Source organism: Mizuhopecten yessoensis, unplaced genomic scaffold (assembly GCF_002113885.1).
Source record: "Mizuhopecten yessoensis strain PY_sf001 unplaced genomic scaffold, ASM211388v2 scaffold8381, whole genome shotgun sequence".
Classification (NCBI taxonomy): domain Eukaryota; kingdom Metazoa; phylum Mollusca; class Bivalvia; order Pectinida; family Pectinidae; genus Mizuhopecten; species Mizuhopecten yessoensis.
In genome coordinates this window covers 78,670-150,758 of record NW_018407519.1, presented here as the reverse complement: position 1 = coordinate 150,758, position 72,089 = coordinate 78,670, and the positions used below count along the sequence as shown (strand labels likewise).

Below are 72,089 nucleotides of genomic sequence, written 5' to 3'. Positions count from 1 at the left end.
CTATAATCAGCTTACCAATCTAATTAAGACCATAGAACTGTCGTTAATTCCGTTCTTCTACGATCATAGGAGGGCAGCGGGGACTACACTTATGACATCGCTCCGTGGACCACAGCCACTGCGACAGCCTATTCGCATATAAAGAGCTGTCCGACCCCAGGGCCTGACCTGGATGGGCAGGACTTGAAATCACCGAGGGCCCGGTAAGCGCCAACTTATACCCCCTCACGTAGACCGAACACCGACTTAGTCAGTGAAGTGTAGACGGAAAACAGCTCAACCAACCAACCAACCAACAAAGCAATCAACCATTTTTACATGACCTATTCGAAAAATGACAACTGATACTTATGTTCTAAAAAGTGGTATATATAAAATAGTCCGTGTATATCCTGGATAATTTCAGAAAGCTTATGAAAAGAAACCCCGAAACTCGCACAATGCCTTGAAGTTGACGTTTTTGAGTCGTGTACTGTTACTGGACCAGAGTATAAGCACTTGTGTACGTAACCGAACCGTCTGTGTATGGGTGTACATTACGTACATGCATCGATCGTACGTTAGTTACTTTACACAGGGAAGTGGTCAATGATCGCGTCACCTGACCTTCAACTCTCTAGATGACCAGTATAACAAACAACCGGCCACTGGTGCAGCGGTCAGTCCGCACAGATCAGACATACACACGTACACAATACCTTAATTTATGATAGAAAATTAAATGAACTCTTTTGATTGTTGCTAAGGTAGACATGATTTGCTTGTTTGTCGTCTAGGTCGAAGTAATCCATGTGCTATGTGTTTAGGCGGGGTAAGAAATTGATGCTTGACCCTTTGCTACCCAGCGTTATCTTTCCTATGAAATTCTGAATAAGGGCCGGGTGTACCGTTGTATCATGGGACGTCGACTATATCGGAGATTGGCCTTTGGTACGACATTCCACTCAAGACATGTGACTTCACAAAATATTAGGTCAAATTTTATTTAGCTTGTGACACACGTGAAACCGGACATAGCCTTACTGTGGCGTCATACGTATACATGTACCATGTAGTACATGTTATGCCGGGCCGTATCCTAGATTATACACTTTATATGCCTTCAGCTCATAGAGCTAGAGTATTTCAGTATAAAACATGATTTAGGTTTCCATTCCAATCTTATCGAGTCTAAAAGGAGATGATGTATACTTCGTGATGAGATGTTTAAATCTAATAAATAATATCAAATATAGAATTATGCGAGGGGATTTATTATCATTATTTCTCAGGACAAAGTCTTTTCTCCACGTCGCCACCATATCTTCTTTTATCTTTGACGTCGTTCACACAAACATGCAATAACGTAACCCTAAACATATTCTACAATTATTGAATCATAACAACGTTAATGGCAGGGGAATGCCTTACATTTATTCAAAGAGCAATGCCGATCATGTATTTCATAAAAACGATAAGATATCCTACATATTGCAAATAACTTATCAGACACTTTTTATACAAACTTTAATTTATGAGATATTCTTAAAAATAATATATTATCAATTAGTTAAGTTGTATCTTATGAGATATCTGATGTTTGTGTAAGATATGATCTAGGGTGTCTTGTAAACATGTGAACGGTCTTACAGTGTATATACATCTCTGAATTAAAGGATCAGCGTTGCTCCTTGGATAAACGTTAAGTTGGCTGGATAAGAGGGTTATGTGGCAAAGACCATTCCATTACGTTTGTTCTACGCCCAAGTTTGTGTTATAACGAACAAGGCTTAACCAGGCAATATGCCAAATCTTTCTGTCAAACAGAATAAGAAACATATTTATAATACATACTTTGTGTCGATAATACTTATTTGTGATAAAACGTGTGTATTCATTATCGATAGACATAAGAAAACAACGAGAAAGGTAACAGTATATAAGAAATCGGGGAAAACTTAATCAAAGAAAGCAATTCAATATATACAGATACTATTCGATAAGGTAAGTAAATAAAGTTTTTTCTTGCTACAATTTAATTTGAAATTTCGAGTTAATAACTCTATTTCTTTCCTAAGGCTCTTCCGTACGTACGACAGAATGCACGTGATCTAATGTTACATGTAAGTGTTTTGAAGTTTAACGAATGGCACATAACCTGTCAAAACATACGTTATACCAGGACATTTGATTGGATGTCAAAATCACACTTAGCATGACGTGAAAACTACATGGTGCATTTGCATTTTGATGCCACAATAAACCTTTTTATATTTTTGTATTTGTACTGCATCAAAAATGTCTTTTATCATTCTTAATATTTCGCAGTTAAACATGTTATACATACGTTTATTTTGAGTCTGAAGTTGGTTCCCAATTCCCAGTTCCTAATTCCATTTAAGAAAAAGGGAACTGGAAACCAGATCCTAGATCTGTTAAAAACTGAAATAACACCATCAATGGAACTTGGACCAAGATACTAGTTCTGTTTCAGAAATATTCATCATAGCCAGCCTCTTATAATCTACTGGGAACTCCAGTTACTTTTTTCTTAAACGGAATTGGGAACCAGACCTCAGGTCCGTATAGTACACGTTTATATATATTTTAATTCCTTCATTCTGTACCTAGCAAAACGAAAATTTGAAGGTGCATAGAAATATCGTAATCCGGAACTGGAATCGAACCTACAACCTTTCCGACAAAAATTCAGACTTCCATAGCCTCTAAAAATACTATGCGCCTTGGAATTTGCGTTTAGTGAGGTAGAGAGGGGAATAATTACAAAAAAATACAACATATAGGTTTACTATACGGAACTAGGGTCTGGTTCCCAGTCCCTTTTTTACTAAACGGAACTAGGAACTATAGGAACCAATTTCAGGCTCCCATTTAGCCCGTTTAACGTTGGTACATTCTCCCACCTCTACATATCGACTAACTATACAGAATGAAATGACGTTAGTGTCCGCGTTCTTAATTGATCAACTGTAACAGAGTTTTGATTAAGTAGCAGAGAGACAGGATCGACAGATTTCCTGTTCCGGCGGAAGTGCGTGCGATATTGATTGTTGAAGCTGACATTGCGGAAATATACATCTTCATCCTGTAACAAGACAACGAAGATTTCTTATCAGGAGGAAGTCACGATTGTTAAGATAGAGTAATACCACCACACTACTTAAACTTTGATGCAGTGAAATACAAATGTATATAACTGGGTTTAAAGTAAACAAGGGAAATCGCTAATCAAAAAGAAAATCAGACTGGAAAGTCAACCAATAAAATCGTATTACGTTTTACAAGTAAGCTAATTCTTTTGCACGGCAACAGAGAAAGGAAAGGGTGCAAACGGATTATAGCTAACAAGTTACAGACGGATTATAGCTAACAAGTTACAGACGGATTATAGATAACAAGTTACAGACGGATTATAGATAACAAGTTACAAACGGATTATAGATAACAAGTTACAGACGGATTATAGCTAACAAGTTACAGACGGATTATAGATAACAGGTTACAGACGGATTATAGATAACAAGTTACTGACGGATTATAGATAACAAGTTACAGACGGATTATAGATAACAAGTTACAGACTGATTATAGATAACAAGTTACAGACGGATTATAGATAACAAGTTGCAGACGGATTATCTAGGATTATACACAAACCCTATTTCAACGTGCCTTGAGATACATAGGTTTTTAAAAAGATCACCAAACGTCTATAAATACACATCCGAAAATAATATTGGTCGTTCCTCGCAATTAGAAACTTTAATTGCTCATTAAACCTGAAAATATCTTTATCAATGTAGGTTAATTTTTAACTTGGAACAATCGCATAATAATCAAAGACTATAATATAAAGTTAGCATCGATTCAACTTGAATTTACACAATTCATATACAATATGTATCTGAATATCAGCTTCCACTAACAGGAATTTGACAAGCCTCATATCCCTGTCAAATTGAGAGCTAAAAATGAAGAAATTCTTTGATCACTTTTTGTCAAGAAACCTTTATAAAAGTCGGACAATACACGGCGCTAATGTAACGTAGCGCAAACATGTAAAGTAAAACTTATCACAAAAACATCGGTGGTGTTAACGTAATTAATGACATTATCCACAAAGAGAACGCAGTTATTTGCCTAATGGTGAGCCGGACAAATTATATTTATTTCCGGTTCCGGTGGCAATTTTACCGACCTGTCTGCTTAGCTCGTAAGAAGGCAGTTTCCCACACTTATTTTATCATACGATGGTCAGACATCAGACACTTCCCGTTCCGGGGATAAGTATAAAGTCTTAATTACATAATTATGTTTTGTACGACGGCGCTGGAAATATATTTCATTAATTTACAGAATGACAGAAAGAAAGCTTCCAGTTCAAGATAATCTTAGTGACACCATACACTGATAGTGGTCGGTTCAGTTTCTAAAGGCGTTGTGTACAGAAAATTGTTTTCCGCAATCACACACTAAGTACATTGTAAGTATTATGCCCCGCCTGATTTCGTCATTCCTACCGACACACACAAGGGTTGGGTCAAGCCAGGCTTTATTATGGTCTATAGTTATAAGTGTGTAGGGTTTCGTAGGCAAAGGAAACTACCAGTTTATTGACAAAAGTTACAAAAGTTACAGAACTGTATATTGTGAATCGCTTCAAACCATGTAAAGATTACATGTAACAAAGCAAGCATAAGCTTACATAAAAAGCGCATGTGTAATGCATGAATCTTTTATCAGTATTAGCTGCGGAAACATAAACTAACAAAATTTTCGATAGAAAATAAAAACTATCGCATCTAGAGCTTTAGTTCCAGCAGCCATTATAAATGTATCCTAAAGTTAGCAACAATGAAAGGTTTATACGGATATTTGCTGATAACGAGAGCAATCAGATGTAAAGTCTTGAGTAGTGCATGAGATGTAACGTGACTGTAGTTTTACATGTAAATGTAAACTCAGAACAAAATAAAAACATGCAGTACAAAACGATGTATGTATACTATTGTACATGGAACAGGAAATAGAAAGTGCACGGGGTTCGAATCCGGGACCCTCTGTACTCTAGACAGATGCTCTACCAATTGAGCTACCTTGTCGTCGAAGATCGATTAAGTCAAGTCCGGCTACACACATTTACATAGTGGTTTGGTTTGGTTTGGTTTTATTTTGTTTAACGTCCTATTAACAGCTAAGGTCATTTAAGGATGTACCTCCATGTGTGTAGTGTATGCGTGGGTGCGTGTGTGTGTGCAGGAGACAGTGTATGTTGGTGTGCTTGCCTCCTTGTGATAGTGCGGATCTTATGCAGACTTTATAGTGCTATCTCACTGAAACACCATGCCGAAGGCACCAAGCACAGCATTCCGCCCGGTCACATTATACTGACAACGGGTGAACCATTTGTTGCCATTCCCCTTAATGCTGAACGTTAAGCAGGGAATCATTTTAAAGGACTTTGGTATGTCCCGGCCTGGTGACAGAACCCATTGCCTTCCTCACCTGGGCGAACGTTCAACATTCAAGCCAAAAGTGAGTTACTGCCGAGCAAGGCGCTAGGAAATAAAAGGTAGTTAGAAGTAGAAAGAAAGATGAAGATCCAAAACATCAACATTGTGGGAAAAATATACGTGTACATGGTTGGAACAGGAGCTACCTGTGGACACCACTACATCTTCATTGTACGAAACAAATGAATTAACAAGTTCACGTTTGAAAGCGGGATAAAAAAAAGCCAGTACAGAGAGTTAATTCCACCTTGCTTGACCGGCTTGACCCTTCGGCCACGGAGTGGATATAAACAGTGCCAATTATCACAACACGATGGCTAGTCTATTGAAATATATACAATTTATATTGGAAGGAAAGCTGTCATTCTCCTGGACTATGCGTCCACTGAGACGTGTACTTTCACCGAGGATCAACAGATCCTGTTTACATCTCCCTTACATCTCAATAACACAGCGAATGGTCTTTCTTGTTAACGATGTTTGTTCAGTATCAAGTGTACATACACGGGTATCGTAATGCATTCCTGAGAACATTACAGCTTTATAACAGGGAAGCTGTTATATAAAGGTTCCCCAACAAGGGGATGGTTGTCTATCATGTTTATCTAACTCGAGATAGATAACTTTCAAGTTATATAAAGACACGAGGTTTATGAGTGTCTTTTAACAATATTAAAATTAATGAGAGTTAGATAGTCATGATAACTAATCATCAGGACTTTCGGGACCGTTGTTTCTCAAATAACGTTCATATGTTATCTGCAAAAACATCTTTTTCAATTGGAAATATTTTTTTTCTGTTTCCGATTCGGGAAACAATTATGCATCATGACATCACAAGATCACGTTGTAAAGCGTTCTTACGTGACGTCATAACTTAAAGATTGACCAATGAAATATACCCAGTAGTTTGTTACCAAATACAACTACCAACTCATATGTATCCGAAGAGTTGTGAGTGAGGAAACCGATTTTGGCTACGGGAGAAATCCTGGTCACCGTATTCCTACTGCAAATCTATACATTTTAATGAACACTTTTTTCGCGACTATGCGTCACTAGATTTGTTGGAGAAAACTTCAAATCAAAGAAGCACATGTTGGTACTAAACACTAAGGATGTGTTAAGGATACCTGTCCCGCAGCAGGCATACCATTAGAGAGTTCCACTGAAGTTTTCCTCATTTACAGTTATATAACCTCCCTTATATTGCTTTCCTACATGATCAGTCAGCGCTGTTGAAATGAAGGTAAACGATTTTCTAGATCATGGTGTGGCACGGGGGTCGTTTATGTTTCAGTAAAACAAAACCCCTCATCTTATGTTCGAAAGTCTGCTATCCTTTGATTTTACATGGTGTCGGATTACGCAGAGTCACTGTAAGTCCAAGGAAGCTAACGAAAGTTTATGTTAACCATCCTGTCTGGAGCATTCTCATACATTTTAGATTGATACTCTTTGTACACGTCTTTGTAGGGCTTATGAGGATTTGCCTTCGGCAGACTTCGTTGTTTTAAGTTCGACCTTGGAGTGAAGACGGTTTGTTTACATAACCTAACCCTTAGGCCAATCGACTCCTCCAAAACATTCCGTCTGGGTTCAATCCGAAAATACCAACATGCGATACAGAACAATCATTGAAGATATTCAGATACATATAGACTGGCTACCAATTCCTAACATGTTGTAGAATCTTCTACAAGCTGAACGCCCTAAGGTTGAAACATGGAGATTCAAAAGACGGGACCAGTGTTATGGTCCACAAAACAATAGCTTTATCTTTTGAATATTTTTAAATATCGTTAAACAACAATTGTATATTAATGTTTTTGTCTTTGTTTCTTTTTTGAAAGACAACATGAGTTAGACCCTGACAATCTGGTTTTTATTTTATTGTCTGACAGTCCGAGGTTTCAATAAGTTGCCACTTCATGCATTAGTCAATACAAATCGCCATTATTGAGGAGGGTGCACCTGAATTTGGTGTAACTTGTACATGTACTACATGCTAGTAACTGTTATGTTGTAATGTGTGATGATATGTAGCTTGCAATTAAATAGCATTGTGTAGTTATGAGTGAATAATATACATATGCCTCTAAACATTGAAATTGAAAGCGGTTTATTTTAGTTTGTCAAGCTAACAAGTCTTAATGTACGCGATTCAACGATGCAGAAAACATATGGGACTGGACTTCCTTGATGAATCACAGATACACGCCTAATCAACTCTTAAGAGCTTGATCTTGTACCGAGGAAGTTATGTTAATTGATAGCATTGGTTTCAGAGAGGATCGTGAGCAATCGTTATTAAAGATTCAGATTCAGGTTTTTATTTCTCTCAGACATACAAAGTCCATGTACTGGTTAACTGGGACATGAGGCTGTAATTAAAGAAGTACTACCATTTTGTTAAAAGTGATAGTGTGCTATGAATCTTTTTTGCAGTGTTTCGTGATCACATTTTTGCAAAATGTGAAGAGACGAAACAAGCGTTTGATTGATTAGTGTACACGTACATTAGTACGTGATACTAATAGTTATCATTTATGTTTGTGTCATTTATAAATTAAGCATACATTCTTAGATAAAACAATGGCATGCATGACCTTCACTGTATGTTATCTTAGCAGTTAGAAAGATATCTTCAAAGTGCAAGGGTTCTGCTCTCGATAATTAAACCTCTTTGCGTATCAAAAGCAGAATCCTTGAATTTCAAAGATGTTAGGCGGAAACACATATTGTATATAGGCGACTCCTTCCTGTTTATAAATATTAGAATACCAGACTTATTAATTACATTCATCAAACACTGATTGATGAAACTTATTTTCAATCAGAGTTTATTTGTTCAGGGTTTCGTGTCTCTGAAACAGCTTCGGTCACATGCACATGCTTGTCCCTCGACAACGAGGACGATTTAAAGTGTCACCTCACTGTAATGTTACACACTGAATACGGTATGACAGACACTCCACCCGGTCACATAAGTCTGACAATGAGTTTACCAGAGACGTCTGGGAAGACACCAAAAACAATCTCAAGTATTACGACGGGGGTAGCAGACCAATTTTGATTTCTCCAACATCACTTAAGCAGAATACGAAGCAGGAAGAATGACATGACCGTACTCATGGCATGGAAACTGCAGTTTTGTTCTAACCCCAAACAAGCACAGGATGTCAGACAACTTGGCACCGGGTCATTTACTTGTGTTTAACACTAATTATACTGATTCCGATATAATATAGCAAACATATCATAGCGTCACCAAACAGCCGTGAAGGATGCAAGTACCTCTTTACTCGATAGGAAAAGACAGCACCGGAGACCATGGGGACACCAAAACAAAAAGCGAAACAACACGAACCTCACAAAAATACAAGAGATCCTCTAAAAGACTGACAGTCAGAATGTCCCCGTCAAATCGGAGATAGTGTCATAGTTGTGACGTCATGCGGTCAAAAGTCACTTCAAAGAGTTTTGCATTGGTCGTCTTATATGACATGAAAACGCCTTATTCTCAATTTGTTTTAAAATGTTCAGAGACATTTGCTTTTTTTCTGACTAATGAATAGTTTGTGCCAATAAATTTGAGCCCTTTAATGTACACGGAAAACATCATAACGTCATTCCACGAAACTTTCATTGAAACGAAAGAGAGTATTTACAGTATACATTATACACGAATGTATAGACTTTGATCTATTGAATGGGAAACAAACTCTCCTTTGTTACAGAATATACAGACCGGATAGAAATATTGAAACAAACGATATTTATACCATTTATTTCATACATCATAATATTATTTGCAATGCTTTTCATGAGCTTTGTTTTTAACCACAATCAGACGAAATTAAAGGCCGTCACGCAAATTTCTTTTCAAATACTTATTAAACATACTGAAAGCTTTCAAAATATTTGGATAGATATGTTCAAAATATTTCAACATTTTTTTTCAATATTTGATAAATATTTGAAAAGTTAGGAGCCTAACTCAATCATATCATCAATATATTTGCTGCGATATTTCGTTACAGCGAACACCGATGAAAATATATTTTGGAAAAAAGTTTTGTCCTGGCTTCTAATTTCAGTGTGATTTTTTTGTGTTTTAATTTGTAAAAGGATAACTTAAGTTAGGAAAATAATTCTTAAATCATATGGAATTCCATGAAAAAGTAGTTAGAATGACCTTGTCTGGAAACCTCTGTCTAGCCTCCGTGTTTTGTGTCAAGGGAGACTGTCTGTTACATTCCTTCCTTGTATGTTAGGATTCGCCATTATGGCGGGCAGTGGTCTGTCAAGAGAAATTATTTCTGGCACATTATCTGGAAGAATCGTCTGACGACTGAAGTTTTTTATTTGGGGGATAACAAGACAGTATGTCACAAAATAACACCGGATCGGATAATCTCCAAGACATGTAATATACAAAAACATTTGAAATCTCATCACGGCTTTTCATTTTAAATGCATTGTGATGTGTACGGAAAATGTATTTTTAAAGCTTAATATTAAGCTGACAATTCTTTAAGCGAATGTTTCTAATATGCTTGTATGTAACTGTACGTGTAATTATCAGTTGTCTGTAATACATGTGACTGACCTATGGACGCGAGTGCACCCTTAACAATGCCAGTATACATGCGGAACAGTGTAGAATTACCCCAGACGTCCGTCCGCACGTAAACAACATTGATTAAACAGCCGACAATTACCACGTGCCGGCTATCATTGCTAACACATGCGGATAAAAATGGCCTTGGCAACATATACATGTACAGAAGGTGTTGAAGTCATGACCTCGGGATCGAGGTGGACGGCGCGAGAGGGCAAGCTTACAAAGAGAACTCGAAACCGGACAAAGGAATACAGACAGGAAGAAAGACGGACATAAACGTCGGACAGAAAAACAGACACGAAACAAAGGGCACAGAATAACAGATAAATAAACTGCCATACAAAAGAAAAAAAAGTGACAAATTAAAAGAAAGCATGATACATATGTGATACATATGTTTTCATGTGTAGCAATTTATGATGACGTTGTATATTTATACAATATTCCTACAAAAACACTTCATAAAATTCAAATCCGGAACGTTACGAACTTTCGTCGTTTTAGTGACGTTCACAAGGTGGGAGGAAGCATGAATGTTTGTTGGTTGAGGTTTGATTTATATATGTCATACACTATAACGACGGTCTATACATCGGACAGGGGAACCCTTGGATCAGTTACGTATATTATGTTAAATAAAAGAAATATTATTACCTGAATACATAGGCATGTCAATATATTGCTTGGCGACACAATATCAGGGGAAAAGTAAAAAAAAGAAAAGAAAGAGGACTCAAGTGCTTTAATGAGTATAATAGATGATCTGTGTAAGGAATTCCAAAAAATGATAAAAGATCACAATTTGGTCGCCTCCTACCATCATGCACCAGGACGGAGTCATAAGATTGCACGGCGTTTAGTTTGTCATACTGGAAGGGGAGTAACTTTCAGTGCGTGAACTTTGGTAATTATGATAGCGCTAATGTGTCGGTATTAGTGTTACATAGTAATATCCTCTACCAAAGTGAGGGACATATACGTGGAGGTAATTAGCGTATTACATAGGTATGACGCACATTGTGGTGTACAACCACCCTAGACATTCTCGCTACGTTAGCCGTGAATGGGTATTACAATACACGTTCATTAGCGACATGTATCATGAGTGTCAATAACACAGCCGTCCGGATCTCTCCAAGTATTAATTGGTTTCGACTTCCTCTTCACATTGTACAGATTCCACTTCATCATAAATATATATATTCCAGTTTCAAAATGCGACATAGCTGGTCCTCGTCGATCTGTGAAACATTACAAATCACATCTTTCTAAAGGAGAGGACAACATTAATAGGTGGCAGGATTGCGTGGGATGATATGTATAGGCACATCTACGACCTTACCACTCAAATATTGTATACCGTTTCTTTGTCTTTGCTATGACAGCCACGATAGATAAATTGATCGTGACTATTAGTCGAACGCGGCAGTGATTTTCCACTTCCTGTTGTTGACAGGTGCCATGAATGTCTTCCGTCCTCTAGTTGGCAGATTTCATAACCTTTCTATAGCTGACATTGTCGTAATTTTCTCACTTCATGTTGTTGGTAGCAGTGTTGACTTCTTCGATATCTAGTGTTCTAGACCCACAGAGATTACGATTTCCTCACTTCCTGTATGTGTAAGGAGGCGTGAGTTCCTCATTTTTTGTATTTGTTAGGGGTCGTGACTTCATCACTGCCTGCAGCTAAGAGGGTTTTGACTTCTTTAATTCCATTAGTTGACAATGATCATTATTACTTCACAACCTGTGATCGTCATGGGTGGTAATTTTTTTCTCTTCCGGTCATCAACAGTAATCATGACTTCCTCAATTCCTGTAGTTGTCATGGGTCGTGACTTCCTCAATTCCTGTTGCTGTTATGGGTTGTGACTGCCTTACTTCCTGTCATCTACATGGGTACTGACTGCCTCTATTCCTGAAGTTGTCATGGGTCGTCAATGGTTGTGATTTCTTTACTTCCTGTCATCTTCATTGTCGACTGGTGACCTCCTCACTTTTTGAAGTTGAAAATGGTCTTCCTAAATTCCTGTAGTCCAAAAAGTCAAGAGTTATGTATCGATTATTTCCTGTAGTCAAAAATTCAGAGACTTGAATTCTTCACTTTGTATTTTAGAAAGAAGTTGTTACTTCCTTCGTTTCTGTAACCGACAGCATCGTGACATTCTCACTTCCTGTAACGGGCAGAGGTCATATGTTCTTATTCCCTGTAGTCAATAGAATCGTGACCTCACTACCTGTGAGTTAAGTCCAGAACATCTTTGGGCGTATGATTCTAAATAAAGCGTTATGCATTAACGGGTCAAATATTATACATTTTCATAAGAGCGCAATATCAACAATGTTTCCCGAAAGCGCCTTGTAAACTCAATTTTAACTGTTCTTTCCTTTATCGTTAAGGCCGATTGATTTCTTACTTTCTTAGACCATTTAACCTACGCATGCGCATTGCGCTACATATGGATGATACACTCAATATGTTACTTTGCTCGGTATCAGCAGCGATGATAAATGACCAATTAGTTAAAAAAGATTAATCCATGACATGTATTACATAGAGCTCAGTCGGTACGCTTTTAATCCGCACAGGCGGACTGACACATAAGCTTCAATTATCAAAATCTTACGTGTGAACATAAAATCAAATGATTGGTTAGATTTATTGACCTTTTCTTTTATCTCTCTTGATAGCGTGTCGTTAAATATAAGTATCATGTATCATAACCCGAAATGAACAAGCTAGGGTTGTGGATAAAGTTAAATAAAACATTGTAATTATCCTTTATTTTTCTGAAGCCATATACAAAGGTCTCTGAATCCAAAACCCGTCTCTAGATTTATTTATAGAATATTTCTATTTGAACGTTAATTATGCCCTAGTCGCAAACAATTTTTTTTCACATTCATACCTGGTATTAAATAAAAAGGATCTGAAATGGTTCATATTTCATGCGTCAAGTATCAAAATAGCCTGGAAGTTGGATCATGGAACATTTTCACGTGCTGCTACATGTATTACTACATGTACATGTATTGTTTGTTATTGTTGTGGTTGGCTGATATTCGTTGAAAACGGCGTGAATGCAATTTAACTAGTTTATGATATATCATTTCCGAAAGTGTCGAACTATCCAAAACCATTTCATTTTTTTTTAAGATAAAGAGTAGCATCAGTTTAAAATATACTACAGAAATTGTATAAACATTAGCGCTATTATAAAATGTTCTATTGATGTATTCCATACCACACATCGTGCATCTTGTGATGCAGTTTACATAATTGTGTCTCTTTCTGGAATAAGAGTGGAAATGAACAAAAAAGGCAAAATGGTCAAACTCATTTCCATTGCAAATCCGACATTAAATCTATGTTGCTATCGTGGAATTGTAAATTTATAGTTCTGTATCAAAAGGAAAGAGGAAAGTTTCACAAAGGGAAGTAAAACAAAGCCAACAAAACTCCTTCAATGTTGCTTTTTCTTCCCAATATACTTTAGAAGCATAAAATGCTCTAAATAATCTTGTGAAATGTATTGTAATTATTTTTTACTAATTAATATACAAACAATTTCCATTCATTTTTTCATTGATATTCACGGTCATCCCTAGAATTAACACATTTCACATACAAAATATGTTTACCTGTTTTAGTACAAAGGCAAACAAAATGGTAAATCGCTTACACGTATATGTCAGGGACATCTATAAATAAATAACATGTTGTATCACATGTTTAGGACACTTCAACTTCGTACCGTACATCATCAAACCTTGAAGAGCTTATGTTATCTAAGAATTACTCTAATACCTTCCCAATCCTGACGTATGGGAACAAACAAACACACAAACAAGGACCAGGCACAGAACCCTATTGAACCCCCAATTACCTTCGCGACACACTATGGTCTTATACAAGAGAACCAGAGTTCAAAACAATGCGTTCACCTGGATCTTGCCTATTATTTCTACACCTGTTAAAACTGGGCAAATTGCCAGCGATTAGAGCGAATTTTAGTCCATATCAATGAGCCAATGGCCTTTTGCTTGTGACTTCGGAACACAATGTTGGTGGACTCGTACGACTTTTCAACAGCAAGTACAGTTCGTCTGAGTGAAGTTCCTGACCCCAGTTCTACCGGGCAGCTGAAGAAAGCGGTCAGTTATTGAAAAGTCGATAAATATTAGGCGGTTCGTTTAAGTACAGAATATCGCAATATGTACATAAGACATGCTATTGAAGGGTCAGTCAGATAACCAATGTTTACACAATATGTTTTATAGCCGACTACACATCAGGTTCGAATCACTGTCAACAATACCGTTAACCCACCAAACTACCAAAGACTTAATGAATACACACCTGTAATTGAAAGTTCAAAATATTTCAGCTTTTCGGTTTTATTCTTTGGAGATTATATCCATACACTTTTATAAACAAACTTACAAAATTTATTTTTTGAAAAAAGAGAACAGTTTCCATTAACTTATTCACGTAAACCATTCCCCTCGTCGTCAAGAAACATAACACCATACAACCTAAGTTTTACAAAAACAGCCTTAAAAACATATTTCCTTGTTAGAATTTATCGAAAGTTAGGATAACGCTATAGCAGTCTTGTTGTTCTCTAAATTTATGAGCTATTATAAAAACAAGCAAAAAAATCCATAATTGTTAACCAATGTTTGTGTACAAACCGTTTGTATACGGTACATTTTGTCACAAATTAACCCTGTCCACAAACACCGGTAAGAAGAAATTCGTATTTGATAATTATGTACAACATTAACGATATAGTTTGACTGTTGACCTAATAAAGTCTATATATAATTGGTGTGGCTATGGAAACATATGCCAATATATTGTTTTTCACGCGTACGGAACACGAGTGACAGATGTTGAAGCATTCTGACACACCTGTGAAATACAGACGGTCTTCAATCGACAATATTAAATATTTCACAAATGTTAGCTTCAAAGCTTTCTAAGGACAAAATTGACTTTCGAATGTGGCTGGACTGCTTCACTAGGTCACCATTGCATTGGGGAAAGGGAAACCCTCAGATTATAATGGCGTTATAATCCAACAAATGCTGAGAAACGCTTTCACGGGGTTTTCTTTTGGTTATTAAATTCCTTTTCTTTGAAATCTGTATTTTATTTAGCTACCTCAAAGTTTGTATTGGTCACACTGTGATAGTATCACTTTGAAATATATCACTATGTGAACTGTTGAAATTGTAATACATTTGACTCATTCTCCATGTGCACACATTATAAACACCAGACAATAGATTAATCATATTCCATTAAAATTTAATCTTGCTTGTAACAAGCATTTTCATTGGCTTAAAAAATTATGTTATCAGCCCATAACGTAAAAAAATGACGTCGCCGTTTGTAACGTCGCTTTTGATTGTCAGATACAGCGGCGTTATAATTTCTAAGAGAAAAGAGTCCATCAATAAAAGTGGATTTCCGCAGGGATTGTGTAAAGTAGATTAAATTATAAGGATTAACTTGAATATATTTTTCATGTAATGGAGCTTTAACATAAAAAAACCGGAGTGTACTCTCATTATAAACCGCTTCGCGGTTTATTTAGAGTCCACTCCGTTTTTAGTGTTATATCTCGATAACATGAAAAATATATTTTTTGTTTTTCGACGTAGAAAACGTAATTTGGCAGACATAATATTTTAGGTATATACGACGAAAATACTATAACTACAGGACAGGAGTAGTCCCCAAAGTCATACTACATCGAAAAATACAAATGCTAAATATGTATGGCAATTTAGGCATTAGGAGTTGATTCATCAATGTCGTAAAAATCGTTTTCACTTCAGATATATTATGGTACAAAAACAGCATATTCTTCTGAACATCTGCTGAAGGTCGAACACTCCCAAACTGGTCATGCCACACCAGTGGTGGTCAGGGCCAAACATATCCTTCATCGTAACCGGCTAATCGGAATCCCAAAGTTCATAGACAGCCAATCAAATACAGGCTTACTTATTTTTCAAGTTTAACTATGTTTGAGCACATACTTCAAAGGATTAAGCGTGTGAAATGTTAACCACCCACGCCAAGGTGGCACAGATAATGTTTGCCTAAAGGTTTATCTTAGATGATAACATTGACTTTAAGCCTCATGTTTTAAACATAGTCTTCTGTTTGTAACCGACATCGGCTTTGCCCTTATGTTTGTTGTTGAACCCTACGTAGAGGATTCCCGCTACAACTGTTAAATATTGAAAAAAGAAGAATGTTGATACATTTAAATTGCAAAATGAATTAAAACTCTCTGAATTTCAAATCATATCATGACACCAGAGTTGGACAAAAGTATCAGAATAAAAGATTGTATAGACTGTGGTCTGAACGGCGTTATTTAAGGTTAAAATAACGCGACGATGCAAGTCAGAATATGATTGAGAGATCAAAGTATCGTGATAGTGTTTTTTACCCAACGAAATATGATGCATAAATACATGGCAACATTTCTAAGCCACCACACGACATGCACGTAGGATTATATCTTTTGTCACGATATCTGAGCCCTGCAACGCAAGAGGATATTAATGTAGAAATCCAGACACATGATTGATATTGGTTTCAAATCTGATAGGTGTAATGTTGCCTCGCATTTCACGGAAATAGTTATACTGTCTGCAACATCAGATTCTGCAACGCATGATACGCCGTACACATCTTTAATAATTTTCAATTGCTGATACTCAAAAAGAGTCTATCAACTTTGAGACACCTTTTATATCAATATCAGGCAGAACCAGACTTCTATATAATCGTTACCAAAGTAATAGTAATTGCTAGACTTGCTTGAATCTTTCAGACTGGTCAATTAGCATTGCCAGGCAGTTCTGATGCTGTCGACAACTACACAAATTTTAAGTAAGGAAACTTACTGCTTAATTTCAACTAATTGGTTTCAATTAATTATGTGATACTTTCTAAGCAACTTGTGCTACAAAATGGTGGAACAGCCATTTTGCGGAAATAAGTCGTTTCTTCAATAGTTATCATTTCCGTCAGGCTAAAATGTCAATCGGAAACAATCTGTTGTTTCCGTCATAGTTTGAGTTTGACGTCATGACATGATTGTCCCCGTTACACTTAAGGTATGACGGAGAGACTCGAACAGCTTCCGTTTAGATTAAATTCATTTGAAATAGGTCTTTGTGTTTTGCTTTGATATGAGTTTATTAAGAGGCTGTACCACGAACTATTCCGTCAGTAGCTGCGTCCAAAGTCTTGTATTTATTATAATTATAACACAGCATTTTATTGTTTACATTTCTGCAACAACACAGGTTCCAAAACATATCCTTATAAGTGAAAGAATCGAAAATAGACATGTCCCGAACATGACATTCTAAAACATTAACTGTTCCTATATAAAACTTAACGTGATCATTCAGTAGTTGAAGGGTAGGTAAAGTCGCTAGCATATAAATGGACATACTTGCAATAATTTAATGAAAACTTGTTTATTTTTGTTATTTGATGTATAACATTTTGTTTGACTCTTGAAATAAAATATTCAAACTTTGACATTTTAGCGGTAACTTTTTTCTTCCTCTAACTAATATACATTACATCGCTCTTCAGTTTATCATCTATAGTTTCACATTTAAAAACAAGTTCACTTGTCTTTGTTTATGTTTGTGATTATATGAGAATTAGAATACTCATCTTGCAATCATCAATAGTGATTTATTTCTGTTCTCATGAGTTGGTTTCGTTGTAGCTTTAAATCATTTTTTTTCCGAGCAAATGGATTGAGTTCAAGTTATTTGACTTGCATTGCATTAAGACCTTGCCTTGTTTTCCTAGTTTTCGTTACTTTTACATACAAATCATGTAATCAATCCTCACCCGACGAAAACCCTGTATACATTATATAATGTTTTACTTTGTATCACCTCATTCACGAAATAGTCTATTTATGATACTTAACACAGGTGTGAAGATTACCGTGTATGGAATGACTCCCGATTCTTATCTATGTCAACAATGCCTAGCTGAAGGTAGACTGGCCACCGTCTCTAGAATATTAAATAATTAAGATTTATTTTAACTCTAATAATTTTGATCACTTGGATGTCTGATTCTAGAGTTCTAAACTAGGGGGAGATAAGCTAGTAGTAAAATGCAGTCGAGAAATTCTTCATAAAAACTTAGGGGCTGGTGGCCAGTCTAAGCTGTAGGCAGTGGTTGGTGAGGCACTTTAATGTAAGCTAGCATTATAGGCGAGAACAAGATTTATATAAATATAGGTCTTATGAGTAATAATGGCAAAAGGATCCAATAAAAACGTTGGTTCCGAATAATAACATGTTGGTTGAATGTAATTACCTGTAATCTATCAGTAATACAATAATTAATACTAACACCATTATACTGTTCTCACCTTCGCTATAACGGTACACGGAGTACATTGGAAAACTCGGATGGATATCAATAATAACGGTATTTAGTCTTCAGATGGCCTATCAATTTTAACTATAAATTGATGTGACATACATATCCTTCCTACTCAAATATACGTTTCTTATTATCTTAATATTAGGTTTATTTTTTTAATGTAATGCTATAAATGCATGTAAATGGCATATCGTTCTTATTAAATCAAGGTAATACTTTTAAGTATGAATCAGCACCCGTTGTATAGCAATATAGCATATTTATAAACATTTATATTATGATATTTTAAAGGAGCTGGTTTAAATGTTTATCTAGTATTTGATTTTAACTTTACAAAATTTATTTTCATATACGAAAATAATGTCATCAACCAGTTACATTCTTCGTGTCAAATACAATGTATTTAGCATCAACAGGTTTTTTTTTTTTTTTTTTTTTTATGATTTCCCTATTGAATATCGGGTCGTGTATAATTAGTTTGTGGTAGAAGAATCATGACAATCAAACATTGACATTTATTTCATCTACAATGTCATGCATCCCGTTGCTAAGCAACTATTACGAATGGAGTACGGAGCAATAGTAATTTCATTACATACATAAATGGATTTAAGTGCCCTGATACAATCCAATTTGGTATTTCATTATTTATATATTTGATGTATGGACACATGTAAGACCATGTGACTTGTATGACCTTTCTGTGTAATTTTATCAAGTAATCTATAGCAAGACATTTCCTTAGAAATAATATAATTAGCCTGTGAATTTGTTATTATACATATTATACAATTCTTCGGTAAAACATATATATTACGCAACAATATGGACAACAATTTGTATGAGGTAAACTTTACGACACTTTAACATACCAAGAGGTCTAAAATCTATTGCAATGTCGTTATATGACTAATGGCATTAGCTGTACATGTCACCAGCAAACTGTCAATGTCCCTAAAAATTACTGTCTTCAGTAAACTACATACATTTTGGGTACCGTTACTATTAACATTCGTTTTATCTACATAGATTAGCAAATAAATAATTATGATTCTACTAAAATATATAAAAATTTACCAACATGTATCTACATATATGACTGTTGTCCAGTTCCTTTAATTATATCAAATAGAATATGGTTAAACATGAAGTTTGATGGTTATTGTATCTGGAAAGAAGCTGATACCTGAAAATATTGTTGGGATTATTATTGTTGAGATTCATTTAGTATCCCGAATAGAAAAAGTGCATCATATCAGACACAATGAGGTATGTTCTACAAGTTGACATGATATATATATAACCAACACAGATTTTGTGATACATACACTGACAAACGTGTGCATGGATTGAGTGTAGACATGTATATCTGCCCTGGTTTGACCTCCGGTTTGTTGTTGTCTTAACTGGTCTGTTCGTACCGACTTTAAATGTCTATGCTGTTGCATGTTCTGTTAAAATGTATTTGAAACTTGTAACTACAGTACAACTTTCAGTTAAAAGATATTGTAGCAAACACAATACAGTATTAGCTAGAGTGTGTAAATATTTCATATAACTTGACATGTTATTGGACAGAGTATTAATTTATCCATAAATAAATACAATCGAATCACTAGACGGTGTCTACAAACCAATAAATCATCATCGGACTTCACAAATATACTGCAACCAATGCTAACACGGGAATCTTAATAAAACCCGTCACTTTGCCAAGAAATACAGCTGGAAATCATAGTTGTATCGACCAGATAAGCACCACAGCGAACCCCCATGTACATACGGATAGAGCTAGCAGCAGGTGATGATACCTAATTACTTAACATTGAATGACAATGACGTTAATACGGCACATACATGATTAGTGGGTCTTTACAGCCTGACGACAGGTGTCCGTCACCCGAAGAGGTCATCACAAGACTCGAACTGCAGCGACATCTGGTTCCTCAGCCTTTCGTAACTGTGAATACATTCTCACATCGTACCATATACGCATAGTGTGAAGATATGTAACTAGGCAGATGACATGTACTTACCAGTGAGTTTAAACCAGATCCATTAACGATTTGGACGAGTGTCGTATATATTTCCTTCACGAACCACACAAATGAATATTAATTATATTCTCCAAGTTATTCTCACTGGTCAATGAAGAGGTTGATTTATCCACCGTTCTCTCTACACTTAGTCCATAGTACATACACACAACGTAAACCACTTATCTACAGGCCACATATAGCGCATGCGTTTATATACTTGTTTACTAGACTGACCATCCTTTATCGTGTAAATCCATCCCGTACTGACCAGTGCTGGACGCTTAGGTATTACGGCTCTGGCGGGTTGTGCAATCAGTAACGATTACACTATTACAGAGCGTTAGAGGGCGAAGCCACACGGTGAGTGAAAGGGTCGATGAGGTGACCAGGGTCTATTGTTAGATAAATAAAACACTGCAGATAATGAACGGTCAACTGACCACTCATACAGGTACGTACTGGTTAGTTTACGGACTCGTGTAATATAACAGGGATTGTTTACAACAACGCCAGGAATTTATTTTCACTTATACACGTATAGAATATGACAAAGGCGAAGCTGTAAATTTAAGCACATGATTTAAATTCCAAAGCTGCGTACACCTTGGCGTCATTAGATAAATACCAATCCAACAACATAAATTGCCTTCAAGGTCATACACAGTGTTAGAACATGTGTGTATTAGTCACTTTCTCCAGGGCACCGAAAATGGTTTCTAAACAATTAAGAAATACAGGAAATGCGGAGTACATTCCTAGCCCTTGTTTGATACATTTGTACGTACTTATTTCAAGGTAATAATTAAACAGACAGACAGGCATTACAGTTAACGTTTTTTCTGACGATCCCTCATTTCGTGGATTTGAAAAATATACCTTATGGTCAATAGCTGGCCTAGTGGTCATGGAACACGGTGTAACAGTAAGGATGAATTAACTTCTTACAAGTTTCGCGGGCTGTATTTTTCGCGGAAAATTGTCACTGCTATACGGCTAAAAAAGAAACCGCAAACAAAAGCTTAAGTCCTCTTCAATTTTAAGCTTACGGGTTATATCTATCAGGGCTTTTCTCTCTTCAAGACTTCACCAGGATGTCTCTTGGTACAGCTATACTTCGTGACAAAGACACCGTATGGCTTTCGACATTTTAGTAATATAAAGGATTTAGCAGTGTAATTTATCTATTTATCTATTTTGCTTTCTACGTTGACATGCAAATAATTTTGCATTCCAAGTGATTATCGGCAGTACGTGTGTGATGAAAAAAGCAGGAATTCATATGGATGTTTAATGTGAAAACTACCATCAGTTTCTTTTATCGTGAACATCTCTCAATAGATTTAAATGTAGAACACGTGTCCATAGATGTAACAGATACGTTATTTCTACTTAAATATCATTACTAAAATGTAAAAATCTTTTAAGTCTCGACAAATGAACAAATGGCACCCACCACAGTCAAGTTATAATGAGGAAATATCAAAGAAAGGAAAGAGTAATCAGAAAGGAAAGAACGGATAGCAATCCGACAATCTTTTGGTTTTTTTGAGCTCTCGTTATTCTGTTCTTTTGTTTTGATGTTTAATTATGCTTTGGCGAAAACCAAAGGACGTATATGGGTCTATCGATTTACACCAATAGGTGCAGGAAACATTTAATTATCTAGTCACCACAATCACAGAGGTGGGAAACAGCTCTTGATAGCATCAGTAAAATATCTTCAATACTATCTTCTCCTAGATAGATAGAACATACGTCTCTGTTTATTGTGCTATAGACTGAATATATCCCGGAGATCCTTTAACGTAGTTTAAAAAGAAGAAAAAAACCGAGTTGCTGTTTAATTGCATCCATCGATGATCTCTGGTCTACTTTCCATCTAAACATTATGTGTAAGATATAAAATGGTGTATGTGTAAATATACCTTCAATCATATTGTCCTACTTTTGAGTTCGAGTAACAATTTTATTGACACTATGACGGTTTATTAGGACTGTTTGGGTTACAGCGGGGAGTTAGATGTGCAAACATGCATTCATTTCCCTGCAGGCTACGCAAAAAATGCAAAATAAAATGCAAGAAAAACCTTCAGTATTTTTCCTTTTCGCCAAGTCTAATGTTTGCCAACCAAACTTGTTTATGTGAACTATGTTCAGGATGTGATGCGGACGTTTTGCCTTAAAACATGTTGGAGGTTTTGCACAGGAAATGGCTGTTAAAAGGTGGAAACTTACCAAACCTTTATCTACGGTGATGGCGTTCCTGTTTCAGCATTCTTAAAGACAGATGACGGGCCATCAATATTTAAGGATTAGCTTGAATATATTTTTCATGTTATGGAGATATAACACAAAAAACCGGAGTGTACTCTAAATAAACCGCGAAGCGGTTTATGATGAGAGTACACTCCGGTTTTTTGTGTTATAGCTCCATAACATGAAAAATATATTCAAGTTAATCCTTATAATTTAATCTACTATACACAATCCCTGTGGAATTCCACTTTTATTGATGGACTCTTTTCTCTTAGAAATTATATCAACCAATCAAAAGCGACGTTACAAATGGCGACGTCATTTTTTTACGTTATGGGCTGATAATATAAATTGTTAAGCCAATGGAAATGCTTGTTACAAGCAAGATTAAATTATACCGAAATATCATAATAAGATCAAATCCATACTAAGAGTGAGAAATACTGTATCCGTCTTCAGCAGGTTGACTAAAAATTATCAACACATAGACAGCCCGACCAAACTTGAAAATAATTAAAAGTGGTATGTATTGAAAAAGAAAATGGAACAACGTAATCTCTTATCATGGGCTCTTCCAGCGGATGTCACAGTCCCGTCTATATTTTTGTGTATATTTTGTATCCATTAACAGTAGCAACCACATTTTCTAAAGATTCAGAGTGAATTCAATCCATAGTTAGCATATTATCTTGTCCTACTTTTGTATTACATATTTTGCAATTATTTATTTTATTCATAATAATTTCGGATTTTCCGGATCTGGGTTCAATGCAATTATATTAGTAGAACCGGACATTTGTAGTTTTACCGTAAATTTCCAAGAAAAATACAGTTTGCGCTCTAATCCATGTTGGTGTGAGATAGTCATCTCAATGACCAGTCCTATGGGGACAACTATTGAAGAAATGTCATGATGTAGTCATGTGTAGGCCAGATTATATGTCGATGATGTTACTGAAGTCCTGTATGTATTGACAGAATGATGTCCTGTGCGGGCAGTAATATATTCATTGAGTCCTGTGTGGACAACTATATAGTCTGGCAGTCCTGTGTGGGCAACTGTAAACTCTGGTAGTCATGTGTGGGCAACTATACGAAGTTTTGTGAGGGCAGCTGTAAGCAATCCTAAATGGACAGCGTTGACAGTGGGCAACTGCATTTACCGATTATGTGCAATTAGTATTGACCCTGTGCATGGTACTCATCCATGACCTGTGTGGACAGTCCAATGGTACCAAGTGTGTTACCGGTGGATTATATTGGTCGTTATTGAATGTCTGTGATAATGTTGCAGCTTGTGGATTGCAGATCACTTAGAAAGGAACGATAAAGCTGTATAGATCTGTACAAGACCCCGTAATTTGTATTTTGTGTTATCTACATGTATGATTTTGTATGTGTAGGATAGATGTGAGAAATTTGTATTATATGTATAAATATGTATAAATAGTATAATAAACTAATGAATATGATGTACATGTATATCTAGTGTTTGTTCCTTTCTTAACATCAGCGCTGCTAGTCGTGCCCGTCCAGGTTACAGCTGGTAGATGAACCCACCATCGTCACGTATTGTACAATTACTGGACTAATAAGAGAGTGATCGATATCATGTATCCCTATCAATGATCAGTATCTAAGCTCAGTTTAGTAAAGCATGTTATATGTTCTATCATCAGGCACAAGAAAAGAAACTAAATCCAATAAAATAAAAATGTACAGGCGCTTTAATGATTATGACAAGGAATCCTCCATATACGAACTTAAACCACAAAACCTAAATCATTCTATATCAATGAGATGTACATCGTAAAGCCCCAATTAAGCTTTGCAACTGGCATAATCTACCTATACTCATCTGTAAGATAAACCCACGTCTACATAAACATAAGAGTTTAAACAACCATCATGGTCTAATGATGATGTACAGCAAGCCATATTTAATCGTGACTATTGCTGTGCATATAGTGACGTAACAAAAGACATCCTGTTATCACATCAAAATGCAAAATGATCTATATGTCTGTGTTCTATAAAGACTCATTAAATACAATTAATTTTTATGATTTCAAATTCATCAATTCTGTCCTCTCTATTAAAATAGAAAATGCAAGAAAAGCACAAGAAAATGTTTAAGTGTCAATAACGTACCCAATATTTATAAAATCTGGGCAAATTTGAAAATATATATGTCCTTGTATATATCCTATATAGATGACAATGTAGATACTCCATAATTAGCACAAGACCAGGGTCCGTATTCATGAAACCGTTCTCATGCTCAGGCATGGATATTGTGCTCAAACCAACGTTCTTGTAACTCGATTAAATAGTGTCAAACGATTAAAAAGTCAAATGTAAACATTGAAAACAGTAGTTGGCTTTTATTTTCTTCATTTTTTCCCCCAAATCATTGCCAAAATAACATTTCATAATAATTTATAAACGGAACAAGAAATTAGGATTAAGAATGAGAACTCCATGCTTGAGTATGAGAACGGTTTCATGAATACGGGCCCAGGTATTCCGGAAGTGTATGCGTCTTTTGCTTCAACGACATATCCCGCCAAGTAAACAAAAATAATTGTCAAATCAAAGTTATGACAATTACTCACTCTACTGAAATATGTATTATCAGCAACGGTATAGTACCCTAATGGATGCTTTTTAACGGTTGACTATGCAATCATACAGAGTTTATTAAAATATAACAAGACCAAATGTATCAAGTATACCGCAAATGAGACTCGACTACAGATGTTTTTAGTATAATTAAATCTTTTTTGCATAGATAAATACATACACTTATCACATCAAACGAATTCCGTCTGACTCGTTGTTTCTAAACCTACCATTTCAAACAATAGACATTGTGATAAAAGCTCAAATTTTGTATCATATTATAAGCAAATTTTATTTTCCTGATAACGGAGGTGTAACACCACTGTTTTAAGGGGTTAACAAAGAGACAGCCAGAAAGTATAAGGTGGTTTCGATATTACCTAAAATATCTATCAAATCATTTTAACAGGTGTCTGTGAAATGTTCCTTCTGCGTAGTCGGACATTACAGCAAGTCAGTCATGTGAAATATTTAAAAAAAAACTGATTGATTTATGGAGAAATACTTTTTTGAATGTATATTACTTTACCATCAGAAATATTTTCATTGCATTTTTTCAAGTGATATATTGAATTGATGTCAACGTCATATTTCATACTCATGGCAGATATCTTAAATTATCCCGCCTCAGGCGAAAATCCTGTAGATCCTTATAATTTAACGACGTCACATGATATCCAGTATATTTTCATATTAGGTCAGTAGAATCTCACATTAGGTCAGTAGAATCTCACATTAGGTGAGTACGAAAGAGTTATCGTTCTTTGCCCATAAGAGTCAACTTGTGACAAGATGGCGACCAAGCGGTATGTGCAGACGACAGCCGAAGAAATATTAACAATGCGGGTGAAAGTAAATGCTGACAAGACTATCAAGGCTAACCAAAAGTCGGCGAGAATTTTAACGGAATATCTGACAGAAATGTGCCAAGATACCGCATTCGAGTCATTTGATGAGGTGAGACTTGCGGAAGTTCTGGGCCATTTTTATATGGACGTGCGTAAACCAGACGGTGAGAAATACAAGTCGTCGTCGTTTGATACCAAAGGGCCTTCGACGGGATAAATTCGTTAAACAATTCGCCTCGCCCGATACAAGTTTCTTTTAGACCCAATATTTTCCGTATTAGGTCACTAACAAACTGTGTAACTAATAATATTTGTCACTGCGTGAAAATATCATTCCTGGTATTGACAAATCAAAGCGTTTCTCCCTATTTACTGCATTAACTGTAATGATACAATAAATAGAAAATGTAATGGTTTTGCGTTTGAATTTCACATATTTTATCCGAAGGCAGAACAAAACGATGTGTTCACTAGTGAAACATATCGTAAGTATGTCATACTTTTAAAGTACGTGTAATATAAATCATATTGAGCGGAAAAACATAAAATATCCTTTGTTTATTCTGATGTGATAACTAAAATACCGCATATGCCAGATAAAGCTTGCTTTGGTTTGATTGCTACCCTAACCAATGTCGACAATATGTTTTATACTAGCCATAAATTATACATCAAACACCGTATCATGAAGTGTATTGCAACAGGTGTTGCACAGGGATCAATCCTACATCCCAGTTTATTTATACTATATACTTTATATTAATAACCTGTCATTCAATGTAGAATACACGAGTGTTGGCGTTTGTATGCTGATAACTCTAAACCTAATGGAACACTCCCTGCAGATATAAAAAAATAAACAGTGTACTACAACGTACTCAAACTTTGGCTATTGGCGAAAGCACATCCACATGCAAACTGCATACACTAAAGAATAGTCTTGTGCTTACTGTTAATGGACAGGAATACTAAACAATTACCTGATCAGCTATATATGTGAGTTTCCGACTTACTACATAAATATTGGCAAGTAAATGAACAAGTCGACATATTCTTCAGTGTATACATGTAGCGAACTCTGTTCTGCTATGTCGACTTCTTCTCATGTTGCGTCGACATAATTCAGAGATCATGGCGACATCATTAAGTCGTAAGTCGACAACTCGATGGCAGAAATATGCCACCATACATATGTTTAGAATAGCATACTATTTGTTTGGTATATTTTATGGTTATACACACTAGCCCTTTATCCAAGTATGCTATTTTCCAGATATCGTCACCCTAGGCATTCTGGAAATAAAACCGAAGTCGTTTAAAACTTTAAACATTGGACCCATGTGGCCTTTGATGTGGTTCAAGGTCATTCATTATTATAACAAACTTGGAAGCCCTTCATCCCTGCATGCTACTAGTGAAATATCATCATTCTGGGCATGTTGGTCATAGTCAAGACGTCTTTTTGAAATATTTGACAACTGTAACTTTAAGCGTAGGTAAAGGTCATTCCTGTACACAACCTTGGCAGCCTTTTTTCCCGGCATGCTATTGCACAAATATCATCACCTAGACCTTTTGGATATTCAGAAGATGTAATCTAGAGACAAAAATGACGCTGGACGAACGGAAATGGAACGTTGCACCGTGCCAAAAACTCAAATATTGGGCGCAGTTCAAGAAATTCCAAATCCAACAATTTAAGCTAATCGTCATGAAATTGATATTTATGAGACACTTCTCATTGCTCAAATCAACCTAGATGCTATTGGATTTTCTGTCGTAGCATTTAGCAAAAGATACATCATTTTAAACATTGACGTATAAGCAGATCAGACAAAATAGCAGCGAGGAAGAGGAGACACTGTGTGTTTAACAATTCCACCTACTATCCTTCTTATTAAAACAGAAAAACTAGTCCCTATATTTACAGTACTTTGTTGTGAAATGTTTCATAATTATCTTATTTAGTAGTCAGATGAAGGGACACATATTTCATTTGCAAAACTTAATAACGCTTGATCACCTCAATGAAAGTGGTAACAGCCTGGAATTTACTTGAGCCCTGGTTTCATCACATAATTGTGTCTCGTTAATAACGGAAAAAATCCATAGCTCCGCCCACTTGTACTTTCGTCAACATCATGGACACGTTCTATGGTCGGGCTATTAGATGATAACTCAAGTGTGTGGAAACGATGGTTATCGAGTGAATGTCAGTATAGACTGTAAAAATTAGCATTAATGATTGCAAGTTTTCTTGATCTTTTTTTTAAAAAAGTATCCGTTTATTTCAACAATAAATATGAAAGAGCACACGGCAGGTTTTAGTTACAGTTTAGAATAAATCATTCAACAATTGCAATACGTTTGGGACACAATTAATAGACCATTTGAAACATCAGTTGTACTTAATTGCTACAAAGTGCACGTGCAATACATTATTGTATCTATGATTGTTTGGGTTGAGCTGTCAAACAATCCTCTCGCGGCTGTACTGTTTTGATTTCCCTGGCGTGTGTATGTTGTAACATGATTCTGAAACGTAATACGATACAAGCAGCAGGTAGGATGAACACAATATCAGAAAGTCATGAAGCTTATCTAGGAAACATTTATTATATAATACATGTAAACGCAAGAGTGCTCTAGCTTAAATGTTGCCCTGCTCTATTGTATTCCTGATAAACTAACTAACGACCTGCAGGGATCCAGCCCTGCAACATTTATGGTACCTGCATCATATATCCTTTATATTGATAGCCTGTAAGACACAGACCGCAGTACAACTTTTGATGTTAACTGACACAACGCTAAACGGATCAGCTTACCGGTATTTACAGGGGCTTGTCACATTTCATTTGCTTCCCCATATCTCGTATCGTGACCTAAGGAAAAACAGGTTATGTAAAAGTAGAAAACGCTTTGAAGAAGATTTTACCATATGCTATAATGAAGAGCGAAAGAAATCTCTTCTGTTTAGATTTGCTTTTTTGAACTTTTAGCGCAGGTTTTTGGTAATTGTTCGTTTAGCCTGTCGATACCACTAATACAAGGGAGAAGGTAATGCACTTTGTTTCATAAAGCGACTCATAAATATGTATCCCTTCACGTACCTTCGAAGAACAACACAGTGCATTCTAATTAAAGACTTTAGAAGTACATTACATATATTATTATTTGTGTATATAGCTATTTAACAATGATTAAACATGAACATGTATATTTAGCGCTTTAAAAGTACATATTTTAATCATATAGGGCACTAAATACATATGACACTTCGAGTAAATGAGTTAACACGAAGCTGGCAAATCAGGAAGAGATCCTTGAGGTTTACAGTGATATATTAGGGTTTAGGGAACAGACTGCTAAGGGAGTGATTTTGTTACCCGTGCATGACGTCACAGTGACACGAATGAATAATCACGAAATATGTGTAAACGTCATGTCATGATAAGTAATTTTAATGTTCTGTGACGACAATTTCATGGCGGTTTCGATTTTTTAATAAAGTATTAAAATCAACGCGATAGTTACAATGGTAACAATTTGTTTTAACTTGGTGATAATTTTACCTAAGGAAATGTGAAGCTTTGTACTTATTCGATACCTTAGGAAATGTGAAACTTTGTACTTATTCGATACCTTAGGAAATGTGAAGCTTTGTACTTATTCGATACCTTAGGAAATGTGAAGCTTTGTACTTATTTGATAGTTTAGGAAATGTGAAGCTTTGTACTTATATGATACCTTATGAAATGTGAAGCTTTGTAATTATTTGATACCTTATGAAATGGGTAGCTTTGTACTTATTTGCACCGTCACAGAGTACGATATATTTGCTTTTATCAGGGATGAAAAAAAAGAAGCTCAAAATCATGAAAATTTCTTGCTATGATGTTCTTAATTTGTCACGTCGAACGATTAGATTTCTTATACAATTGGTGAAATCGAACAATACTTCAAATCATGGTACACAATACTTTACCATCTCCGGTGCCCCTAGCATCCAGTGCCTGTCTATAACTAACAAGGTTCCGGAAATTATTGATCCAGTCTGACAAGAAATTTTCTCTAAGCATCCGGAACAACTTTTTTAAACAGTTGTGATGCTACATACTGTTGAGATTGTACATGCCATTGTTACGTAATCACAGACATTTTAAAAAACCTAGGCAGACTACGCGACACATAACAAGTATCATTTAGTGTTAAAACACCGTTTGCGTTGGCAAGGTCTCATCCGGAGTCGTGCTTCATTACCAACTCGGGAAAGGTTTTGAGCTGATAATTTCTGATTTCGATTATGTAATGATTGTGGGAAAATTCCGATTTGTATTCTAGAGAAACCTATCACGATTTAGGCAAGATCCATTTGGCACATAATAACGTGTTGCTTTGTTTGTGTTTTTTTGCTTCTTTCCAAACGTCAGTCTGGTATCGTTCTAAGCTTTTGTCGTAATTATGTGTAATTGAATTGTTTGTCATTTTGTCTAATTGCCCGGTAATTTACTCCTTACAATTTATTTCACGTGTGGGTTTTTTGATAAATTTGTAAAGAAGCTGCAATTTCTTGGTTTTAAGATATTATGAATTAACTAAAACAGACATATATTGATACTTTTTTTGTAGCCGATCGAATTTATTTCAAACATTATTATATCTGATATGTCTTGTGGGGCGTTTCATTACGATTTATCCTACCAATTATAAAATGTTCACTATTTTGCTTACTTGATATGTAAGCGGTTGTGTATTGTTAATATTGTTTATAGGTAGTTGTATGTGATTGAGAATTGTTAAAGGTAGTTTTGTACTAAACGGGAAGTAAAGAGTTGCTGTTTGTCTGAATATGATACCCATGGGTCCTCGAAAATAAGTAACCTCCTTTTCCACCTAAACGGCTGGATTGTAAAGGACCAGAATACATTAACAATTACGTTTATGAAATATCCAATCTCTCATCGACCCCAAATGTTGGACAGTTGTGTACGTGGAACAGATTAGTTAACGAGACTCGGTTCTATCCAAATAATACACAAACTGCTAATTTTAATATGACAATCAAACCCATTTCGATGTTCCTACCTCTTGCAAAACTTATTAAAAAATATTACGCCACCAGACACAGATACGCGTATACATGTTCTTGTTGTAACAGGCATTGACATTATTAAGTATTAGGGAAAGTATACACTACTATGCCAATTGTAATCGGATTTAAACTATTCCTATTAACTCTACCCGGTGGGCATTGCATTCATTGTACCGCGAAGATTAACTGTGTTATATTCATAACCTGCTCAGTGCCAGGTGACAACGTACAATACGAACACATGTGAACTACACAGACTCAAAATCATGCATGTGGTTTGCATGAGTGTGACGATAGGTTCACCATATACTGTTCAGTAAGTTTAATGGGTTAGTGAACACCAATACAGAATTTGCTTTCTCAATCAGCATAAGAAGTAAGATATAAGCCTCAAACTGTCTAAAGGGCCTCGATAGATGTCCTTTCTCTCACTTATGGGACAGTTTCCGGGTCCTATCCGTAACCTATACAACTATCTGGTACTACGATGACTTGATTTGTGTCAGCTAGATTTACGGAGCCCCACTGTAATTGCGGGGTCAACGGTGGAAACATGTATCTGGTCATCAGCGAGGATGTTGGGGGTATCTATTGTAATTTAAAAAAATGTCAGGACTTTATACATTATCTTCCAATTTTATACATTGTTATTTCGTTTCATCTGATTGCTGTAGATATCCAGTTCAGAGGGCACTATACGAAATAATGACACTGATTTCCAGAAAATCTAAGTATGCTGGAACTTACGTTTTGGGCACATAGATTATTGATGTCATTTGTAAAGTGATCAAATAGGATATATATTTAAATAGAGGTCAGCAATTTCGCCGTGTACATTGCAAGTTGTTTGATATTTTTGAAAAACAAACGATTGAAAGAAGGTTAAAGGTACCCCTGCATTAGTTGTAATTACAAAGAAGAGTTCCGTTTTTCACTTGTAGGATTCTCCCAATGAAAGGATGAAGGTGAAGATAAAGAAAGAAGTTTCCTGGCTAAAGTGACCTCACTGCTTGGACAGTTCTTGTATAGAAGCGATGGTAGTGTCTAGGCCTTGTAATGTAAAGATCCCGACTTCAGCCGCTCCATTGTTCTTGTTTCTTATTTTTAATTTCTGTATTCAAACATTCAAAAACAATGATGTACAAATGCATGGCGAAATGACATTTTTATTGAATATTTCCTTTAAAATGATCTTAAGCAAATATTTATGATTAGTGATAACGGTAATGCTATAGTTAGAATTGATGCTACCTATTTACCTTAATTTGAGATCATCTCATCATTTATTCGTAATTGTACAGCGGCATTGATATTTTGGTTTTTATAAATATGCTGTCTCGTATATATTTAGCATGGACTCTACCCGGAAACATTGCACAGTTAGTACAATCGAACATAGGATCGTGACAAGAAAATGTTAAGAAAGATTCATTAAATGAAGTCTGGTTTGATTGCTACGTTAAAGAACTATATTCACTGTATGCTTTGTTGAAATACAAAAACAAATTGCTATTACGTGTTAATACTCATGTTTTTGCAAAAATAAAATCGTTTTTAAAACTTTATTTCGATCTATGTATATATAGATAAAAAATGTTCGAAATGGCAACGGATTTCGATATATTTATGCACTCGTAAGTACATCTCATTATTATATAATAATTGTTATACAACAATCCTTGTAAGCTGTTCTATTCAATCATATTTTCTCGTACGAAATGCACGCCTGCAGGTGGGGGATCGGGAAAGGAATACACCTGCTGTTACCCACTGCATGTATCGTAGGGGGCGACTAATGTTGGAAACCCCCTGCAGAATTGGGGATTTACTTCGGTGTCCTCTGTTTGGAGACACAAAAGTGACTAAAATAAATCTGCTGCGCCCATTGTAATATTTGGGATCTTTATTTGTTTCTACTTCTAACTACCTTTTATTTTCTAGCGCCTTAACTTGGCAACACCTCACTTTTGGCTTGTATGTTGAGCGTTCGCTCAGGCGAGGAAGGCAATAGGTTCTGTCCCCAGGCCGGGACATACCAAAGGCCTTATAAATGGTAGTTGTTATTCCCTGCTTAATGTTCAGCATTAAGGGGGATGCCAACAACTGGTTCACCTGTTGTTAGTATAATGTGACCGGGCGGAATGCTGTGCTTGGGGCCTTTGGCATGGCATTTCAGCGAGATAGCACTTTTAAGTCGGCATCAGAACTGCGCTATCACAAGGAGTCAAGAACACAAATATACCCTTATATACCCTGTATACACACACGCAAGCGCGCATACACTACACACATGGAGGCTTGTCCTTAAATGACCTTAGCTGTTCATAGGAAGTTCAAGAAAATAATTTTACAAAACAAAACCAAAACCACATACGAAATGAAAATAAATTACCGTGATTTGATTATGCTTTCAATTAAACACTTTAATACAAAATAATAACTTTATTTTCAATCTAATTTTCAACTCATTTTGATATAAGTACATGTTTATTCAGCATGTTAAACCGAGTTCGGCATGTCACTTTGTTATTAAAGGGGGGTAACACCTAATACAATCCGACATATTCATCAACTCATATTATAAATAACTGAGTATGTATTTAGCAAGTCAAATATCAAAGTGGGTTACACCTATTACAATATGATAAATGCGTCACATCAAAAAATATCAATTATGTTCATGTATGATTTTTTGTTCAAGTATGAGATAATTTCAATGATACAAATTAAATCAAAGGAAGAAATATTTTAGCATCACAACTCACTCCTTACTTAACAGACATACACTTCCGTAAAAACAGAGGCGCGGACTAATAGTTATTTATTTCTGTTTGTGTTGATACATCTTTGTTACACTTTATTAAAATAAGTTTTAGATGCCTTGGCATATTCCTCAAATGATTTTCCTCCAAGTATACTGCGTATGGCAGCATAGGCGTAAAACATTCTGTAACGAAAACAAAAATATTCTTGTAATATCAGGATTATAGTACAGATGTTCAACTTCCGACAAAAAAGAAATCTCGAAATGTAAAACAAACGTCACGGGTTGTAATATGAAATTATCTAAAGTTAAGATAGTGTCACTATAAAATTGTGCCTCATTAGGATTGAGTTATAATTCATCATATTAATATATTGTCCCAAATAGATAATTTAACAATTGATGAAAATTCTACATAAGCCATTGCAACATTAAGATAACAGTACCGTGGCTAAACACATAATATGTAATTTGTGAACACGATTTACTCTTTATATTGAATAAAAACAAGTTTTAACATTTTCTTTTTAGTGATAAAGAACGCGTTTTATGTTTTATGATTGATATGACTCTATGTCACTCTCGGTGACGATGACATGATTAAATTTAACCATTCATTGCTTTAACGAAAAAACACGTCCTTAATGAAAACTGTTTGCCCCTTTTCAATTTCTTACCCTTGTTTAAATAAAAAGAAGCGCTCCTTGACGAAGGCAATGAAACCATCCAAGGACCATTGCGGTCCTATTGGGTTCGCTTTCTGTGCTTTATCCTCAGCTATCCTTTGGTCGAATGAATATATATCCTTGTCCCCTTTAAACTCCTTCATACGTTCTCCGTCGGGATCTACAGAGTCATTGTAGAGATTGTTCAAATAGAAACGTCGGGTAATACTAAAGATGACGGAAACTATTTATCTATATGTTATACGCCACAGAGACCAGAATGGTTTGAATGCGAAGATCGATGGAGGCAAGTATAACCGGAAGTAAAATTATATAATTTGCTTCTCACTACTATGTTAGTACACAGCTTTATAACCTTCTTATCATAAAATGATTGTTACAGTATGTAAACCTTTAAAAGACGTGATAAACAGTTCGTGACATGATGCCCCGTTCCTATTCTCCCATGATAAACTGAATTATTTGTATACCTCCATCAGTCTACATAGATATTATGTATTAAACATCTTGTTGGATAAAAGTACAAACCTTCGCCATTTTCTTTTGCTTCTACTGCCTTTAAGTACCTGCTGAACTTCATATCCAAAGGCCTACTGATACTGATGTAAGACGGTACGTCAGAGACTGTGTGGACTAGAAACTGTTCTCTCGGTGGAAGCTGAGAATCAGTTATGTATATTATTACGTAAGGCACACACAATCTGTCTGCATATGTCATATACATCAAAGATAAAAATGTCGCTGCAAAAGTTCCGAAGTTAAATAAGACACTTTCAGTAATCGAGGCAAAACACTCTTTTTTTAGGCAGTTTACACTAAAATAATTCTTTACATTGATATTTACCAATAATAGCAGGATAAATTACTGTAGTAGGTGTCCAGACAATTATAATTCTGCGAATTGTTCACTATTAATTCCCGTGTAACGTTAATCAAAATGACCACAATAACAAGATTTCCCGAATATATATTCTTTTTATAAAACAACGTCTACATCCGAATCACTGTATCACAGTTTAAAGAGGGTTTAATTATGCATTGAAAATAAAACATTTTTTGTAATAATTAGTTATCATATTTACCAGATACGACTCTCCATCCTCTAGCGTGACGTTATGGGATAAAACAGGATCCTCAATAATAACCTTCCCTTTCAATATTCCTATTGTAAAGTTCGACTTATTGTTTATTTCAATTTCATCTGTGTACCCTTTAAAAAATATATCGTATATATCAGTATTTATAACATATCAATAATATTTGAATAGATTATAATAAATCATAATAGTCTTATAATTTATATGTTTAAAAAAACCCGCATATATATGAATAACTTAGTCCAGTTATCACTTACTTGAAGTATGAAATTGAGCGATTACCAGTTCATTTTTCGCATACTCTGTCTATTACCAAATTTTATAATTGCAATCATACGTTTGTGTCTTACTACATTAGTGTTGTATAGAACAGCACAACCATGACAGCCCGATACATTCGCCATGTCATTGAGAATTGGTTTTCGTTTCGCAATTTTGTTTCATGCACTGGTTGCATACAACCACAAATGAAGCTATAATCACATGTTATATTTTTCTCTGAAAAAATATATACAGGGTCAATCTTAAAAGAGTTGATAATGTGTACAAATGTGTATTGTTTTCCCTGGCGATCCTCCAAGATTTTCACACATATGAAATAATATTGGAACAAGTTTAAAGTTCCTTTCATCAGATACATCATAAAATAATCCTTACTAATACATTGTTGCTTGTGGCGTCATAATAATGGTGTCACTTATGTCATGTTTCAACACTTTTTTAATGTTTATTGTGCAGTATTTAAGCTTGAGCATGTACTGCATTTATAATTTATATAGAGATAATCGAAATACAAAAACGTTATAAATACTAGAGGCGGGTGTATTTTGAACACAGTGAAACATAATTAAAGACACACGCTGGCAAACCTAAATATTCAACTACGTCAGTTTTCCTGTTAACATATGTGTTAAGGGTAGTTTCTAACCTGGAAGATCTGATTGGAATCTAAAGGCAGTTTCGTTGAATTCTTCAATCATTTCAAACTTCTTTTTCCGCATTTCCCAGTAATCTGGTAGTGGTGGAAACACCCAGTCCGTTTTTGAGAACAGATTCCACTCTGCAGTCAGCATGTCCTTGTTAGGGTCGTACAGTCTGGTAAAATGGAAACACTGAACGTTGTGATTTAAACAAATTATACAGTAAAAGAATATTCCTTTACGAATTGAAGATATTTCTCTGAACTTGTTTTCTTTTTGAAGATAGTGAGCATGCAGTCACGTTCGTTACACAACTGATCAGCATGATTGTTCGTTTATCTGCTGATGCTATTAGTTGTATTTAATAGCTCTTTATTTGTGTTAAATGATATTAAACCTTATATTTAAAAAAAATAAAGATGCGTGACATGATGGGTTTTTTTTCTTCTAAATATTGCAAACATGTAAAAATGTAAAAACTGAAACAGTAAATACATTGAATACTATATATGATATGATACACAACAGATACGTTCATTAATTTAATGCTACAAATATTTAATAATTTACAATGTTTAAACAGCATATAACATATATATGGAAGATTTAACCACCTTCCTGTGTAAGTCAAAAAGAATCTTAAGAAGTATGTAGTTGAAACATGTCAGCAGCTTGGAAGGGAAAACAGACCACTTTAAAACGCTACAGGTATTGGCAAACTTTGAACGAGCATCCCTAAACGACAAGGGATCTATTTCACGAGCAACTAGTAAGAGAAAATAGTTAATACATAATTTATATAAACGGGGGTAAATAATTGATTTCTAGATCTTGTCGGTGATGCTAGGATAAAAGTTGGGAATCAAAATAGTCTAAATCATTGTTGAAACAGAGGGACAGGTGTTCATTTCAAATTGAATATAATTAGTAAATTGTATATATTACGAACCATGCCATTACTCAAAAATAAATCACTTTGGCCAGCAAGGTACGTAACAGCTTAAACTTTCCTTAAGCAACACGTAATGGTAAACAATTTACGTTACATAAGAAACATAAGACTTATTCAAATAGGAATTTTATATTTTAAAAACTCTTATATAGAATAAGAAGAAAATCGACTAACCTGCGCCTAACTCGACTGTTAACTTTAACCCATATGTCGTATGTAATAGCGAAGGTTCCTGCCAATGAGCCGTCGTCGTCCACCTTCCGGGCTAGACATTTGGTAAACTGGAGCAACATAGATGGGTTGTAAGCCCACCGGCTACTTTCGCTTTTGTTGGTAACCTAGTAGTATTCAATATAACTTAATCTAATTATGGTATTTCTAATGCTGAATTTAGAAAAAAAACAGCATGACAGACGGTTTTACCATAATAAGCTATTATTATTTTATTATTCAAATTTTAGAATAAACACGGAACATGTCAGCTGTCTACATCACTAAGTACAATAAGAATGTTTGATATAAATAATAATGATAATAATAATATACAACATTTATATAGCGCCCTATATAATTGGTATAATTACTCTAAAGCGCTTTACAACATATGAATAATAGTAATGGTTATAATTGTGAAAAAAACAAAGGTTTGCAATCACTTTCATACACTTAAGCATTTTTTTAGAAGTATTTTGTATAACATAATGTGATTATTAATCTCGATACCAATTTTGAAACATCCGTTTCTTCTCCCGTTTCCAGATCGCGTATGTATATTTTGATGTATGGATCAGGATAGTATATCATCATGTTCCAGCTGTATCCATATAGCCCACCTACACCATTGTCCAGTCCCTGTATAATAAAACATATAAACAGGTCTCAATCGTGTATAAAACAGTTTACAAATATCTTTACGTCTAAAATTAAAACAAATATAATTCGAGATACATTGTATTTGTAATGTATTATAGATATGTATTTACTTTTTTATTTATATACTTTTTATATATATTATGTTTTTTGTTTTATAACGCGTCCATTATTTGACGCCAATTTCAAATTATCTAATTTACCAGTAGTGGTGAGGGAGGACGTGGTCATATGTATAAAAATATGTTTGAATAAGGATAATTATAGCATTGATTTACTTAAAATGTATTTATCATAACATTTGATAAGTGTATTTGATACTCACAAATCAATCGATAATCATTTATAACTGTTCAGTGTCTAATTAAGCTATCAAATGTTCCTAATAGGACAAGCTTATTGAAGTTTAGTTTAAACTTTGTTTTATTCAAGTTACATGTATGATTAATGAATATAAATGCACGGAAAACAGAAACAAGTGTTGCTGCATCTATTTGAATATGTTACCGTATATCGTAACCAACATTAATTAATTAACAACTATACCTGCAGGGACAGTGACGTAAATATATATATACATGTATATTACAGCGTTACGAGTTAAGGCATACCTGTATTCTAATTTTAACGAAAATATATGATAAAAAAGTAAAGGATGATTTCTTTACCTTAAATACTCCGAAGGAAAACGGTAGAAACAATTGTTCGGCAATGTAGATGAAAACAAAGAAGACACTGATTATATGGTAAGGACCTGCTTGTGTTGGTCTGTTCTTTGTGGTGTCGTCATGGCGGTAAGTGGGGGTAGTCTGCTTCCTATTTTTTTTACCGTCATAATTCTTGTACAATCAAAAGCAAAAAATTGGTAGACATTAGATAGAAGTTTGCATTTAAACCAGAAAAACGACTTTGGTGTTCTATATATGTAGATATTTGAGTATCATGTAATATTTCTATCTTAATGAAACTCCAAAAAAACATTTGTTAATATTCAAAATAAAATATCAATGAGTAGGATCTTGAGAATAAGCTTTGACTATCATGATGTGTGAGTGTTTGTTAATTTTTCTTGAATACACAATTCACATATCTTAACCTTTTTCCACTTATGTTTTTACGATTGTTTATAACAACACACACACATACAAATACACATTTATCAAAATACTGTTACACATCACTATACCCGTTCGCTTTCCGATTCCGATTTGGCGGCGTCTTTTGTATAGAGACAATGAGGACTGCTCAAGAAAGAGGTTGGACTACGCCAAGTCGCAATTTTATTAATGATCTTCCGGGGCCAATCCGGATAACAAAATACAGTCAAGGTAGCCATGCCTATGAAAGGAAACATACCTGCAAAAGACATATATGAAAGATAGCATGATTACTTAAAATTAGTTATATTTACATTTTACAAAGACTTCCAAGTAAGATAATAGTAATTGTTATATAAATGAACCGTTTTGAACATTTTACAGAAGAACATCAGTGCAAAACTCGAACTGGTCATGGACTCATATTCAAAACTCCAACACTCAGATACGTCACGCGTTCTCTGTTTGAGTTCGACTTTAGCGGGAACGGTATTTGTCTTACATATCTTATTTTAACGAGTTGATATCAAAATGAATATTATATTATTATTACTATTATTATTATTATTATTATTTTTATTATTATTATGACCGAAACAAACCGGAAGCATTGCACATTATGATAAAACATGTTTAAACATTCATTTAAGTTAGCGTAACATCGTGGGGTAATATGTATTTTCAACATGTTGTGATAAAGTCCGTTAAAGTATTTAATATATTCGATCATTTCGCTGGTGTTTAGAATTCGCGGATATTAGTCAAAGCACGAATATAGCGAAATATAACCGTTATACAGTAACAATAGTAATTCGATATCAGAGGAATAATATCGTTATAGTTAACATAATATGTCATGTGATACATATTTAAAAGGAGATATAAAAGCAGTTTTTAAGTTATATCTTCATCCGCTTTCACTTATGCTTTTTTTCTGTTCATTGTATTCATGGTAAATATGTCACTTGAAATTTAAAATTATCATTATCGTCAGTTTAGCTACCAAATAACACTGAACTTAACGTACCTATACTGTATATTTGAGAGTTCATAGCATGAAAGGACAGACCCACAATCAGGCCAAACACTCTTGTTTTATCAAAGAAAAGTAAGAAGCCAAGGGTCAGGTCAAGTAGAAATCCGATCCAGTGAATGATAAACAGATCAATATGGCTGTTCGTCAGAAATGGTCTGAAAAAATAGACCAGAAATATTACATTATCATAACTGTGACACATTATTTAGTTCGTTCAGATTTCACCAACAAGATTACCAAAAGCTGTATGATACCATCACCCTACTTATATCAGGCCCCTAATTATATCAGGCACTACCCAATGCATTATCTTCCCTTGAATGATGTCATTATCATTGATTACTACAGTACATTTCTTTAAATGGGGAGTACCTTTTGGGTGGATTTTCCATATACGGCACTGCCGATTGTATAACCTCCCCTGAATAAGGTCATACTTAATATATATCGTCTCACTGAATCAGGCACTGATTTTTGTAGTTATTTCCATTAAATAAGTTACCTACGTTAGCATAATTTCCACTTTAAAATAATATACTGTTTATCATATTTTTTTACTGGCATACGGTTTTTTTCTACAGTGTATGTATATTCATTTCGAAACACTATTTACTTTATATATACATGTACAGTTCGAAACGTTATTTACCTAAAAATATCGAAAACCCAATGTCCAGATGCGAGTCTTTGTGACCACCCGTACAACCATTCAGGATCAATTTTCTTAATTCCAGCACAGAAATATAGTATGAATACCTTGAAAAGAAAAAAGACACATTTTTACTACTTATTTCATTGTGCTACTGTTCCTTGCAATCATGATAATCTACATTTAGTTAAATTTAGAAATAATCACGAGTTGGGTAACCTTACTTTATACATTAACTTGCAAAATCATAATTTAAGGATCCATTCAGTGAGAAATAGTTTGATTCGAGAGAAATTATGTATGACATGTGTGCCTCGGGGCCCTGTTAATAAGTTTCATGATAATCCAACCCCAAATGAGATACCTAGAAAAATGGCAAGTTATATTCAGTTTTAGTAACCTTGACCTGTAGTATAAATGCTGAAATATTATAATTACTATGGTAATCAAGGTCTATAGAAATATTTTGGCTATCAAATCACAAGACAAGATAAGACGGTAGAAAGATGAGGTAACTAAATAATGACTTTAAAGATGACCCTCGTCATGCGGTAAAATGCCAAAGCGAATACATTGGAAGCTTACTCGGTAGTATATCCTTGTGTTCCATTATGTCATGGCAGGGACATACATATGAAAATATTTTCCCCTTCAATTTACAATTTTCGTGACATTTATTTCAAATTAACATTAATTTTACATGCATTTGCTTATAGTTTATATTGCATTCTGAAAAAACATGAATTTATTTGTTAAGAACAAGAACGAACTATTTCAAACACGTGTCATTTCTTAAGGCATTTGATAGATTAAATGCACCTACCTGAAATCGCATGACTGTATAATTCCATAAGGGTACTTCTTGATTCCTCAGTTTTGGCCATATCAAACTGTCAACTGACCTGTGAGTAAAAAAATAATATTTTCATAATGTCTCATGAATCTCATTATGATAATTAATTTCAGGATACCATGGAGATTGTAACAAGAAGAAAAACTAATATTACCTATACTATTTAATACGAAAATGTTGACATTATAAAGGGGTTTGACGATGCATCGCTGGAGACGCAGACGTGTAAACAATGTAAAAAATGAAAAAAGGTTTGAAATACACCGGCAGCAATTGGGGTTGCAAATTCAACGAAACACATGATATCAAGTTTCTATTTGGAATTATACTTACTATAAGTCTAACCAACCAGTAATGTTTCGAACAGGCTGCCAAAATATTATAAATGTATGAGATCCATTAATTTATGTAAAGTGAATAGCAATTTCATATTTCTTAATTTGTTTTATTTAAATAATTATTTTGTTTTTGTTGAAGGGGAAAACATTATTTTATTAACTTAAACAGCTGTCCATTCGTGACTTACCAATATCTGTTCCCATCGGTAACTAAGAGAAGGAAGGCAAGCAGTCCAAATAGGTAGGAGTGGTTGTTCCAAACAGAACTGTCCAGTAGTATCATGTACCAGTATATAGCAGTAAAAATAAATAGGCACCAACGGTACAAAAACCCGAACATGATACCTACTGTAGCTGTAAAAAAAAGAATGATACCTACCTTAGCATAACCTAAGTAACATGGTACTTAAAGCATCTTAAAAAGTAGCTCACAGTAGATACATATATAACGTAGCAACATGATGCCTACAGTTAAAAAGTGATAAAGGTCATATGAAACCTGTGGTTGTCGTAAACAGTAGCATTGATACCCACAAAAACTAGAACGTAGTAACATAATAATACAGAAACTACAACATAATAACATGATACTTACGGTAGACATGACAGTAGTAACAAAATATACAGTGTCTATAATGAAGTAACATAATACCTAAAATAGCTATAAAGTAGTAACGTGATACTGCAGTAACTACAACATAGTAAAATGATAACTACGGTAGACAAAAAGAAGTAACATGATAATGTAGTAACATAATATCCACAATAACTGCTCCGAAATAATGTGATACCTTCAGTAGCTGTGAAATGCTATGTATCACCTACTGCATACAGTAGCATGCTACATGTACTTGTAATAACTATACGAAAATGTGCCCCACTATGATATCTCAAATACAAAACCAAATCATATTACATATAAAGAGTTGCAGAGGATATCATACAGTTAAACATTACAGTTTTAATATAACTGGACTAGTTTTGATTGATGTTGAAGTTTATATTGATCACCTGAAAGGGAATTTGGTAATTGCACTCTGATTTATCGATACTATGTCGATCTTTTGTTATGACGCAAACAACTTCGACATATATAGGATTCAATGGATATGTTTTGATGAAACGGATGGACACACCAAACCTTGTTTTTTTTAATGGTTGGTTGCTATCCAAGATAAATGAAGACCAGTGCTAAGTGGGACATCGCTGAAAGGATGTGGTAGGTAGGCAGTTACAGGAAGACATACAAGTAGGAGTCCTTAGTGTTACAATGTGGACAGCACGTCGGTTTAACGTTCAACTAGGAGACCATAAAGACCATTCTTTACGACAACCACATTATAATATCACGCAGATGGAAAAAGCAGGTATGTATATTCATATATATAATTGAGGAAAAAAGGTAAAAGTATCAAAAATTGTATGAGTATAACCTTTACAGCAGATATAGGAAAGTTAACTGAAATCCAGGAATATTTACGAGAAACTGTATAAACGGCAAAACAAATCATATCTGTATATACTAAATGAAGAAAACAAATCTTTACATTGCCCATTGCCTCAGTTTTACAACCGTCCCTTAATTTTCTCATTGGAAAATATTGCAAAAGTAAAGGAAACTTTTATAAGTTGAAAAATGTTCTCACCATGCTTTTCAATGGAGGAAGGTATGAAATCTAAGAAAGTAAGTATTTTTAGTGATTATGTAATAGGCAGGATGATAGACCATTGCAGCGATTGACCATGATCTGATGTTTTTATATTTTTTTTTTTTTTTTTTGATGACTATTACTAATATTTGTATCAGGATAAGAATACTTAATATACAATATGTTTGTTTATGAATTCAGTATAAGACAATGTGAAATACCTAACAGCATAACGAAGTACAACAGGTACATCCACGCTACTGACAGAGGTGTGAGGAAATCGAACAGAGGAGAGAAGCATTTGTCTGGAGCCCACCGTCTGTAGGCTTGATGGCCCATCCCTCTCTCCTCAAGGGTATCAATCATCAACAGAAGACCTGTAGATAAAAATACTGAGAATCAAACTCGTTATTTGTATTTATGGTTCACCACATTCATATTCTAACATTTGATATATACAGCTAAGGTAAATATGTATGTATTGTGTTCTTTACGACTCAATAGCACAGAGGAAGTATTTAGGGCCAATAAAAGGGAGTTAAACACGTAAAAAAAATGACATCAATAAAACTTAAAGAATGAATGACAAATGTCAACTTAAAAAGCAAAAGTGTTTATGGTAAGTTATATCTTTTTGAGCAGATCAACAGTTTTTAGTTAGGTTATAATTGTTGTGATATTCACTGTTTCGCAGAGATTTTTGAGATTTGTAATATTAATATAAAAATTGTTCTTGTATTGGCTGAATGTCAATGCAATCTAACAATAAGTGCTTCACTGTAAACGGTTCGTGACATGCTGAGGTAAGTGTACTATTATGTTATGCTGAGTCATCTTCTATGAAGGAGAAGTTTTAAGTCGGTTAAAACCAGCGCTAACGTAACCCATTTCTTCGCGATTAAACAATATTAGTTGTGCAATTGTACCCATTGCCTTAATCGTGTGTGCAATATGATTGGTTGAAATACATATTGTATGGCTCTAGATTGATTATACGCCTGATCAGTGGTGTATTGCGTATACTTTATAATTGATGTATGCTAACATCTTTAAAAGTGACCTGATTAGCATGGAATCCAATGCTTAAGTTTGAAAAGATCACCAAAGGAATTCCATATTTTTTATCAGGGAGGGAGACTGAAAAACAATGAAAACGGTTTGTCATTACATGACCATTCAAATTTCTAACAATAACACTATAACATGAAAAAATACTTGAAAAACTACGAATATTTTACCATAAAGAAACCGAAGAATTCCAAGAGCTGCTGGATCCGTTGGCCGGCATAGTAACCTTACAATAGAATTCCATGAAGTTAGGTCTCGGAAGGCAAAACCAAAAATCTGTCTCTGATGACTTTCCTTGGTATCTACTGACACGTCGGTGACCGTTCCATTGCTCTTTCTTGAACCATCACTTCGAATTTGGTTTTCTGTTGTTTTTCTCCTTGTCACAGATGCCATTACTCTGCTTTGTTACTGGTATTTAAATATCAAGAACGGTCATACTTATATTTTGAAACACAAGCACATATAAGCTGTGGTCGTAATACGTGTGTTTACACTTGGCACAGGTGAACGAAGGTTTGATTTGTGTGAGAGTACCTATGTCGACAAAACCATCAATCACCTATCCCCCTACGGTACGTACACGTGTGTTATTAGCCTGGAGTTGTACAAGTGAACGGCTGGATAATATTTAAATTTATGTTTAAGGGTTTTAAACTGTTCCGATGATTGACGAGTTTTCTTCTTTCAAGTTGGTCCATAACTTTATACAAACTTTACATTGCTAAAACGTAAAAATATTTAAGCTTGAACAAACTATTTTATCATTTGTATATTTTAGTGACTGTTTAGTGCAGTAACACTTTACTCAATGTCGATGTTATTATTCCTGTTAGCTGACGGGTGTTGTATAACAGGAAGTATGGGTTGTGTCTAATGCCTGATTCCATAACTGTTCTTATGAGTTCGTTCGTCGGCCATTGGACCACTAGTGTATTGACTGGTTCATTGTACGAGTATATTTTACGTACTTCCTTGTAAAGTCATATAAACCCATATATATAATATTTACCAAACAACATACAGTCAGCTTACATACAATCTACATACTCAGAAAGGATTTGCAATAAATATTTATTCTTCCATAAAAGTAAAATACGTTTTATTTTAACAAAACATTAAATACAAATTAATGAATTGAGTCAGAAAATTAATGCAATGAACAAAAAGGAAAATACGACAGAAGCAAGGTATACACATACAGAAATACGAAACACATTATGAAGACAATGAATGAAAGCAAAACGAGGTATTCATAAATTTGAGGCATTTTTTAACTCAGAAAAGCGTATTGATCGCCAACGGTCAAAGACCCATTAATAAATTTTAGTCATGGTAAACGGCCGCAAAATGACCACATGGCTTTTCGACGTCGCTCTGATAGAACATCTCTGGTTACACGTATGTAGCTAACTTGTCAGTAGCATGCATGCATCCAGAAATCTTTATAAGTAAAGCAGGCGTTGTAGAACAAAATCAACCGCAGTTTATTAAATGAATAAACTCGAGTGCCTTGCATGTTATAACTAAGGAAAGGAGAACTGCTCGGAGAAGTTTTGTTACTAGCTTCCAATCTCTAAGTCTATTTAGGAATGTTTGGATTACTAGATTTTATATTTCTGTGACTTAGGAGTAATATTCCGTTATCACTTTTCTTCTACATTTAATTAGTTTGTGTTATCTAATTACTTTTTATAGGTGCAGTCAAATGTGTGTCTACCATTTCACATATGTTTACCTAAATTTATTGTGGTGGTGCTAAATTATTTCACAGCTGCATTTGTTTTCAACCTCAAATGAAGCTTTCACTATTTTCGTTATTTCTAACGTATTTAAGTACTTAAATGTTTCTCACTTAAAAATCGATTTAGAAATAGCATGTTGGTATGGGCTGGCCGTCGTATACGTGTGTGAAAGTCTGAATTATTATCCATAAGTAGGACTCGATTAAAGGTTTCCATGAAGGTTGCTGACAACTTGTCCAGGTCGCGTATTCATAGAAGTCGTTAATGTGTTATGCTTATCACAATTCATAAGGATCTAGTAGTGATCCTCCCGGAATAACAATGTCCACAAGGAAGTCAACGTGTCACCATTATAGCTCTCGGGTGATTCGGGTAGACACTGATAGAGTAGAGGTAACAAGGGGTTATTCTATAAAAGACAGTACATTAGGCATGCATTGACATAATTGAAGTTCACTTGTTGAAAACAATATTAATTTATATACCTGAACGATAAACATACAAAAATCTAATTGGCACAAAATTCAACCAAAGTTGTAGATATACTATAATAACAAGACATGACGGTTATATCCTGAGCTAATTTACATATATGAACTATGTAGTAAAACCATAGTTAGATACGTTTTAGCATTATCTCAGATAGGTTGTTGTCAGCAGACATTATAACAAGTATCACATGTGATGCAAGGAACAAAGTACACTTCAATGTAGCTTCAGGTTTGAAATCTGATTTTGTTAGTGTGATTTTACACTGTTGTGTATATTTATTTTCCATAACGATGATTATAAGCAGGGTTTGTTACTTTGTTCTTGTGTTCGAGTCAAAAATGAAATCAGGTGAGCGATAAAAAAATCGAATTGAAATTGTTCTTATTGTCTAATGTAAATTTGATTGTCTGTATTATCTCTAGCTCAATGATTTCTTTAAAACCACACAATACTGGACACATGATATCAATAACCAACAGTTGAAATTATACATAATCATTTATTGTATTTGGCAATATTACATTGTTTCGCTGAACGTATTACAGTATATGCTCAAAATGGTCTACGTGTAATATATTCAGTGAAGGGGTCTCCACCAGCGATACTTCGGATGGCTGCCATCGATATGATCAGTCTACAAAGTAATTATAATTAATAATATTATGTATCATAAATATCATATAATATGTTACAGTAGACTTTTTAAATGCTTACCGACCAATAATATTTGGTATCTATATAATGCATTGCTGTATTTGGAGAAAACAATCTCATAAAATTACTTCAATTGAGGCATTGAAAATAAGGACCCATAACAAGTAGAACTCAAATATAACCTCCAGCACACACACACGCAGGCATTCACACATACGGCTACCATATAGGGTATCACGTGGTACAATATGCTTGAGAAAGATCATGTGGTACAATATGCCTGAGTAGGCTGTTTCGATAACCTCTAGTTTTTGTTTCTCACTAATTGAATTTCAAACGCGTTGAATTATTTGCTTTTAAATCTAACAGGGCGATATTCAAATTTTCGATGCTCAAAACATATAACAATATTAATAATGTCGGAAAAAGTACCCACCCATGTTTCATAACAGCATATTTGGATTTCAGAAAGGTGATGAAAACTTGGACACTCCAATTCGAACCAATTTTTCTCACATTTGTATCTTGTCTTTCTAAAAGAAATTTAAAGCGTTGTATTTCTTTTTGGCTGAATTCCTGCAGTAGATTTCCCTCCGGATCTGCGATTAAATAAATAAACTGATTTAGAATATTCAATTATGAAAAGACTCGTTAGTTAAAATGGTATAGGGACTGTATTTGCCTGAATACCAAATTTTCTCCGTTTGATTAATCGAAAAGTTGAACAGTGAAGCGTCTCTGATGCGTTAAAACGGAGTTTTACCTAATTTGAACGATTAAATAGGTTGACAAGTATAGTATTTTTTATTGATTGTTTTAATTCATTCTTTCTATATCCCTCATACAGAGACAGGAATACACACAATGATGCATTGTTTCATTAGACTGTCTCTGTGTGTTTTACACTCATAGTAATACTCGTGAATCTTCTACTGCTAAATATGGACAGGATCTCGTTGTTTTAAGTTTCATTACTTAATAAAAGCGGACCTCATATGACCCTTGCTGTTGCTAGGACGTAAATTAAACTAAATGACATGTGAACTCAAATGTTCAAATGAGGAATCTTGGAAAAAATACGCGCAGATAAGTATAATGTTGTGTATATTATCCAAATGTAATCAGAGAGAATATCAGCCGCGTCTATTTTGATTTAAAAATAATTTAACGCATGTTTTCAATAGTGATGCCAGTATGAACGCACACTGCTAGGGCATCATGCAAATATATATGTTACCGATTTGTATTCATACCGGCATGTTGAATAAAAAATGTTGCATAATACATACATTTACATTCCCAATTTTATATCATATATATTGAACTGTTTGACCTTCCTGGAGCAGTCTATCGTCACTAAAATGTTTATATTTGCTTTTCAAGGCGGGAGGTGAATCTTCAAACTTCAAACGCATTTTTTCTGGAAATTCTAGACAGTTTCTTCTAGTGTTGCTACAAGAACTTGCAGCGGAAATGTCAATGTACAGATACATTAAACAGGATTCGTTACACGCTATGTTACGCTGATTTTCGTTTTGAATCAAAGTATATTTTGCTTTTGGTAAAGCACTTATCATATTATCAATAACTCATCTTTTACTTTTATTAGTAATAAAGCTACTGTTGTTTGTATTTACAAACCTTCACCATCTTCCTTCGCCTTCACTGCTTCTTTATACTTTTGAAACCTCGTATCATTCGACGAAATTTGTTTCGAGATAACGAAATACGACGGTTTCTTAGACACCGTGTGTAAATGGTACAGGTCACGTGGACACAACTGTAACACAAGGCAAACATACCGTAATACTTCTAATACGAGACATGGTGCATACAGTAGGAAACTTTTTTCAAATGTTTGTGATAGCGCTAGTATAGGAGAATTATTATTAGCAAACTATGAAATCGTCCGACAATTCACAAAATTTAAGACAGTAACACTGTATGATCTGTCAAGTATAATAAGGTCAATGCAATAAAAAAAAAAAATTAAGAGAGGAAATACGGTAAATTCACTTTTGATATAATCAATCCGGTTTTTTAAACAAAAAGTCAAAACTAAAACTCTGTTGTAAACAAAGCTAGAACTAAGAGTCTGGTATAATACACGGCCTCCTAGATTATTCTGGTCTAATACACGGACTCCTAGAAATATTATTCTGGTATAAAACACAGACTCCTAGATTATTCTGGTATAATACACGAACTCCTAGATTATGCTGGTATAAAACACGGACTCCTAGAACTTTTATTCTGGTATAATACACGGACTCCTAGATTATTCTGGTATAATGCACGGACTCATAGAACTATTATTCTGGTATAATACACGGACTCATAGAACTATTATACTGGTATACTACACGGACTCCTAGATTATTATGGTATAATATACGAACTCCTAGAACTATTACTCTGGTATAATACAAGGACTCCTAGATTATTCTGGTATAATGCACGGACTCATAGAACTATTATTCGGGTATAATACACGGACTCATAGAACTATTTTTCTGGTATACTACACAGACTCATCGAACTATAGTTCTGGTAAAATCCATGGACTCGTAGAAATACGACGCAGGCATATTGCACGGGCTCCTAGAACTATTATTCTTGTATAATACACGGACTCCTAGAAATACGGTAAATTTACTTTTGATATAATCAATCCGGTTTTTTAAACAAAAAGTTAAAACTAAAGTCTATTGTAAACAAAGCTAGAACTAAGAGTCTGGTATAATACACGGCCTCCTAGATTATTCTGGTTTAATACACGGACTCCTAGAAATATTATTCTGGTATAATACACGGACTCCTAGATTATTCTGGTATAATACACGGACTCCCTGAACTATCATTCTGGTATAATACACGGACTCCTAGAACTTTTATTCTGGTATAATACACGGACCCCTAGAACTATTATTCTGGTATACTACACGGACTCCTTGAACTATTATTTTGGCTTCGAATTTGGTTTTCTGTTGTTTTTCTCCTTGTTACAGATGCCATTACTCTGCTTTGTTACTGGTATTTAAATATCAAGAACGGTCATACTTATATTTTGAAACAACTGCACATATAAGCTGTGGTCGTAATACGTGTGTTTACACTTGGCACAGGTGAACGAAGGTTTGATTTGTGTGAGAGTACCTATGTCGACAAAACCATCAATCACCTATCCCCCTACGGTACGTACACGTGTGTTATTAGCCTGGATTTGTACAAGTGAACGACTGGATAATATTTAAATTTATGTTTAAGGGTTTTAAACTAGTCCGATGATTGACGAGTTTTCTTCTTTCAAGTTGGTCCATAACTTAATACAAACTTTACATTGCTAAAACGTAAAAATATTTAAGCTTGAACAAACTATTTTATCATTTGTATATTTTAGTGACTGTTTAGTGCAGTAACACTTTACTCAATGTCGATGTTATTATTCCTGTTAGCTGACGGGTGTGTATAACAGGAAGTATGGGTTGTGTCTAATGCCTGATTCCATAACTGTTCTCATGAGTTCGTTCGTCGGCCATTGGACCACTAGTGTATTGACTGGTTCAATGTACGAGTATATTTCACGTACTTCCTTGTAAAGTCATATAAACCCGTATATATAATATTTACCAAACAACATACAGTCAGCTTACATACAATCTACATACTCAGAAAGGATTTGCAATAAATATTTATTCTTCCATAAAAGTAAAATACGTTTTATTTTAACCAAACATTAAATACAAATTAATGAATTGAGTCAGAAAATTAATGCAATGAACAAAAAGGAAAATACGACTGAAACAATGCATACACATACAGAAATACGAAACACATAATGAAGACAATAAATGAAAGCAAAACGAGGTATTCATAAAATTGAGGCATTTTTTAACTCAGAAAAGCGTATTGATCGCCAACGGTCCAAGACCCATTAATAAATTTTAGTCATGGTAAACGGCCGCAAAATGACCACATGGCTTTTCGACGTCGCTCTGATAGAACATCTCTGGTTACACGTATGTAGCTAACTTGTCAGTAGCATGCATGCATCCAGAAATCTTTATAAGTAAAGCAGGCGTTGTAGAACAAAATCAACCGCGGTTTATTAAATGAATAAACTCGAGTGCCTTGCATGTTATAACTAAGGAAAAGAGAACTGCTCGGAGAAGTTTTGTTACTAGCTTCCAATCTCTAAGTCTATTTAGGAATGTTTGGATTACTAGATTTTATATTTCTGTGACTTAGGATAATATTCCGTTATCACTTTTCTTCTACATTTAATTAGTTTGTGTTATCTAATTACTTTTTATAGGTGCAGTCAAATGTGTGTCTACCATTTCACATATGTTTACTTAAATTTATTGTGGTCGTGCTAATAATTTCACAGCTGCATTTGTTTTCAACCTCAAATGAAGTTTTCACTATTTTCGTTATTTCTAACGTATTTTAGTACTTAAATGTTTCTCACTTAAAAATCGATTTAGAAATAGCATGTTGGTATGAGCTGGCCGTCGTATACGTGTGTGAAAGCCTAAATTATTATCCATAAGTAGGACTCGATTAAAGGTTTCCATGAAGGTTGCTGACAACTTGTCCTGGTCGCGTATTCATAGAAGTCGTTAATGTGTTATGCTTATCACAATTCATAAGGATCTAGTAGTGATCCTCCCGGAATAACAATGTACACAAGGAAGTCAACGTGTCACCATTATAGCTCTCGGGTGATTCGGGTAGACACTGATAGAGTAGAGGGAACAAGGGGTTATTCTATAAAAGACAGTACATTAGGCATGCATTGACATAATTGAAGTTCGCTTGTTGAAAACAATATTAAGTTATATACCTGAATGATAAACATACACAAATCTAATTGGCACAAAATTCAACCAAAGTTGTAAATATACTATAATAACAAGACATGACGGTTATATCCTGAGCTAATTTACATATATGAACTATGTAGTAAAACCATAGTTAGATACGTTTTAGCATTATCTCAGATAGGTTGTTGTCAGCAGACATTATAACAAGTATCACATGTGATGCAAGGAACAAAGTACACTTCCATGTAGCTTCAGGTTTGAAATCTGATTTTGTTAGTGTGATTTTACACTGTTGTGTATATTTATTTTCCATAACGATGATTATAAGCAGGGTTTGTTATTTTGCTCTTGTGTTCGAGTCAAAAATAAAATCAGGTGAGCGATAAAAAAAATCGAATTGAAATTGTTCTTATTCTCTAATGTAAATTTGATTGTCTGTATTATCTCTAGCTCAATGATTTCTTTACAACCACACAATACTGGACACATGATATCAATAACCAACAGTTGAAATTATACATAATCATTTATTGTATTTGGCAAAATTACATTGTTTCGCTGAACGTATTACAGTATATGCTCAAAATGGTCTACGTGTGATGTATTCAGTGAAGGGGTCTCCACCAGCGATACTTCGGATGGCTGCCATCGATATGATCAGTCTACAAAGTAATTATAATTAATAATATAATGTATCATAAATATCATATAATATGTTAGAGTAGACTCTTTAAACGCTTACCGACCAATAATATTTGGTATCGATTAAATGCATTGCTGTATTTGGAGAAAACAATCTCATAAAATTACTGCAATTGAGGCATTTAGAATAAGAACCCATAACAAGTAAACTCAAATATAACCTCCAGCACACACACACGCAGGCATTCACACATACGGCTACCATATAGGGTATCACGTGGTACAATATGCTTGAGTAGGCTGTTTCGATAACCTCTAGTTTTTGTTTCTCACTAATTGAATTTCAAACGCGTTGAATTATTTGCTTTTAAATCTAACAGGGCGCTATTCAAATTTTCGATGCTCAAAACATATAACAATATTAATAATGTCGGAAAAAGTACCCACCCATGTTTCATAACAGCATATTTGGATTTCAGAAAGGTGATGAAAACTTGGACACTCCAATTCGAACCAATTTTTCTCACATTTGTATCTTGTCTTTCTAAAAGAAATTTAAAGCGTTGTATTTCTTTTTGGCTGAATTCCTGCAGTAGTTTTCCCTCCGGATCTACGATGAAATAAATAAACTGATTTAGAATATTAAATTATGAAAAGACTCGTTAGTTAAAATGGTATAGGGACTGTATTTGCCTTAATACCAAATTTTCTCCGTTTGATTAATCGAAAAGTTGAACAGTGTAGCGTCTCTGATGCGTTAAAACGGAGTTTTACCTAATTTGAACTATTTAATTAGGTTGACATGTATAGTATTTGTCATTGATTGTTTTAATTTATTCTTTCTATATCCCACATACAGAGACAGGAATAAACACAATGCATTGTTTCAGTAGACTGTCTCTGTGTGTTTTACACTCATAGTAATACTCGTGAATCGTCTACTGCTAAATATGGACAGGATCTCGCTGTATTAAGTTTCATTACTTAATTAAAGTTGACCTTATATGACCCTTGCTGTTGCTAGGACGTAAAATAAAACTAAATGACATGTGAACTCAAATGTTCAAATGAGGAATCTGGGAAAAAATACGCGCAGATAAGCATAATGTTGTGTTTATTATCCAAATGTTATCAGAGATAATATCAGCCGCGTCTATTTTGATTTAAAAAGAATTTAACGCATGTTTCCAATAGTGATGCCAGTGTGAACGAACACCGCCAGGGCATTATGCAAATATATATGTTACCGATTTGTATTCATACCGGCATGTTGAATGAAAAATGTTGCATAATACATACATTTACATTTCCAATTTTATATTTATTATTAATTTGAAAATTCATATTTTTATATCATATATATTGAACTGTTTGACCTTCCTGGAGCAGTCTATCGTCACTAAAATGTTTGTCATTGCTTTTCAAGGCGGGAGGTGAATCTTCAAACTTCAAAAGCATTTTTTCTGGAAATTCTAGACAGTTTCTTCTAGTGTTGCTACAAGAACTTGCAGCGGGAGTGTCAATGTACAGATACATTAAACAGGATTCGTTAGAAGCTATGTTACGCTGATTTTCGTTTTGAATCAAAGTATATTTTGCTTTTGGTAAAGCACTTATCATATTATCAATAACTCACTTTTACTTTTATTAGTAATAAAGCTACTGTTGTTTGTATTTACAAACCTTCACCATCTTCCTTCGCCTCCACTGCTTCTTTATACTTTTGAAACCTCGTATCATTCGACGAAATTTGTTTCGAGATAACGAAATACGACGGTTTCTTAGACACCGTGTGTAAATGGTACAGGTCACGTGGACACAACTGTAACACAAGGCAAACATACCGTAATACTTCTAATACGAGACAAGGTGCTTCAGTAGGAAACTTTTTTCAAATGTTTGTGATAGCCCTAGTATAGGAGAATTATTATTAGCAAACTATTAAATCGTCCGACAATTCACAAAAATTAAGACAGTAACACTGTATGATCTGTCAAGTATAATAAGGTCAATGCAATAAATAAATAATTTAAGAGAGGAAATACGGTAAATTCACTTTTGATATAATCAATCCGGTTTTTTAAACAAAAAGTTAAAACTAAAACTCTGGTGTAAACAAAGCTAGAACTACGAGTCTGGTATAATACACGGCCTCCTAGATTATTCTGGTATAATACGAGGACTCCTAGAAATATTATTCTGGTATAAAACACGGACTCCTAGATTATTCTGGTATAATACACGGACTCCTAGATTATGCTGGTATAATACACGGACTCCTAGATTATTCTGGTATAATACACGGACTCCTAGATTATTCTGGTATAATACACGGACTCCTAGATTATTCTGGTATAATACACGGACTCCTAGATTATTCTGGTATAATACACGGACTCCTAGATTATTCTGGTATAATACACGGACTCCTAGATTATTCTGGTATAATACACGGACTCCTAGATTATTCTGGTATAATACACGGACTCCTAGATTATTCTGGTATAATACACGGACTCCTAGATTATTCTGGTATAATACACGGACTCCTAGATTATTCTGGTATAATACACGGACTCCTAGATTATTCTGGTATAATACACGGACTCCTAGATTATTCTGGTATAATACACGGACTCCTAGATTATTCTGGTATAATACACGGACTCCTAGATTATTCTGGTATAATACACGGACTCCTAGATTATTCTGGTATAATACACGGACTCCTAGATTATTCTGGTATAATACACGGACTCCTAGATTATTCTGGTATAATACACGGACTCCTAGATTATTCTGGTATAATACACGGACTCCTAGATTATTCTGGTATAATACACGGACTCCTAGATTATTCTGGTATAATACACGGACTCCTAGATTATTCTGGTATAATACACGGACTCCTAGATTATTCTGGTATAATACACGGACTCCTAGATTATTCTGGTATAATACACGGACTCCTAGATTATTCTGGTATAATACACGGACTCCTAGATTATTCTGGTATAATACACGGACTCCTAGATTATTCTGGTATAATACACGGACTCCTAGATTATTCTGGTATAATACACGGACTCCTAGATTATTCTGGTATAATACACGGACTCCTAGATTATTCTGGTATAATACACGGACTCCTAGATTATTCTGGTATAATACACGGACTCCTAGATTATTCTGGTATAATACACGGACTCCTAGATTATTCTGGTATAATACACGGACTCCTAGATTATTCTGGTATAATACACGGACTCCTAGATTATTCTGGTATAATACACGGACTCCTAGATTATTCTGGTATAATACACGGACTCCTAGATTATTCTGGTATAATACACGGACTCCTAGATTATTCTGGTATAATACACGGACTCCTAGATTATTCTGGTATAATACACGGACTCCTAGATTATTCTGGTATAATACACGGACTCCTAGATTATTCTGGTATAATACACGGACTCCTAGATTATTCTGGTATAATACACGGACTCCTAGATTATTCTGGTATAATACACGGACTCCTAGATTATGCTGGTATAATACACGGACTCCTAGAACTTTTATCCTGGTATAATACACGGACTCCTAGAACTATTATTCTGGTATATACACGGACTCCTAGAACTATTATTCTGGTATAATACACGGACTCCTAGATTATTCTGGTATAAAACACGGACTCCTAGAACTATTACTCTGGTATGATACACGGACTCTTAGATTATTCTGGTATAATGCACCGACTCATAGAACTATTATTCTGGTATAATACACGAACTCATAGAACTATTATTCTGGTATACTACACGGATTCCTTGAACTATAGTTCTGGTATAATCCATGGACTCTTAGAAATACGACACAGGCATATTGCACGGACTCCTAGAACTATTATTCTTCTATAATACACGGACTCCTAGAAATACGGTAAATTTACTTTTGATATAATCAATCCGATTTTTTAAACAAAAAAGTTAAAACTAAAACTCTGTTGTAAACAAAGCTAGCACTACGAGTCTGGTATAATACACGGCTTCCTATATTATTCTGGTATAATACACGGACTCCTAGATTATTCTGGTATAATACACGGCCTCCTAGATTATTCTGGTATAATACACGGACCCCTAGAAATATTATTCTGGTATAAAACACGGACTCCTAGAACTATTATGCTGGTATACTACACGGACTCCTAGAACCACTATTCTGGTATAATACACGGACCCCTAGAACTATTATTCTGGTAGACTGCACGGACTCCTTGAACTATTATTCTGGTATAATACACGGACTCCTAGAACTGTTATTCTGGTATACTACACGGACTCCTAGAACTACTATTCTGGTATAATACACGGACTCCTTGAACTATTGTTCTGGTATGCTACACGGACTCCTTGAACTTATATTCTGGTATACTGCACGGACTCCTTGAACTATTATTCTGGTATAATACACGGACTCCTAGATTATTCTGGTATAATACACGGACTCCTAGAACTATTTTTCTGGTAAACTACACGGACTCCTTGAACTATTATTCTGGTATACTACACGGATTCCTTGAACTATTATTCTGGTATAATACACGGACTCCTAGAACTATTATTCTGGTATACTACACGGACTTCTAGATTATTCTGGTATAATACACGGACTCCTTGAACTATTATTCTGGTATACTACACGGACTCCTTGAACTATTATTCTGGTATAATACACGGACTCCTAGATTATTCTGGTATACTACACGGACTCCTAGAACTCTTATTCTGGTATAATACACGGACTCCTTGATTATTCTAGTGTAATGCACGGACTCATAAAACTATTATTCTGGTATACTACACGGTCTCCTAGAACTATTATTCTGGTATAATACACGGACGCCTAGATTATTCTGGTATAATGCACGGACTCATAGAACTATTATTCTGGTATAATACACGGACTCATAGAATTATCATTCTGGTGTAATACACGGACTCATAGAACTATTATTCTGGTGTAATACACGGACTCATAGAACTATTTTTTTCTGGTATAACACACGGACTCCTAGAACTATAGTTCTGATATAATCCATGGATTCTTAGAAATACGACACAGGCATACTGCACGGACTCCTAGAACTGTTATTCTTGTATAATACACGGACTCCTAGAACTACTATTCTTGTATAATACACGGACTCCTAGAACTATTCATCTGGTATACTTCACGGACTCCTAGAACTATTGTTCTGGTATACTACACGGACTTCTAGAACTATTAGTCTGGTATAATACACGGACTCCTAGAACTATTATTCTGGTATACTACACGGACTCCTAGAACTATAGTTCTGGTATACTACACGGACTCCTAGAACTATTAGTCTGGTATAATACACGGACTCCTAGAACTATTATTCTGGTATACTACACGGACTCCTAGAACTATAGTTCTGGTATACCACACGGACTCCTTGAACAACAATTCTGGTATCAGATACCTAGTACTACAACTTTGTTATTCAGAAGAACTAAATTATATCTTTGAAGGTAATAAGTATTTGCGTAATAAATGCTTATGTCATGAATTCATAAATTTGTCTGAATGTACTGTTGACATACAAATAAGAACATAAATCGAAATAAAATGCTTTAAGGGGAAATGTATCCAATAAGAAACTATATACCAACACATATTTAATTATGTTATCCTTAAAATGGTAACAAATCAATATCAAAGCGATACACTTCTTCTTTCATACAATAAATAATGAATTAAAATAATGTACAATAGATCATTACAATCGAAAAATAAAATGAAACCATGCATAAAGACTTTGAGTATTGAAAGTAATCTCGGTTATCTGTGGGTCCAACAGAACGTCTCGGACTGAGCTAGTACTTATAATAATCAAAACGTACTGGGTACCGGACATTTTTGCCTCGTCAAATTTTCTCCCTTCAACCATGAAATCAATGTCGCCATGTGTTTATTTCGCCCTTTACATTTAAATTCTATGTTTATTATGCTATTTACTTATATTTACTGTAATGTTAGACTCGCCTTCATTACTAACGGCGAAAAGGGCGAAATTATACAACAATGGTATACAGCATTATTCTACACTTTTAACCATATCTAAACAAAAAGCAAAAATTAATGGATTATACTTATACTCATTCTAAGTAACAGCGAAATGCTTTATAAAATGGCTTGTAATTCAGAATATTAGTGTGCTTCTAGAGTGCGTTGTAGTGTATAATTCTTTAACGGCATTGGACGTAAAAAGTAAGATAAGTTTTGATTGGTAAGCCGTGATACTAACCCTCACACTTTCACCAGCATTTACAGTGACATTTGTTTTATCTGTAAGGTCCTCCAGTATTACTCTGCCTTTCAGGACTTCCAGTGTGTTGTTTACTGTCCTATCAGAGATATGGAAAGACACGTAGTATCCTGCAAGTAAAGGTAAAATTGAACAAAAATATACCTTTTTTTGCTTTATGAAGTATATTGTATCGAGAATTGTTTTATCTTTCACCATTAATATAAAAATGCTCATTCTTTAACCTGAATGGAAAAACTAGTTATAAAAGTAAAAATTTCCTCAAATTTAAGCACGCCATACTTTACTTGTCGAGTCGTTTAATAAAAACTCCAGGGTCATTATTGAAAAAAATATCCTCATTCTCAAACTATGAATCTGTGCTCAAGCCCATAGTATTAAAAGTCACTTTTTCAAAGATTTGGAATATTTTTGGGGATTTCTGAAGCTAAATGCCGTTTCTAATGTTTCAGCTGCATTTTGACTGAAACATGTTTCCTGGCGAGTTGAAACAAAATTTGATTTTACATTGAATCAATGCTTGAGCAAAGTAAAGGCTTCATGAAAACGAACCCCTGAATTACTTTTTAATCATTCTTTCTTTTTAAGAATAGTAGAACCGTACCGCGTTTTTAAATGTTTTATTCGTCTTCATACACTGTTGTTTACGTCGTTTTATCATATTTTTCCATTAAAATTCATTGGATTACTTGTGTTTCAATTGCATAACTTTGCAATGGTAATAAATGAGGAATTGTAGACATAGCATATTGAATATTTCAAATTGCTTATCTGGAAAGTCAGATTGGTATAGATTGGCGTCTACAGTTGACACATAATATTTAATATTTCACATTGCTTACCTAGAAGTCAGATAAGTTCAGATTGGCGTCTACAGTTGACACATCATATTGAATAACTCACAGTGCTTACCTGGAAAGTCAGAATGGTACATATTCGATGTTGTATCATTTTTAGCTTTATCAATACGAATTCGCTCCTGTCTCATTTCCCAAAAATCCTCTGTAACTGGCATCCACCAATCCGTTTTTGAAAATATGTTCCAATCGGCAGTCAGCATATCTTTGTTAGGATCAACAAGCCTAGCAAAATATATATATGTATTCTAGATTCATTAGGCTACCTTTGTTGACAATAAGATGGTATTGTAAAATCCTCCTGTAAAACGACCTACACCAATTTTGTTGGTAAAACCAAATAATTACTCTGTGTATTAGATCCTCTGTAGCCTACATACTTGTCTTGGTTTGGTGAGAGACATCATGCCATAAGCCACATTTAGTAGTGGATACTCTTATCCTTTCGCAACACTTAGTTTTCTAATTGATTTTCAGCAGGGACCGAAATTGAGTTCCTTCTGAATTTACGTCAACAAAAATGTGTACTCCTCAGAGAAGTTAAGGTACTACTGTATTAAACAGTTAGCCAATATGTACTTAAAAGAGAGGGAGTAAATGTAATAATAGAAAATAGGAAGTTGCCCGTTGTTTGCTTCGATCGGTCAAAGACAACAATTCAACATTTTATGTGAGTTTTTGTGCAACCTTTTAAACGTATGTTACAATGACACTTTTACTGATAAATATAATGTCTAAAGGGTGAAATTATTTGCATTGAACACTGTACATTTGTTAGGGATATCATAAATACATGTACTGTCTAAATACTTCTGAATTTTTCTTCAAACAAATGGTACCTAGATTTTTGACACTTTTTCATGCATGTTTGCTTTTAAATTTTGATCCTGATTTGTGACGTTTAATAATAACCTGTTATACCAGATCAAAATGCAATTTTGATGTGGTTTAAACCTCAGAATAGTACATTTTTAATACGTCGTTTTCTTTTTTTTTTTTTTTTTTTTTTTTTTTTTTTTTTTTTATCTCGAACGGGTTTAAGAAACGTATGCCAAATGATAATGGCCATGTATACCTCTGGTCAAATCCAAACAATCTGACAGTCGCACACAACAATATCTACCGAGAGAATACTGATTGACCTTTATACCGGAAACATTAATTCCCTCGTAATGTACTACATGACCGACAATCACTTAACATTTGCTCCGGAAACGTGCATCTGGGAAACGATGTATTACGGTATGTCTCTGTAGACTTGTGTCTCCCAAGTCACTTATTTTACAGACAAATCATTAGTGCCATCAAAACAAACAAATTTTATCTTTATGCATCGTGAATGAGTGTTTGATAAATAAAACAGCCATCATCCAGAACGTATCAGAGGTGTCAAACGTTAGCATAATGACGTCATAACTTTCGTTTTACCTTTGAAAACACAAAGTCATGGATAACTATCAGTACTTCGCATTCATTTAACAACTCAATCACACTAGAAGGCGTATAGCAAGCGTATAATTAACATTTCTGAATACAATTATAATGAGTAAATACTGGTACGCCAACTTATACCTTTGATAAAATCTTCCGTTCAGAGCCAGCTGTGCATCGTAGTTGATGGCAAAGTTGCTATGTCCTTCAGCCTCCAGTTTCCGTGCTACACACTTCGAAAACTGGACTAGCATGACTGGGGTGTACGCATATCTTCTTCCCAAAGTCAGCGGAGACGACTGAAATGAAAGTTAGAAAATTTGAAACGTATTGTAACTTCTATCTTTAAATCATTTACATCAAATCTTAATGTAAATAAAATATTACTATCATTCCTTTTCCTTAAATTTCATCTTCCCTGCGTATGCAGTTCCATTGAAAAATGTAGTTGATTGAAACTTCAAGGACCTCTTTCATGTATATATTTTTACTGATATGCCCTGTTTACCATTTAGCAAAGTAACAAGTGTTTTCTACAGTAAGGGTTTCATATTGCGCTGTGAAATGTTTAAAGTAGCGATCAGTATGTTAATGTTTACTAACATGAATGCGTTGTTTTGAACGATCAACTAAACAGTTCCATTGTGCTTATATCAGCGATAGCCTACATATGTTGCGTAATGCAACTTGAGCAACCGTCATAGCAGTTTACTGTGATGCATAAAATGCCTACACTTTTAGGGAACATTGCTTCGTAACAGCTTTCATTTGGGAAATGGTCAACTACTTAATGTCTGCCTTAAACTTTGGTGTTATATATTTCTGTTTTAACTTTTTACTGGCCACATTTGTTGGGTTTTTTATTAATATTTTCATTGGTTTTATCATTTATTTTTTTCGTTCAAATAACTCAAATTAACTTATAGGCAAGGTAATTTACTGTCGCTTGCAACAACAACAAATATGTTTTTCATAATAAATAATGAAATGCAACAAAATGGTACACTACATTGAACATATTTCCTACCAATTCAGTTATATCAAATCTCTCGCCTGTTTCAAGGTCCTTTACGTTGACGATTATGTCCACTTTGTATTTATGGATCATCATGTTCCACGTATATCCGTACAGGTCTCCTCCCCAAGTGTTCAGTCCCTATCAACACACACGTGCGGAAAGTTTAACGAAGGATCATATTCAGCAGCAGGTGCATAATACTGTAAATGACTTTATTTTCGCGTGTACGTTATCTAACAATCTATGAATATAGGATTTACTCGCGATTTTTTGAAACCACAACTCAGAAGATATTAATTTGATACAAATTGCAATCACGTATAGCATTGATATCTGCGAATGGATTAAATTTGAGAACTACCAATTATCGTGAAAATTAGTCTCTGGCGACAATAAAGTGTTTTATAATTATCATAAGGCTGTTAAAATGCTACATGTTACATAATTGTGTATTGAATACAATGTAAAAAAGAATTATCATCGAAATGATTATTATTATCATTTTTGTCAAACTTTAAGAAGACCTATCCATTATAGATGGCAATATGCGCAAGCTCTGAGAATGATAATATCTTGTTTTTGATGGCGAATAGTTCATATCCCCGAGTCTATTGTCTGTAAACATGTTTCAACTGACTCAAAAGTACAAATACACATTTACTGAAATCTTAAACAAAGGACAGAAATAGCTAATATAGTACGATTATTTGTAGACTACCTGCCTTAAAAACAACAGATGAAAACGGAAGGAACATCTGTTCTGCAGCATACAACAGAACAAACAACGAGCACACTGTGTGTAAGGTGCTAGGCCGGGATGACCTTGACCGCGTGCTATCAATGTTTCTGTGTGTATTCATCTGCTTCAGTTTATCGCCATCATCCTATAAACGTTTAAGCATGTCAAGTAGAAATATTAAAATCATTTGAAATATATGCATATATATATTTTAATATATATAAACATAGCTATATTTTCAATTATAGTATATCAGTTATATCTTCTTGTAATATGATGAATATGTACATGTAACTGTTCTGTTTCACTGTGTCTTGATAAAGGAGCAGATCGCTCCGAAAATTTGACAACCTAACTTGTCCACACTGTTGGAATTACTTCTTTGCCCTATAAACATATATATATATATAAATCAATCACTTTCTTTACAACAAACAAACACATTTTGACATTCATGTATATGTTTCTCTGTTTGGAATATCGATTCCGGTTTAGAATGATATTTTGCGAGACGTGTGGTTCTTCTAGTAGATCTTCCTATGTTGGAAGTCATATTCCCCTGACATTGTGCTTTATATAAATATGGTACCATTACTAGTGGTATATTGGGCTTTATCTGTTTCAAGTACCAGGCTATTTAAAAGTGAATCGTATCAGAAGGATAGTTTCCCTACCAATCGTGATATCCCGCTCGCATTTCTGCGATCTTCACTATAGAGACAGTGAGGATTGCTTTTAAGGATTATGGGTGTCCGGGGTTTCCAAAATAACATGCAGTTCACAATCTTCCGAGGCCAATCCGGGTAGCAGAATATTGTAAGTGTAGCAATTCCAATGTACGGGAACATTCCTGAAAAACACAATTTGTACATAATATTTACAGTAAACTACTTGTAAACACAGTAAACTTTGGAATATCGTAGAAACGACTGAAAATATATAATAACTATTAGTTTCGTGAAAAATTTGAATTAAACTACTTCACCTGCTAGTTGCATAACTGCAATTAACATGTTTAGTGTCATCGTTCTAGTCGTTAACGATTTATTAATTATTTTGTAATAGTTTTGAACATGTTTCTTGTGAGTGACTTTGGTAATCAAACTTGTCCTTTGGAGATGATTCTTAACATATAAATCTCAAAATGATCAACGACAAATTCTTATTTTATTTACACAATATAATTGTGATATCGAAACATGTTTCTGACAACTTTGTATTTTCTTTTGATATATTTAGAGGTGTTTAATGTTATTTACAAGATTGATATTTCAAAACATGAATGTGAAAGGTAATGGTTTGTTACATTTAAAGATTTTCAATGGTGAATTTGCTACCTACATCCTCTTCCCCGACCTAAAAAACAAACCCCAATGCGTTTACTCTTATATTCATAGTAAAAATGGCAAATCTGCTCAACACTTTTAAACATTAAACATGATATTTATTTTATCATTTGTATTCTTTTAATTCCAATAAGCAACTTTTGATACAGCCCAATATCTTCTTGTTATTTTGTTCTCACCAAAGTTAACAAACAAAACAATAACGTGTTGATATCGTAAAATATTATTTAAAACATGCAAAACATTTTAAATACACCAGACAGAAAATTGTCTTCCATACAAATTATTGGCTTATTAATAATACACTAAAGTATGATCAAACCACGCTATAAATTATACTGCCCCCATTTTTTGATGAAACTGTTTAAGTTATCAAGGGGGTTTACTCTGCATATTAATCATCACAAATCAATTAATTATATTTGGCATATAAATCAAGCCATCATAATGCAAAACTAGACGTACCTATTGAGAAGATTTGGGAATTCATTGCATGGAAAGACAAAGCCATGAGCATTCCAACTTTTCTTGTTTTATCAAAGAAAAGTAGAAAACCCAGTGAAAGGTCGAGAAAGAATCCGAATCGGTGTACAATGTAGAGATCAATCATCTCGCTGCTCAGAAAGGGCCTGTAAAACAAGTATATAGGTTTTATTTATCATTGCTGGTATTGGTAAATCAGATTGTTTTTAAATACAGTGTACAAATTAAACAATTGACACATTGCGTCGAACTAGTGATTTTATTTCACTGTATTTATTAAAAAGTGTCTATGTTGAAATCCTAGGACAGTTAAGTTGTGTGTCGTGGTTTCGTTGCCTACCAAAACAAAGATAGTAGACCATAAACCGACACCAAGTAACAGTATAAATGGACAATTTGCTATTCATAAAGTAAATATTGTGTATGTAGTTTTCTTCAATCGGTTAAAAAATTAGCAAATATAAAATCATATGAAATTGAGAACTAATAAATCGGTTCTTAAACTTCTATTATCATTCTTTATGTATCAATTTTCTAATTCCATCTGACAAACCTAAATATATCAAACACCCAATTTCCAGAAAGTCCTCTTTCGGAGTAACCATACAGCCATTCTGGGTCCAACTTCTTAATTCCAGCTAAAAAGTACAGTAGAAATACCTGATAAAGGAAAACAAATATTTAATTTTAATTTTATAGAAATTTGAATGAACAATTTCTTATTCATTTACATGTGACACAATGAACGTTTAGAATAAAATCAGAAACTGGCGTGTATGTGACTAATGCTTTGATAGGGTGATTTTAAGTCTTTATTATTTTAAAAGCTTGCTTTTCGTCTTACTTGGAGATGGATTCCCGTAGACGTTTCTATCAAAGGTAAAGGGCTTTGCTAGTTCTTACATGAAAAAGTTTAAACCTTTGATAGTATATATATGGATAGGTTCAGGACAATATAAATTCAATAGTACAGAACATTAAAATAGTTTTATTTTATCGAAAGTCTTTATTCAATGATCATATAGTCTAACAATTTATGTGTACTCCGCAGCTAAACTACAGTAAATACAGTAAGGCAAAGCCCGAAGACAGAGATTGGACATCAAATTCAGCAAGAATTTCAGAATAAACACAAAATAACAAAACATAAGGTTACACAATGAACTTATAGATAAAGGTACATGTAGAATTGTTTGGTTATTTTTCATTTATTTTTTTAAAAATAACTAATAAATTTAATCGAAACAAATAATTAGCTTAACCTGATATCTCATTAACGTATAATTCCACAATGGCACTTCTTGATTTCGCAGTCTTGACCAAATTAAACTGTCGACAGATCTGTGAAAAAGATGATATTATCCATAACAAAACAGATATAATGAGAGTCAACATTTTCGTCTACTGAATAAGCACATTGGTAGATTTATAATACATTATTTGAATCTGATGCATGTTTACTACTGAATGCGATATAGTTTGATATATTGTTCATTATTCAGCAAACGTAGATACGTTAATGCACATCCAGGAAAGCATCATACATTGTCATTCTTTCGCCTTATTTAGACACTAGCTAAGAGACAATAGTCGACATCCAAATGATGATATATTTAGCTTTAAAAGTGTGTTTACTTTGTCGCCCATACGGGTAAGACACTGTTGTACATTTCTGGTATTTACTTACAAGTATCTGTTACCATCCGTAATAAGTAGCAGAAACGACAGCAGTCCGAATAGGTAACTATGGTTGTTCCATCTTTGCATGTCCAGTAAGTGTACATACCAGTAAATAGCATTGAAAACTACAAGGCACCATCGATACATGAAACCAAACGCTATTCCAATGGTAGCTGAAATATACAAATCATTACCATAACTTAAACCTAGTAAGCAAATACATCATCAATACTAAAACCGCAGGGATAGTCCTATATTAGCTGAAAATAACACCGTCAAATCACAGGGATTACCAATAGTACGCTAGACAAGACTTTTGTTATATTTTGTTACTTTAATACAGGCTTAAATTTCTTATTAATTTATATATTTTTTATGTACATTCTATATCAGATTACCTAACGGACTATAATTAATAAACCAACAATTTCGATGATGTTTTCACATGAAAAGTACACCTCAGCCTCTGTGAAAACACATGTCATGGTTTACAATAGTAGCTGGGAAATGCAAGATACTTTCGATACATGAAACGTTGAATAATGTATAATTGTAGTTTCCGATTTAAATTAAAACAATTTCAAAATTATTCTGACAGCTTTGAAACTACAACAGAACAGTTTTCGGCCCATTTGATACCATGTACTGTACTTATGATAAATATTGGTGTAAACAAATTCCTTACCACAATCAAAATTTATTTTGTGACTGTTAACGTGTAGTTGGTTGCAATAAACAAAGTCAACATCTTTAATGGATTATTAGAGTTACGCTTTATGACACTAGCTAAGTATTTTTAAACATTTTCTTCGGGTTGGTAGGTATGGATTATGAGAAGTTTTTACACAACCAATAAGATTTTCTATGTGACGTTTCGATGACTAGTACGATATGTACACTGTCACCTTCATCAGACAAATGGCCAGTGAAGCGTATGCACACAAAGGTGTAAAATGTGTACGAGTTGTCCACCAAATAAAGTCGATTCGGCTATGCTATAAGCGTACGTACAATAGTTGTTATGTATGTACCGAAATGACCCGTATCCAGATGGCTTCCTTTATCTGCCGCTTGAACAGATTGCTCTCTCTGTCCAAAACGTTATTATCCCAGTCAATCACATGGTTTTTCTGTGTGGCATGGTCTGTGATTGCGATTTTTTTTTATCTGGGACTCATACTGCTTCCATTCTGATCTGGTGAATATGTCCTACCTTCTTGGGTTTCCGTATATTTTTGGTGTTCACCAAGGCGGACCCCAACTCGCCTTCCAGTCTCTCCAATATACGAGGCGTTGAAGTTTTCGCATCCGATTTTGTATACGCATTCTGCGACGTTCTCTTTAGGGTTTTTATCCTGAGGGTGTACTAGGATATTGCGAAGTAATATTGCAATATTTACATTGCACATCATCATTATAAACAACGGAAGCAAATCACAATATGTTTCTGTTATCCTATCTTGTTTCAATGATATATCTACGACCACGAGTTTTGCAGAGTACATTAAAAAGCATGGTCATCCAATGGTCACATTAAAATGACGACAAGTTGCGAATGCCACAGCCATCGAAAAAAGCAATATTGCAATTTGGTGGACATTTTACTCATTTGTGTGATTACGCTGCACTGGTCATTTGTCTGATGAAGGTGTCAGTGTGCATATCTTACTAGTCATCGAAACGTCACAGAGAAAATCGTATTGGTTGTGTAAAAAGAACTTCTCATAAAACACTAGTTAAGTGTTTTCCTGAGATTTTCTGTAAGACTACCTCAAACAAAACACTAGCTAAGTGTTTTCCTAAGATTGTCTGTAAGATTACTTCAAACGTAATCATTTTGCGCAACTTAAGCAAATCACAGTTTTGAATGCAACAGCCATCGAAAATGACAAGTTAACAACACGTGTTTGTGTTAATCGAAAATGACAAGTTAACAACACGTGCTTGGGTTCATCGGAAATGACAAGCTAACAGCACGTGTTTGCGTTCATCGGAAATGACAAGTTAACAACACGTGTTTGTGTTCATCGAAAATGACAAGTTAACAACACGTGCTTGGGTTCATCGGAAATGACAAGTTAACAGCACGTGTTTGTGTTCATCGGAAATGACAAGTTAACAGCACGTGTTTGTGTTCATCGAAAATGACAAGTTAACAATACGTGTTTGTGTTCATCGGAAATGACAAGTTAACAGCACGTGTTTGTGTTCATCGGAAATGACAAGTTAACAGCACGTGTTTGTGTTCATTGGAAATGACAAGTTAACAGCACGTGTTTGTGTTCATCAAAAATGACAAGTTAACAACACGTGTTTGTGTTCATCGAAAATGACAAGTTAACAACACGTGTTTGCGTCTAATTAAAAGATGTGAGATATAAAGCATTTACTAAATCATAGTTCATGTTACTTGCAAAACAGTCATGCAGCTAGAAAATGAAAGAAAGGAAAGAAATGACCAATTAATCATCATGTTCTTACTCAGAAACATGATGAAATAGATTAGGTACATCCAATCCAGGGGCAGAGGTTTCAGAAAATATACTGCTGGAAAAGTACATCTATTCGATGACCATCTCCGGAAAGACGCATTTCCCAATCCTTTCTTTTCTAGAGTGTCGATCATAAGCAGCACACCTGAAGAAGAAAGTGTATATGCCATTACTTATGTTATCTAAGATCAGTTATAACATCTACAACAGGAACTACGCTTCACGGATTTATAACGATGTTTTCATTCAACTAAAATGAAAGGTCATAGACTTACCTTTAAACTATTTACCATATCAAAATCAGATATTCAAAATAATTAATTATTTTTCATTCAGTTACTTTTTGCAAAACCAACAAAAAGGGCTAATGATATTATTAAGGCGGCTCATTTACAAAGTCCTTTTCACGCAATCATAGGTTATATAAAGAACAAAACAAATTTGAACGATATTTTTTAAGAATTATAATCTTTTCACGAAAACGTTACCACCTTTTCCATATCAAAAAAGGCTGACCAAATGGAGCATTAACAATATACAACAAAATGGGGGGGGGGGGGGGGGGGCTGTCATAGAATTGATAATATATATTTCTTAAGATAAATCTTTCAGATCTTGATAGTATATATTTTGTATGAAACTATATCAACTGATATATCTATGATTTAAACTACATCGGATATTTGACTTGAAAATCAGCTTAGATTGTATTTGTAAACTTTTACATTACCTACAACCCCTTTTGCTCTACTACATTTGCCTGAAGAGCTATGTGAGGCAATGCATGCGAGCATTCCAGTTACACACCTAACATGTAAAGCGTGGCGAGTCTTACCATCGTAAGTTATTATTTAGTAAAGAAACATATTTAAACTGATCATAGGGAATACAGTGTTGAATTAAATACATCAACACTATTTCAGCCAGCGAAAATGAATTTCATCAGATGTGTATACAGGTTACTTGAATGATATGTATTTTAAAAGAATCTGTTGTTTATGACTTACAAAAAATACTGATCATAGAAACTACAAACGGATCATGGGTTTTTATTACAATATGATTAGCCGCTATGTTTATATTACAATATGATTAGCCGCTATGTTTATATTACAATATGATTAGCCGCTATGTTTTTATAACAATGTGATAAGCTGCTACATTGTATACCTTATAAGGCCGCTACATTGATGATTTTTGGGTTATAAAGCTTCTGATATACATACAGCTTAATTTGGCTCCACTTACATATATATAATAACTATAAATGCAAGCGGCCAAATTTAAATCTTATCAATAGCCTAAATAAATGTACATTATATTCGTATTAATACCGCAATGTACAAAATGTGTGGATATAAGCAAAAGTATATGTTTTAATTTTCAATTAAATACGACATACCATACAAAAATCGCATAACTCCGAGAGCTGCCGGATCTGTTGGCCGGCACATCAGCCTCACAAACGATTTCCATGAGGTTAGTTCACTGAAGGCAAACCCGAACAATACCCGCTGCCTAGCTCCTGTTTCCGTTGCAGTATTTTGTTTGATCCTCTCATTGTTACTCGCCACGTTTGGTTGAGAACCGCCTTTACCACTCCTCGCTGGTATCTCTTTTCGTTGCCGAATTGTGTTTGTCATAATATGTTATCGGAGAGTTGATGGTTTCTAAAGATTTTTTAAAAAGTAAACAATGATAGATATGATATAGGATCGTGACCGTATAAAAAACCATGAAACCAAATCAATGTCTTATATTAGGAATACACACGTGGCAAAAACGTTTCCTTGTTTCTCTAGTGGTGAATTATTCATACTATGTATGATGGGTGTAACTATCAATCACAATCTGTCAATATACGAGTACGTGTCTAAACACAGGTAGTACACGTG

General features: G+C 34.5%; 2 protein-coding genes across 2 annotated transcripts; both read right to left on the bottom strand.

The window, feature by feature from the left end:
• Positions 1-33,845: 33,845 nt before the first annotated feature.
• On the bottom strand, positions 33,846-45,924 carry LOC110455786 (vitamin K-dependent gamma-carboxylase-like). Its single transcript, XM_021506149.1, has 15 exons — positions 45,599-45,924; positions 44,582-44,737; positions 42,900-43,065; positions 42,344-42,422; positions 41,521-41,627; positions 40,863-41,026; positions 39,925-40,094; positions 39,407-39,577; positions 38,592-38,720; positions 38,043-38,206; positions 36,925-37,091; positions 35,982-36,109; positions 35,428-35,557; positions 34,891-35,059; positions 33,846-34,396 (listed from the first exon to the last, which is right to left on the bottom strand). Exons 1-15 carry the CDS (start codon positions 45,822-45,824, stop codon positions 34,300-34,302), a joined length of 2,223 nt encoding a protein of 740 aa, XP_021361824.1. The 5' UTR covers positions 45,825-45,924; the 3' UTR covers positions 33,846-34,299.
• A 7,762-nt stretch (positions 45,925-53,686) lies between these two features.
• Positions 53,687-71,837, bottom strand: LOC110455778 (vitamin K-dependent gamma-carboxylase-like). Its single transcript, XM_021506138.1, has 15 exons — positions 71,597-71,837; positions 70,184-70,339; positions 67,710-67,875; positions 67,285-67,363; positions 66,576-66,682; positions 66,005-66,168; positions 64,868-65,043; positions 64,177-64,338; positions 63,464-63,592; positions 62,578-62,735; positions 61,061-61,230; positions 60,128-60,258; positions 55,471-55,609; positions 54,235-54,397; positions 53,687-53,807 (listed from the first exon to the last, which is right to left on the bottom strand). Exons 1-15 carry the CDS (start codon positions 71,835-71,837, stop codon positions 53,726-53,728), a joined length of 2,223 nt encoding a protein of 740 aa, XP_021361813.1. The 3' UTR covers positions 53,687-53,725.
• Between the last annotated feature and the right edge of the window lie 252 nt (positions 71,838-72,089).

Bases quoted from the DNA above. Each gene is read 5' to 3' on its own strand.
- LOC110455778 (XM_021506138.1), bottom strand. From the start codon at position 71,837: ATGACAAACACAATTCGGCAACGAAAAGAGATACCAGCGAGGAGTGGT. The intron at 60,259-61,060 runs GTAAGCACTGTG...CTTTACTTGCAG, and splicing joins GTACCATTCTGACTTTCCAG to GATACTACGTGTCTTTCCAT. The intron at 55,610-60,127 runs GTTAGTATCACG...CTTGTGTTACAG, and splicing joins ATGCTGGTGAAAGTGTGAGG to TTGTGTCCACGTGACCTGTA.
- LOC110455786 (XM_021506149.1), bottom strand. From the start codon at position 45,824: ATGGCATCTGTGACAAGGAGAAAAACAACAGAAAACCAAATTCGAAGT. The intron at 44,738-45,598 runs GTAAAATATTCG...TTTTATCTACAG, and splicing joins AATTCTTCGGTTTCTTTATG to GTCTTCTGTTGATGATTGAT. The intron at 38,207-38,591 runs GTATCGAGATTA...GAATACTACTAG, and splicing joins AAACGGATGTTTCAAAATTG to GTTACCAACAAAAGCGAAAG.